At 31.7% G+C, this 72,089-nt stretch overlaps 5 protein-coding genes across 6 annotated transcripts; 3 read left to right on the plus strand and 2 right to left on the minus strand.

Moving 5' to 3' along the window:
* Window positions 1-10,828: 10,828 nt before the first annotated feature.
* LOC141704192 (zinc finger protein GAI-ASSOCIATED FACTOR 1-like) lies at window positions 10,829-12,718 on the minus strand. The gene is made up of 2 exons (XM_074507494.1): window positions 12,587-12,718; window positions 10,829-11,134 (listed from the first exon to the last, which is right to left on the minus strand). Exons 1-2 carry the CDS (start codon window positions 12,716-12,718, stop codon window positions 10,829-10,831), a joined length of 438 nt encoding a protein of 145 aa, XP_074363595.1.
* Window positions 12,719-17,199: 4,481 nt separating this feature from the next.
* LOC141704193 (uncharacterized) lies at window positions 17,200-17,787 on the plus strand. Its single transcript, XM_074507495.1, has one exon. The coding sequence runs from the start codon at window positions 17,200-17,202 to the stop codon at window positions 17,785-17,787; it is 588 nt and encodes a 195-aa protein (XP_074363596.1).
* Window positions 17,788-38,338: 20,551 nt separating this feature from the next.
* LOC141704194 (zinc finger protein GAI-ASSOCIATED FACTOR 1-like) lies at window positions 38,339-39,485 on the minus strand. Its single transcript, XM_074507496.1, has 3 exons — window positions 39,392-39,485; window positions 38,819-39,215; window positions 38,339-38,543 (listed from the first exon to the last, which is right to left on the minus strand). The coding sequence occupies exons 1-3, from the start codon at window positions 39,483-39,485 to the stop codon at window positions 38,339-38,341; spliced, it is 696 nt and encodes a 231-aa protein (XP_074363597.1).
* A 4,712-nt stretch (window positions 39,486-44,197) lies between these two features.
* LOC141704199 (calcium sensing receptor, chloroplastic-like) lies at window positions 44,198-46,312 on the plus strand. 2 transcript variants are annotated; one of them, XR_012567868.1, is made up of 5 exons: window positions 44,198-44,318; window positions 44,464-44,940; window positions 45,051-45,290; window positions 45,742-45,934; window positions 46,040-46,312. XR_012567868.1 is itself a non-coding variant. In XM_074507502.1 (4 exons), the coding sequence occupies exons 1-3, from the start codon at window positions 44,390-44,392 to the stop codon at window positions 45,778-45,780; spliced, it is 303 nt and encodes a 100-aa protein (XP_074363603.1). In that variant the 5' UTR covers window positions 44,313-44,389; the 3' UTR covers window positions 45,781-45,934; window positions 46,040-46,312. The 2 variants fall into 2 exon arrangements, 1 of the variants encoding a protein (XP_074363603.1); XM_074507502.1 differs by lacking the exon at window positions 44,464-44,940 and having other exon boundaries at window positions 44,313-44,413.
* A 5,081-nt stretch (window positions 46,313-51,393) lies between these two features.
* On the plus strand, window positions 51,394-53,795 carry LOC141704198 (dnaJ protein homolog). Its single transcript, XM_074507501.1, has 4 exons — window positions 51,394-52,247; window positions 52,809-52,974; window positions 53,107-53,248; window positions 53,334-53,795. The coding sequence occupies exons 1-4, from the start codon at window positions 52,098-52,100 to the stop codon at window positions 53,671-53,673; spliced, it is 798 nt and encodes a 265-aa protein (XP_074363602.1). The 5' UTR covers window positions 51,394-52,097; the 3' UTR covers window positions 53,674-53,795.
* The last annotated feature ends 18,294 nt before the right edge of the window (window positions 53,796-72,089 follow it).

Genomic DNA, 72,089 nt, shown 5'->3' on the forward strand with positions numbered 1-72,089 from the left:
GTGAGATCTTTCGTGTACCTTATTATCAAGTTTGTTCCAAATCTTTTTTGGGTGTGAGTATATTTTATTTAAAGTATTTGTGTGTTTTGCAGTGGTTCCATTAGAAATAATTTATATGGTTTTTAGGATGTGGATTTCTTGCATATAAACCAACTGCTTAATTTTTCACAACTAAAGATTATTAATAGTTTGGGGTATTTTTTCCTCCTATTTTAGTTGATGTAACTAAAAATTCTGAATATTGGGCCATTAATGTGAAGGTTATATTAACGGTTGTGTTCGCTGAATTGTGGGAAAGTTATTATAATCTTTTTATTTCAGAAAATATTATTTTATTTGTTAAGCAATGTGAAAATAAGACGACTATTTGTTTAGTTAGTTTATTTATTTCCCATTATTATCAATTGGAGGTTTGTTCGGACTATGTTCCCGTATTTTAATGAATACATTCTATTTTATTTGTAAAAAAAATATGTAATTAAACAAACTATACCTGGAATATTATGAATTTAATATACAACCAAAATTTATATGTTAAAAATAACTTTTAAATGAAACTTTATTTAAGTTAAGTGTGTATATATATGTTCTTAATTGTACAAGTGTTTATTGTAAATTTAATAAGGAAAGAGGCTTAATTGTTAAATTTCAAAGCATAAATGCAACTTTCAAAACAAAGTTTATACTCCCTCTGTCCCTCCCATTTGTTTACACTTTTCTTTTTTGGATGTCCTTACAATTGTTTACATTTCAAAACTTTTCAAAAATAGTAAGATTTTTATAATTTTTAAAATAACTACATCCACTAGTTCTCTCCACTATACCCACTTTATACATATAATATTAATCGGTCTCACTACTTTACTCACTTTTCTAACTTTCCTCCACTATTTTATCATTTTTCTTAAACTCCGCGCCCCACCCAAATGTAAACATTTGGGAGGGAGGGAGGGAGTATATAAAGTTGAGATCAATAAAGATTCAAATCAACTTTCAAAGCATAAATGCAACTTTGTGAACAAAATGAAAAAAAAATATAAAATTAGCCTTTGATTTAAACTAACCATTTTTCATTTCAAATTAGAGAATATTAGAAACCAAGAAGAAGAAAATATCCCAAAACACCATTATTTGATAGAAGATTAATGATTAGTTTGAGAAGTTTATGGATGTTCTGTCAGGGAAATCAACTCCATACACCTGCCTTGATCACCAACTAGCTAAGATCTCCTGCACAAAAAGCTAATAGTTAGCCACTTTAAACATATATAGAGCAAATATTTGTACAAAATACTAAGTATATTTGATTGCACATGGAAAATAAATAGTAATTCAATTATTTTTTTGTTCTATAAAATTTTACATTAACATTACCCTAGACTAGCTGCTTACAATATATAGTAATAATTTTTTATTATGATAAAAAGTAATTAAAAAGAGAGGTGACTATTTTCCTCAGCCGCAATTTGCTACTGTGTTAGTGGATATATATTTAAACATGAAAATAATAATACTAGCTCCTTCTTTTTCAAAAAAAAAAGGTGAAAGTTGGTATATGTATGGTAAAATAATCTGCCATATTTTTCCCCTTTTGGCTACATAGACCTTATTTTATGTAGATTTATATGGTCATGCAAACACATAGCGTACATATTGCTATAAAAACAGCACAGAGCATATAAGCATTGAGATAGAAAGGGAGACAGGGGCCTGACCTGAAGCATGGATGGCTTGAAAACCCAGGGCTACGGTGATGAATGAAAGGCCTGGCATCAGCTGATGTGGTAGCTTCCCTGTCCCACGAGTTGGTCCTCCCATTACCACTGTGATCATCACCCCCCATTCCACCTCCACTCACGCTGTTCATCCCAGTTCCCAAGCCAAGAAAATCCCTGGTAAGCCTATTACGATACTCACTCTCAACATTCATCTGTGGATCCCCCAAAACATTGTTATTTACTTCAGGACCAACCAACATTCCACCAGCATTTTTCACATCGGACATCATTCCTCCACGTGGAGCATTCATCTGATCAATTAAAGGTTCCATGCCACCGCCATATCCTCCACCACTTCCATAACTCCCACCACCCACATTCCAATTCTTGTACATTTCTTCCAAGGTGCGACCACCTCCATATACTCCAACACTGCTCATTCTATCTCCCAGAGCTCTCCCATAGCTATTAAAAGCAGATCCTATGGATTGTCCTGATAGCAAACTAGTAAACGAATTTGGATTTGAGGCCCCTTGTCCTAGCCGCGGAGTGAAGAGTAGCTGATGGCTCCCTGGAATTTGTGAATCTGCAGCTGGGCCCAGGTACATGGAGCCAGGGTTACTAGCATTTGCGGAAATACAAGCAGCATCACACATGGAACGATGGTAGGTAAAACTCTCAGGCCTGCAGCAAGTAATTATTTAACCTTTAGTTAATTATAGATAGAAAATTATAATTTGTTCATATTAAAACAATTTTTCTGCAATTTCCAAACACAGAGATTATATCAAGAGATACCAGAAAAAAGAACTTTACGAAATCACTTCCACTATTAAATTGCAGTGCTAAGCACAAACTCCAATGCTAATTAATTGGATACATCACAACTAACACCAAAACAGAAAACTATTTATGTAATCAATTAGAATTAAAAGAGAGACTTGTGGTATGACCATCACCTGGGAAAGGTAGTTCCACATTCACATTTATATTTTTTAGTACCACGAATCTTATTATGGTCTAAGGCATACTTCTTGTTACATTTATGGCAGCTAAATTTCTTTTCGCAATGTTTTCTAGAAAAGTGTTTCTTTATTCCGGTAATATCTCCAAGGGCCCTTGATGGATCGTGATGGACACAACCCATTTCAGGGCAAATGAAAATCTTTTTCCGGATTTCATGGCTTGTCTTTTGTTTGAGCTTCCCTGGCAAATTGTGTCTCTTTCTGTGGAGCTGCAAGTTCTGCTCCCTTGGAAAACCCTTCCCACACACATCACACGAAAACCTATCTGTGGCCAACAGAGTTTTGGGTGAGAGTGCGACAATTTCAGCATCTGGGCCTGTCACATACATACACATATATAGAGACGTCAGATAAACAGATTAAAAAACCATGTCAGAAACATTCTGACCCGGACATTAGATTTATTGAAATATATATCCTTGAAGACACAAAGATAAATTAAGACCAAAATACTCACACCGCACGTATATCTCTGTATATATAATATCTTACTTGAATTAATTCCTCGACGTTTTTGCTGTTTTCTCTCAGCAGCACTTGGTAAGGCAGAAGAAGCCATAACAGATAAAGTTGCAGATGAAGCCATTTCTCTAGGTGTTTCTTGAAACTAAAATTGATTTGTAGTAGAAGAATACTCAAAGCCTGGGATGTATGTGATCTATTTTTATCCTCTCTCAAATTTATAATAACATTTTAACCATGGTCACTTGACTCAGGTACCTTCCAGGGTTAATTCTAGCCACAATTAATTTTAAAAAAATATTTAAAAGCATTTCTTTCACCATATTAATTGTATTCAGGAAGGTAGTAAACAGGAAGGTGGTGAAAGGTAATGGTAATGTTATGGATTATGCACGCCCCTTTGGCCACATTTGCAGCTGGGAATGAGGTCCCACTGACTTTTTTTTGTCATTTATTATATAGATTCCAGCTGGATTTTGGATTTTCTATTACTTTTTGAATGTCTTGGTCAGTTTCATTCTTGTAACTTTGAATTACAAGATATATTTAAATGACATATGATTTCGATATTAATTATATGATTCATAGGCAATTATCTCTAACTCAATGACCCCTAAAAAATTATTCACAATATAAATTGGAAAAAATTAACAAATAAACAATAGTAAAAGTTAATTAATTTATTAGCAAAAATGATTAATTTATTAGTTTAGGAGATTAGTACTACATTGAAATATAATTAGAGAATAATAGAAATATTATGTCATTTTGTCCTCGATTTTATGCATATAGGACAACTCATTTTGACCAATAACATAATCAAAAAGAAGAAAAAATTTGTTCAAATTAGCTAGCACCACATTTCTCACACGTTTCAATTTTGTACCTTAAATTATATCATCATCTTTTTATCTCACAACGACCGCGGACATAAATCTGTTTGTCATATATTTTTAACGACACACAATCAACCTGGGTTCCACACTGCATGTTAAGATGAGACATTGTAGTCGCATGGATTTATCTAACCGATTTAGCGACCCATGGCCAAGGGAGATGCAGCATGATCTCCCCAGTAGTGTTGAAGCCTTCTCAAATGCGCCCGCAAGGTTGGCTCAGTTGGTTAAAGGGGGATAATTATTCTCTTGGTTACATGTTCGAATCCCACATGATGAAAATTAATGATTATGCCTCATGAACCAGAGTCTAACGCTTAAGTGTAGTTTATCTTGGTTCACGTGATTTGCACGCTATTATCTTGGTTCACGTGATTTGCACCCTATTATCTTGGTTCACGTGATTTGCAGGCTATTGCGTGAGCTTGTGGGATTTACAGCCTAAGGGTAGCGGCTGCGGGCCACCTCTTTGGTTAGACAATATGAACCTCGGTTATGAGGCGGAAGACAAATAGATAAATTATACACTTATCATTTCAGATATTTTTTATAATATTTACATATTTTTGTATTACAAATTTTAGCTATTTTAGTTATTTACAAAGTTTCTAACTTACAGACATAGGCGTCAGAGATGGCACGACAAGGCTGTGGCAAAAATACCAGCAGGAGCTAGGGAGGATATAGAGGGACAGGAAAGACGTGGAGGGAGACAGTGAGGATGTAGTAGGCAATGGCGGTGGCGCTTAGGTCGCTAGTTTGTTCTAAACTTTTGTTAATTTTATTATTGTTTATGATGGGAATTTAAATTGTTGGAATTAAGGTTTAATCTGTAAATATATATCATTATGTATTATGTGGGTTATTAATAGTCTAATAGTTTGATAGTATGTTTTATTATTTATGATTTGATTTAGTTTAATATTTTTGTGTTGTGGCTTGTAAGTGATTTGAACATGTTTGGATGATTGGCATTAATAATGTACACAATGGCATAACGGTTACATGAATTGCAGTAAAAATAAGTCTGGTAGATTATGACTAAAAGCAACTATTTGTACTATTCATAAACCAAAAAAATGACTACAATTTCTAGTGGGTAATACCGGCTGATTTTTATTGAATTACTTTTGGCTGATAAAGGTAATGTTACTTGTAGTACATATAGTCACACTTAAGTCACAGCTTATAGCATGGGTTGCATACAAATTTAAAAATGTTAATAAGTCAAAAATAGATTCATATCCTTGTCTCTTTTTATAATTGTCTTGACTTTGCTGACACATTCAATAATATGAGTCACCGGAGCACTATTCTCGAAAGCACTTGTACCGAGTAATTCAAGGAGAAAGTCGTTTATTAAAGGATCATTGGCCTACAAGTTTATGTATCATTTTTTTTCATTTTTAATTAGGGTATATGTAATAATATACAAGTTTTCAAGTATAAGCTAAATGAATAGAACTCTTTAGAAAACTCGTATATGTAATAATTGATATCTCATGTCTGTCTCGAGAGAAACCAAGGCGGCTCCCTCTCGAGAAACCACGGCGGCTCCCCATCCACATCCTTGCCTCAGAACCTTGGGTAGTCGAGAATACTTCTTGACCCAAAAATATCATCATGACATTTTTAATATTTATTTTAAGTTGGCCAAGATGTTAAGTATTTTGTATACAATACACTGGGCATGTTACCCAAAAAAAAGTGAAAGTGTTTTTAACTAAATTTAAAGAAAAAGAAAGGTGCATATTGTTTTTGTTTTTGTATACGAGTGTGCATGTTGCCCTAAAAAGTGCACATTACAAGTTTTATGTCAATTTAAAGTTGAGGTAATTGTAATATCAGAAAATACCAAAAATACTAACTTTTCTAAATTTTTTTGCGATTTTACTATATTCAAATATAGTAACATTTATTTTCAAATATATATTACTGTTTTTATTCTAAAATTGTAGAAATTAAATTAAATTATACAAATTACAGTTCACATCCCCTATTTTGAAATCCGATTCAACATGCAGCATTTTTACCAAATTATTTAGTCATAATTGTTGCCTCCTACAATATATCTCATATTTCCTTTTCAAGAATAGATTAACTATATTATTGAAGACAAGAATTTGGGCTAAAAATTTGACAAAATTTGGCAAAAAGGGTGCAATTTGAATGGGATTTCAAAGAAAGGGATGCAAACTGGAATATTTGAAAGTAGGTATACAAAATTGATTTTTGGATAAATTTAAGGGGTGCAAAATGCAATTTTCTCTTGAAACAATTATATAGTTAAGATTTTGTTTGTTTAGGTGCCTGTTTTTTTTTACATATTTTTTATTTGAAAAAAATATATATTAAGTTAAATTAACTATTATTTTAAAATTTATATATTAAATATTTTGTTTGTTTAGTTCACTTTTACACTTTATTAAACCTTAACAGTTGATAGTTTATCTAGCAGCAATATAGGGTTGTGGGTTTGTGTAATATACTCGGTCCATCTCATATTATGTGTCACTTTTTCTTTTATAGAAGTCAAATTTACCAAACTAACGATTAAACATTACTGGTATATTATTTCAAAAAACTAAAAATTATATATTAAAGTAGATTAAATCTACTTTTCGGTGATGTAATTTTTTTATTTTGTTCAATTATAAATTATTAATAAATTTCAGTCAAACTTTAGTCAATTTGACAGGCACAAATCGAAAGAAGACGCATAATATGAGATGGAGGGAGTACTTTTTATACTTTGATTAGCCTAAAGTTTGATATTTTGTTTAATCATAATATTTGAGTTAGGGTTGTAGATTTAAAGGTGTAGGTGTTTAACTATTACGAAATAAATTTTAGTTAAAGTTGTAACATTTGAGTCACAAATGTATATATATTTTGAGTTAGAGTTATAATATTTGAGTTAAGGTTGTATATTTGAGTTAAATGAATATAATGATATTCGGCCGAAGAAAAGGCTTTTAGGGCAGCTGAATGCTTATGGGGTGATTTGGTTATCATTGTTAACCCTACTTTAATGCGCCTTGTCCATATAGCCTACAGTTAGGTAAAAACAAGTAAACTATTTCATGAGCCCTGCAGGTAAAATAGTATATGTAACAAATTACCAAATTTAAATAGATGTAAAATTTTAGACTAATTATAAATTTCAAAGCAGAAATGAAACTACCAAATCAAAACAAAATATATACTATATAGTTAAAAACTATAAAGATTCTAAAGGAGCATATTATAAAACTGGCCACTGAACTCAAAATTAACTGTCAAAAATTAAGGGTCATTCATTTCAAAGTAGAACATAATAAAAATTAAAACAAAAATATACCAAACACAATTATTATTATTTTTTCCGGCATATATTTGTTACAAAATATTAAATACACTTGATTGCACATGAAAAATAAATGTTATACACTAAACCAAATTATCTATTAAATCATTTTATTTAAATACAAAAATTTTAGAAAAAAAAACAACTAAATTAAATCAGTAATTATCAAGCCAAGTTTTGTGTATTTTGCAGAACTAAAAAAATTGAGGAGAAAAATGTTTATATTTCCCATGAATGTTGCATTTCTAAATATAGGAAAGTTAAAAAGTGATATATAAGTTGGTGATGAAAAGAATATTCTTATATGCTATGATATTTTTAACTTTTGATTGTTATAAAATGTCACATTAAACTTGAATTTGTGCTACTATTGTATATTTAGATTGGAAAAATAAGTAGAGTGCAAAATCAAATTTAAACTTAGGACCGGGTTAATTTAAGTCAATTATTAATCATTCTGTATAATTTACTTTTGTTATTAATTTGATGAAAGTCTTTTTGTTAATTTTAGATAATTATTAGTTATATGAAATCACAATTGGGACCATGTTTCTTGTAATTAATTATGTTGTTGAAATTAACATAGAAATTTGTTACTAAGTCTCTACTTCTAACCAAAATATTAACTTAATTTTCAAAAAAATGACTAAATTTTTCTATCATATTTGAACGGTTTGTAACCACTTTAGCATAAAAATATCATGTGAATAAGGTTTGTTGCAACACAGATGACATAAAACCAATTTGAAATTCAAAAAGATGGTAAAGGAGATAAAAGAGGAAATGACAAAATTTAAGTACTATATCTTTAAATTAACAGGATATGAATGCAAATGAGCATTTAAAATATTTAAATTATTACACAAAACAAAGGTGGTCCTCTATCCTAATTTCTTTATATCATTTAAAATATTTAAATTACTACACAAAATAAAGGTTGTCATATATCCTAATTTCTTCATATGAAAATAAGTAGTTTAATTCATTTCATATAGCTTCTATAAAACATAGAAAACAATTAATTAAAGTGATTTATAATTATATATGACAAGTCAAAGAAAAGGTTGTTATGACACAAAATACTTTTATGGAGGGTGATAATATGGTTCTACACATGGCCTCTATCTAACATTTTATCAACTGTACCCTAGAATTATGTATGTAAATAAGTAGAATTTCAAATTTTAACAAGTTGTCTATTGAATAACAAATTTACAAACTTAAAGAGACTTGAAATATTTAAAGAGACGTGAAATATTACTTACTATGTTCAAATATTTAATTAAACAATTTAGATAATGGAATATTAGGAATTTATTATATAATCAAAATTTCATATGTAAAAATTAACTTTTTTAATTAAATTTTATTCAAGTTAAGTGTGTATATGTTCTGGATTGTACAAGTACGTATTTACGTATTTAGTATAAATCTAATAAGAAAAGTAACTTAATTCTAAATTTCAAAGCATAAATTCAACTTTTAAAACAAAATGTATATATAAAGTTGAGAACTAATAAAGATCTAAATCAACATTCAAAACAAAATGAAAAAAATATAAAACTAGCCTTTGATTTAAAACAGCGGTTTTTCACTTCAAAGTAGAGCATAATAAAAAAAGAACAAAAATATACCAAAACACCATTATTTGATAGAAAATTAATGGTTAGTTTGATTATTTATTGGATATTCAAGTTCTAAGGTCATGGAAATTAACTCCATATAGTAATTATATTAACGTCATAAATGGCAAAGCAAGTAAAATACAATTTAAAATGAGATAGGGAAGGGAAGAGAGTCCTGATGACCTAAAGCATTCCATTACCACCATTCTGATCATCACCTCCACTCAAGCTGTTCATCCCATTTCCCATGCAAAGAAAATCCCTGCTAAGAATATCACCATACTCACTCTCAACTTTCATCTGCTGCTCCACCAAAACATTGTTATTCACCTCACCAATCAACATTCCATCAGCGCATTGTTCACATCCTACATCATTCCTCCATATGCAACATTCATCTGATCACTTAAAGGCTCCATGCCACCTCCATACTGTTGTAAGATACTTCCACCCACTCTCCCACCACCACCACTCGTTCCATCTCCCAAAGCTCCCCCATAGCTACTAAGAGCAGATCCAACCCATGGGCTTGATAGCAAACTCGTAAACGAATAAGGGCTTGAGGCCCCTTGTCCAAGCAGGGGAGTTAAGAGTTGCTGATGGCTCCATGGGATTAGTAAACCTCCAGCAGGGCCCAGGCTCGTGGAGCTAGTGCTACTAGCATTGGCGACAATGCCAGAAGCCATGCAGCGCTGTAGGGGGTGCAATTTGTTGTGTGCCTTGCCATCTTTTCATTAAGAGCCTCACAAATTGAACGATGTTGGGTAAAACTTTCAGGCCTGCTATAAGTCATTATTTAATCTTTAAATAACATTCTTTGTATAAGTAAATATTAATTAAGATACATACTTGAAAAAAAAAAATTTTGTAGGTATAAATACATGAAGAAAACTATATTTAAAACAAGCTCTTTATGGTCAAATGTGCACTGTTTCTAATTCTGGTTTAATTCCAAGTCTTAGAGTACCAAATTATAATTAATATGTTGTAAAGAAGAAAAGAAATGGAGTCTAAGATAAAAGGAATAATAATAGGAAAATATTTGGTGCATAAAATTGTATACAAAATTGTGTACAAAATGATATGTGTTTGGTTTTAACTCGAATGGCACATGTATTCACATCAACAGCCCCAATTAAAATATCACAAATCAATTGTCATATCATTTTGTGCAAATTTTTGTTCACAATTTTGTGCAAGTAACACTACTCACAATAATATCGAGAATATAATAACCTCGCTAAGATAATAATTTTTTGCATGGCTTATTTCAACTCATAAGAAATAAAAATAAGGGCTTATTTCAACTCATAGGAAATAAAAATAAAATCGCTAAAGGAAATCTTTTTTGGTCCCAAATAGCCTGCCATTTTGGTAAGGCTAAATTCGACCGCTAGCAGTGGAATTTAGGAGCGCTAAAAAATTCAGTTGGCGGGAAAATTCCCACCATTTTTTGATGGAGTCAAATTCAACCGCACAAAAAATCCGGTCGCATTTATTATTAAATTCAAGCGCCGGCGGTTATATTTAGCGTTGCCCGAGGAAACAAGCGAAATCGGTCGAATTTAGGTCGGTTGAATTTATGGAGTTGAATTTAGGCTTACTTTCTTGTAGTGTATTTTAAGAGAATTTTTCAAACTCTTTTCGTATTCAATTTCCAAACACATATTATATTGAGAAAGAGATTCAATAAAAATAATTCTAGATCAATTCACACATCTAGAGCACAACTAAAAGATAAACCAAATATACTCAATCACTTGGAGAATGTAGTTCCACATTCACAAATATACTCCTTTGTAGCACAGATCTTATTATGAGCCTTCCAGTCACCGTGCACAGCAAACTTCTTCTTACATTTATCACAGCCGAATTTTTTTTTGCCACTATGTTTTCCAGAGAAATGCTTCTTGATAGCAGTCAGATCTTCTAGTGCTCTTGAGGGATCATGATGAAGACAACCAACTTTAGGGAAAATGTAAACCCTTTTCTTGAATTCATCGTTTGTCTTTTGCTTCAGCTTCCCAGGCCAATTATGTCCTCTTCTGTGGAGCTGCAAGTTCTGCTCCCTTTGAAAAACTCTATTACACACCTCACACCAAAATCAATTTGTTGCCATTAGACTATGCGGGGAAAGTGCTACAAACTCTGCATCAGGACCTGTCATTTACATATATACACATATCCCAAACCATCAAATGAACAAATTAAACAATCGAAAAACAATTCAAAAATCATATATGTCTAACTCATCCCCTTGAAATTTCCAGGTAACGGTAAAAGAAAAAAAATATATAAACTGACAGTTAATACATACACACACATGCACCCACAATATATAGAGCAGATCTTACTTGGATTTCCCCAAAGATATCTCCCTCTTCTTTTAGATGTAGCTGATGGAGAAGAAGCCATGGCAGGACTAGATTTTATGGAAACTCAAATTGATTTTTATTATTTTACTAGAAAAACATACAAAAGCTCAAATATGTAGGTACTATATATGTAACACATATCTCAATACATACTCTCATATTGATAACAATTTTTCAACCATGAAACCCCCATATTAGATAATTATTTCTTATATATTTGTTTTGCAAATTATTGAAGGTTGGAGGTACACATGAATTTACAAACCATTTCTTTTATAAGTAAATATATTTAGAAAATATCTCAAAAAAGTCACATGTAATGAAAATTTAGGTGCAAGGAAGCGATAAAGAGGAAGGTAGTGTGGATGTTGGACATTACACTTACCTTTTGGCCATATATGCATGGTGAGGGACTGGTCTCCTTGTCTTTCTATATTGTATTTTTTTATTTCATGACATTTATTTTATAAGTAGATTATATATATATATCATGATAACTCCAACTAAAAGAAACAGGCTAAACGCCAAATCCGTCATTATAGATTAAAATCATGAGTCCAGTAACACATGTCCTTATACGTCAATTAAATCCAACTGAATTATCGATCAATAATTCGGTCATTTTATATCCTTAACAATTGAATATTACAAGAAAAATGTCTATGAGCTCCTGAATTGGTTGATATCGTGTCAACATTTTTTTAGTGTTAAACTCAAAAACAACCAACTTATACCTACTGTTCATAAGGAGACGGTCATTTTTTGTATGAATCCACTCGATATGTTATTAATTCGGTCGGTTTTTCATGCCCACAAATGATTAATTTTGGCTCTAGAATAACTTTTTTGGGTTCTACAATTGACATTCCTCCTACGCAGACACGTACAATATCAACTCCAAACACACCACAATTATAACCAACTAACATTAATGTCAACAACAACCAAAAATAATAAAAACGATATACATTAACCAACCAATTGTTAAAGTAACTACATTTGCTTATTGTACTCCACTAAGCAAGCAATCAAATTAATAGATAAATGTTCGAAGCACACATACAACTAAATGTATACATGAAAATTCAAATAATAGCCCAAAGCATTGTTAAACCAAAAACTAAATAAAATTGAATAACGCTCTTCGCACCACTGTTTCTTTTCGCGCCACTCTCCTCGTCCTCGCAAAGCTCGGCATCCTCTTCATCTCCGTCCTCATTGCCGCTGATGGTGGTGTCATCCATAATCGACATCCATGATGGTGGTGTCATCCATATTTAAAGCTCCAAGCGATTTTTTTTGGTGGGATAATAAATTGAAAGAATGATAAAAAGTAAGATATCAATAATATTTATGTCGGTTCAACTAAGTACTAAAAATATCTTATTTTTTAAGTGATCTTTTCAAAAAAAAATAAAAATTGGGCCCCTAAATTTTATTTTATGCCTATATTTTTTAATATTTTTCTTTTGATCATTCATGTATATAACAAAAAATGTGTCCCTCAAAGTTCAATTTTTTCGATACCCTCATTCATTAGCACAAAGAGTTTGGTCCCAGGGTTGGATTTGATGTCTTCATCGCCACTTTCTTGAACCTTTCTTATAGCCTAATATATACATGATGTTAAAACGCTTTAAAATAACAGTACTAAATCTAAATTGAGAACTTTTAAGATTTTACCTCTTGGTTCTCTACGTCATACTTTTTGTAAAAGGCCATGGCACTAGCTTCTAGATTTTGTTGTATTTGAACCGCGACTCAGGCAAGCATTTACTTGCTCTTCTGTGGGTACCATATGAGATGTATATGAATTTACTCTTGCATTTTTCATCATATCCTGGACCATATTAAAAAAATACAATCCGGCACAACGGATCCGTTGAAGCTTGGCTAGAAAATCTTATGCCTCGACATGTCGAGTTTTATAATTCGCAGCAAGATCAGGGAGGAGTGTCGATATCGGAACTATTGAAAAACCAGTCAGTTTATTTCTAGGAGGACTTGTCATTTATGGTATTTTTGCCTCGAGCCACCATTGTATAGGATATTTTGCCACCTCGATCCCCTGTGCATACTAGCCAATGCTTGTCGCCTTAATCCCCGTGCATACTAGCCAATACAATGCGATTCCTTGGACAAATTTATATTATATTGTGAATTTTGTGACTTTGGTAAAGTAAAAGGTTCTACATTATATTCTAAAAAAGTCTGAATTTTCTCACATAATACATTGTATTGTTACGATAAATTTACAAACTAATTTTAGGGAAAAAAAATACTTAAATGTCATTTGGGTATGAGTTAAAAGATAAAAAAATAAAAAAAAATTATCACTATTTATAATTTTCTACTTAAAACATAGAAAGCAATTAATTAAAGTGACATAATATTATATATGTGAAGCTAAAAAAAGGTTGCTAGGGTATGAAATATTTTTATGCCGGGTCATAATTTGATTTTACATATCAACCCTATTTAACAAGCGTTATCCATTTTATGAAATATGTTCTCGATTGTACGTTAACTATCCACGTAAACAAGTTGTCTATTTCATTATATATCAATTGTACCCTGGTATTACAAAGATGAACAAGTTGTCTATTTCATGAGCACTATCCTAAAATTGTCTTACAATCTTAAAGAGATGATGTGAAATATTACTTATGAAGTTCATATATGCAATTAAATAATTTAGATATGGAATATTAAGAATTTAAAATACAACCAAAATTTTATATGTAAAAAATAACTTTTTTAATGAAACTTTATTCAAGTTAAGTGTGTACATGAGTTTAATTTTACAAGTGTTTAGTATAAATTTAATAACGAAAGTGGCTTAATTCTAAATTTCAAAGAAAAAATGTAACTTTCAAAACAATATATATATAGGGTCTTACTCCAATGAGAACTCTAGTATTGTGAGATATGATATCTAATCATATCCACTCATTCAAATAAAACATATTCATCTCTAGCCGTTAATTTAATATTTAATATTTATAAATTTTAATATTCTTCCATCTTCTATCAAATTCTACCACCCATCAACCACCACCACCTCCGGTGATAACCATTCAAATGACGAAGGAACAAATTTTGACTAAATCATCATAAAAACGATGACACTCCGGTCGGTACGGAGACGCACGATTGTTTGGCCAAAAAAGCGACGAATAATGACGATGCAGATGGAGGGAGGGAGGGAGGGAGGGAGAGAGAGAGAGAGAGAGAGGGAGAGGGGGAGGGAGGGAGGGAATCTGATATGTGGGGACGGAATGATGGCGGTCGGAGCCGCGGCTGGTACGTGGTGGTGATGGGTAGTGATTGTGGGTGGTTGGTGGGTGTAGTGGGCAGAGAGGTGGATGAAAGAGATGAATTGTAAAATTAAAATATATGGTTGTAATTATATTTAGGGATAAAAATGTATGACTGAGATTAGATCTCATATCTCATTTTAATTGGGGTTCTCATTTGAGCAACTCCCTATATATATGAGAACCTTTTTTTGGTGAAATATGAGATCTAATCTGAACCATAAAAATTTAAATTATTTTTTAATCTAGACCATTCATTTTAAATATCATCATCTTCTGCAACCATCTATTCCATCTTCTTCTTTCTACTTACCACCCATCACCACCTCCAACAACTAGCAACCACCATTTCTGGCCACCACCACCTCCGGCGACCACCAGAAAATCACCACCGTCAAATATAAAATCACCACCGTCAAATCAAAAATCACCACCGAAAAACTAGAAAATCACCACAATTAAATCCACCATGTCATAATCACCACCAGAACCACCACCATCCACTAACCCCCCATATCGGAAGAATCCCCAGAATTTTATGAAAATTACATATGATATTGAGCAACGGATTTCAAACTATACAGATTGAAGCAATTGTAGAGCAAATATTCGAGGGGAAGCTCTGATCGGTGAAATTAATAGTGGATGAATCAATAAAAGTGGATCTAACGGGGAATGAACTGAGCTCAAACGGAAAGTGTGGTGGTGTGTGTATTTAATTCATTATGGGAGAGGAGAGAGGGGGGGGAGTGAACATTCCGGTCAGGAGTGGTGGAGTGGCGGTGGTGGCATCGAGTAGTGAGGCTGGAGAGAGTGCAGTGGTTGGGTAAGTAGGTGGGGTCGGTGTGGAGAGAACCCATAAGAAAAGAGTTGGGTGGGAAAAGGAAATGTGTGATAGGGATTAAAAGAAAAATAAAATATATTATAAAATGGAGGGCTGAGATTAGATCTCATATCTCATTATAATTGGGGTTCTCATTTGAGCAATTTCATATATATATATATATATAATATTGAAAACTAATAAAGATTCAAATCAACTTTCAAAGCAGGAATGCAAATTTCAAAACAAAATTATAAAATTATAAAATTAGCCTTTGATTTATAACCAACAGCTTTTTATTTCAAAGCATAGCATAATAAAAAAACAAAAATATCTCAAAACACCTTTATTTGATAGAAGATTAATGATTAGTTTGATTAGTTCTTGGATGTTCTGGTTCTAATTAAGGTCATGGAAATCAACTCCATACACCTTCCTTGATCACCAACTAGCTAAGATCTCTTGCACAAAAAGCTAATAGTTAGCCACTTTAAACATATATAGAGCAAATATCTGTACAAAATACTAAGTATATTTGCTTGCACATGAAAAATAAATACTAATACAATTATTTTTTGTTCTATAAAATTGTGCATTCTCCTAATGGTAGAATAGCTACTTACAATGTATACAAATAATTTTTTAGTATGATAAAAAGTAATTCAAAAGGAGAGGTGATTATTTCATAATCTACCCCCTTGGCCCTAATGTACATCAAATCTGTTAGTGGATATATATTTAAACATGAAAATAACAACACTAAGCACCTTTTTATATGTGAAAGTTGGTATATGTATGGTAAAATAATCTGCCATATTTTTTGGCTATTGGCTACATAGACCTTACTTTATACAGAATTATACAGTCATGCAAACACATATCGTACATATTGCTAAAAAACAACATAGAGTGTATAAACATTAAGATAGAGAGGGACACAGGAGCCTGCCTTGAAGCATGGATGGCTTGAAAACCCAGGGCTACAGTGGTGAATGAAAGGCCTGGCCTCAGCTGATATGGTAGCTTCCCTGTCCCATGAGTTGGTCGTCTTATTACCACTGTGATCATCATCCCCCCTCCACCTCCACTCACGCTGTTCATCCCAGTTCCCAATCCAAGAAAATCCATGGTAAGCCTATTACGATACTCACTCTCAACATTCATCTGTAGATCCCCAAAACATTGTTATTTACTTTACGACCAACCAATATTCTACCAGCATTTTGTTAAAATTTGCAATTGATAACAAAGTATATCCGTAAATTGTAAAATATGTTGGAATTTAATCATAGCATGGTAGTTTGAATAACAGTCAGCTTCCTGGTTTGTAGGAGTTGTGACTTAGTCTTCTGAGTAGTTCTAGTTTGTTAGGAGAGTTAGTGGATTAGTGGGAGTAGTAGCTAATTCTTAGGAGTTTAAGTTGCAGTTGCAACGTTAGAAATAGTAGCAGTTCTTTTCTATTCTCTGTAAGTTTTTCAAGTTCAGTAACAAAACTTTTCCCTTTGCAATATTTGTTCTGTGTATTGTGTCATGTGTGTGTATATCTATTCTGTGTTCTACACGTGGTATCAGAGCCTGAGTAAGGTGTATGCCAAAGTATATGCCCGGAGTAATGGCTATGGAGATGAACAAAAGCAAGGAGAGTACGTTGGGACTGAACTACCCGATGTTGACAAAAAGTAACTACACAGCGTGGTCATTAAAGATGAAAGTCTTTATGGAAGCACATGGTGTTTGGGAAGTTATTGTACTGAAGGACCCTAAAGCTGCTGTAGAAGAGAAGAAAGATAAAATGGCTTTAGCAGCAATATATCAAAGTATTCCAGATGATATGTTGCTCACTATTGTAGAGAAGATGACAGCTAAAAGGACTTGGGAAGCACTCAAAACAATGTGTCTAGGTGCAGATCGGGTTAAACAAGCTAAGGTACAGACAATGAAGGCAGAGTTTGAAGCTCTGCAGATGAAAGATGTTGAGGCGTTAGATGATTTTTGTATGAGGTTGAATGCCCTGGTTACTAAGATACGTGAGTTGGGAGAGGACATGGCTGAGTCGTATGTGGTTAAGAAACTTTTGAGAGCCATGCCTCCAAAATTTCTCCAAATTACATCGACAATCGAACAATTTGGAGATCTTAAAGTCATGACTATTAAAGAAATAATTGGGTCCCTTAAGGCCCATGAAGAACGTCTAAAATGATTAACTGAGCACGTAAACAAACAACTGTTATTAACTGAAGATGAATGGAAGAAACGCGAGGTTGGAGAAGGGCAACTACTTATGACCAATGAAGACTGGGCCGAGAAATATAGAAAAGAAAGGACTGAGACGTCAAGACATCAAGGTGGTGGTAACTATTATAATCGAGATGGAGGACGTGGAGGTCATGAAAAGCGTAACATCAAATGTTTCAACTGTGGGTTCTATGGTCATTTCGAACGTGAATATAGAAAACCATGACGTGATCGAGAAAACGAATAAGGGCTTGAGGCCCCTTGTCCAAGCAGGGGAGTTAAGAGTTGCTGATGGCTCCATGGGATTAGTAAACCTCCAGCAGGGCCCAGGCTCGTGGAGCTAGTGTTACTAGCATTGGCGACAATGCCAGAAGCCATGCAGCTGTAGGGGGTGCAATTTGTTGTGTGCCTCGCCATCTTTTCCTTAAGAGCCTCACAAATTGAACGATGATGGGTAAAACTTCCAGGCCTGCTATAAGTAATTATTTAATCTTTAAATAACATTCTTTGTATAAGTAAATATTAATTAAGATACATACTTGAAAAAAAACCTTTTTGTAGGTATAAATACATGAAGAAAACTATATTTAAAACAAGCTCTTTATGGTCAAATGTGCACTGTTTCTAATTCTGGTTTAATTCCAAGTCTTAGAGTACGAAATTATAATTAATATGTTGTAAAGAAGAAAAGAAATGGCGTCTAAGATAAAAGGAATAATAATAGGAAAATGTTTGGTGCATAAAATTGTATACAAAATTGTGTACAAAATGATATGTGTTTGGTTTTAACTCGAATGACACATGTATTCACATCAACAGCCCCAATTAAAATATCACAAATCAATTGTCATATCATTTTGTGCAAATTTTTGTACACAATTTTGTGCAAGTAGCACTACTCATAATAATATCGAGAATATAATAACCTCGCTAAGATAATAATTTTTTGCAGGCTTATTTCAACTCATAAGAAATAAAAATAAGGGCTTATTTCAACTCATAAGAAATTAAAAATAAAATCGCTAAAGCAAATTTTTTTTGGTCCAAAATAGCGTGCCATTTTGGTAAGACTAAATTCGACCGCTAGAGATGGAATTTAGGAGCGTTAAATAATTCAGTTGGCGGGAAAATTCACACCATTTTTAGGAGCGCTAAATAATTCAACAACACAAAAAATCCGGTCGCATTTATTACTAAATTCAACCGCGGGCGGTTGTATTTAGCCTTGCCCAATGAAACAAGCGAAATCGGTCGAATTTAGGTCGGTTGAATTTATGCAGTTGAATTTAGGCTTACTTTCTTGTAGTGTATTTTAAGAGAATTTTTCAAACTCTTTTCGTATTCAATTTCCAAACACATATTATATTGAGAAAGAGATTCCATAAAATAATTCTAGATCAATTCACAATTTCAAGCACAAACTCGGTTAATTACACCCAGAGCACAACTAAAAAATAAACCAAATATACTCAATCACATAGTTCCACATTCACAAATATACTCCTTTGCAGCACAGAACTTATTATGAGCCTTCCGGTCACCGTGCACAGCAAACTTCTACTTACATTTATCACAGCCGAATTTTTTTTGCCACTATGTTTTCGAGAGAAATGCTTCTTGATAACAGTCACATCTCCTAGTGCTCTTGAGGGATCATGATGAACACAACCAACTTCAGGGAAAATGTAAACCCTTTTCTTGACTTCGTCGTTTGTCTTTTGCTTCAGCTTCCCAGGCAAATTATGTCCTCTTCTGTAGAGCTGCAAGTTCTGCTCCCTTTGAAAACCTCTATTGCACACCTCACACCAAAATCGATTTGTTGCCATTAGACTCTGTGGGGAAAGTGCTACAAACTTTGCATCAGGACCTGTCATTTAAATATATACACATATCCCAAACCATCAAATGAACAAATTAAACAATCGAAAAATAATTCAAAAACCATATATGTCTGACTGATCCCCTTGAAATTTCCAGGTAACGGTAAAAGAAAAAAATATATAAACTGACAGTTAATACATACACACACATGCACCCACAATATATACAGCAAATCTTACTTGGATTTCCCCAAAGATATCTCCCTCTTCTTTTAGACGTAGCTGATGGAGAAGAAGCCATGGCAGGACTAGATTTTATGGAAACTCAAATTGATTTTTATTATTTTACTAGAAAAACATACAAAAGCTCAAATTTGTAGGTACCATATATATGTAACACATATCTCAATACATACTCTCATATTTATAACAATTTTTCAACCATGAAACCCCCACATTAGATAATTATTTCTTATATATTTGTTTAGCAAATTATTGAAGGTTGGAGGTACACATTATTTACAAACCATTTCTTTTATAAGTAAATATATTTAAAAAATATCTCAAAAAAGTCACATTTAATGAAAATTTTGGTGCAAGGAAGCAATAAAGAGGAAGGTAGTGTGGATGTGGGACGTTACACTTACCTTTTGGCCATATATGCATGGTGAGGGACTGGTCTCCTTTTCTTTGTATATTGTATTTTTTTATTTCATGACATTTATTATATAAGTAGATTATATATATATCATGATAACTCCAACTAAAAGAAACAGGCTAAACGCCAAATCCGTCATTCTAGATTAAAAACATGAGTCAAGTAACACATGTCCTTATATGTCAATTAAATCCAACTGAATTATCGATCAATAATTCTGTCATTTTATATCCATAACAATTGAATATTACAAGAAAAATGCCTATGAGCTCCTGAATTGGTTGATATCGTGTCAACATTTTTTTAGTGTTAAACTCAAAAACGACCAACTTATACCTACCGTTCATAAGGAGACGGTCATTTTTTGTATGAATCCACTCGCTATGTTATTAATTCGGTCGGTTTTTTTTTGCCCACAAATGATTAATTTTGATTGTTATTTCTGCAGATAAGCCGGTATTGGCTCTGGAATAAATTGATTTGTAGTAGAAGAATACTCAAAGCCTGGGATGTATGTGATCTATTTGTATCCTCTCTCAAATTTATAATAACATTTTAACCATGGTCACTTGACTCAGGTACCTTCCAGGGTTAATTCTAGCAACAATTAATTTTAAAAAAATATTTAAAAGCATTTCTTTCACCATATTATTGTATTCAGGAAGGTAGTAAACAGGAAGGTGGTGAAAGGTAATGGTAATGTTATGGATTATGCACGCCCCTTTGGCCACATTTGCAGCTGGGGATGAGGTCCCACTGACTTTTTTTTATCATTTATTATATAGATTCGAGCTGGATTTTGGATTTTCTATTACTTTTTGAATGTCTTGGTCAGTTTCATTCTTCTAACTTTGAATTACAAGATATATTTAAATGACATATGATTTTGATATTAATTATATGAACATATTAATTATATGATTCATAGGCAATTATCTTTAACTCAATGGCCCCTAAAAAATTATTCACAATGTAAATTGAAAAAAATTAATAAATAAACAATAGTGAAAGTTAATTATTTTATTAGCAAAAATGATTAATTTATTAGTTTAGGAGATTAGTACTACATTGAAATATAATTAGAGAATAATAGAAATATTATGTCATTTTGTCCTCCATTTTATGCATATAGGACAACTCATTTTGACCAATAACATAATCAAAAAGAAGAAAAAAATTTGTTCAAATTAGCTAGCACCACATTTCTCACCTGTTTCAATTTCGTAACTTAAATTATGTCATCATCTTTTTATCTCACAAGGACCGCGGAGATAAATCCGTTTGTCATATATTTTTAACAACACACAATCAACATGGGTTCCACACTACACGTTAACATGAGACATTATAGCCGCATGGATTTATCTAACTGATTTAGCGACCCATGGCCAATGGAGATGCAGCCTATCTCTCCAGTAGTGCTCAAGCCTTCTCAAATGCACCCACAAGGGTTGGCTCAGTTGGTTAAAGTGGGGATAATTATCCTTTTGGTTACAAGTTCGAATCTCACGGGAGGAAAATTAATGATTATGCCTCATGAACCAGAGTCTAACGCTTAAGTGTAGTTTATCTTGGTTCACGTGATTTGCAGACTATTATCTTGATATTTCCAGGCTATTGCGTGAGCTTGTGGAATTTACCGAGTGTGCACCCTAAGGGTAGCGGCTGCGGGCCACCTCTTTGGTTGGACAATATGAACCTAGGTTATGAGGCCCAAGACAAATAGATAAATTATACACTTATCATTTGAGATATTTTTTATAATATTTACATATTTTTGTATTACAAATTTTAGCTATTTTAGTTATTTACAAAGTTTCTAACTTATGGACATAGGCGTCAGAGATGGCACGACAAGGCTGTGGCAAAAATACCAGCAGGAGCTGCGAGGAGGATAGGGAGGATATAGAGGGCGACAGCAAAGACGCGGAGGGCGACAGTGAGGATGTAGTACGCAATAGCGGTGGCGCCTAGGTCGCTAGTTTGTTCTAAACTTTTGTTAATTTTATTACTGTTTATGAGGGGAATTTAAATTGTTGGAATTAAGGTTTAATCCGCAAATATATATCATTATGTATTATGTGGGTTATTAATAGTCTAATAGTTTGATAGTATGTTTTATTGTTTATGATTTGATTTAGTTTAATATTTTTGTGTTGTGGCTTGTAAGTGATATGAACATGTTTGGATGATTGGCATTAATAATGTACGCAATGGCATAAGGGTTACATGAATTGCAGTAAAAATAAGTCTCGTAGATTATAACTAAAAGCAACCATTTTTACGATTCATAAACCAAAAAAATGACTACAATTTCTAGTGGGTAATACCGGCTGATTTTTATTGAATTACTTTTGGCCGATAAAGGCCTTGATACTTGTAGTATATATAGTCACACTTAAGTCACAACTTATAGCATGGGTTGCATACAAATTTAAGAATGTTAATATGTCAACAATAGGTTCATATCCTCATCTCTTTTTATAATTGTCTTGAATTTGCTGACAGATTCAATATTATGAGTCACCGTTTATCTAACGGTTATTGGCCTACAAGTTTATGTATCATTTTTTTCATTTTTAATTAGGGTATATGTAATAATATACAAGTTTTCAAGTATAAGCTAAATAAATAGAACTCTTTAGAATACTCTTATATGTAATAATTGATATCTCATGTCTGTCTCGAGAGAGACCAAGGCGGCTCCCTCTCGAGAAACCACGGCGGCTCCCCGTCCACATCCTTGCCTCGGAACCTTGGGTAGTCGAGAATACTTCTTGACCCAAAAATATCATCATGACATTTTTAATATTTATTTTAAGTTGGCCAAGATGTTAAGTTTAAATTATTCTGTGCAACGACAGGTTAAAAAAAGGAAGTTGCGTGTTGTTTTTGTATACAATACACTGGGCATGTTAGCAAAAAAAAGTGAAGTCTTTTTTAACTAAATTTAAAGAAAAAGGAAGGTGCATATTATTTTTGTTTTTGTATACCAGTGTGCATGTTGCCCTAAAAAGTGCACATTACAAGTTTTATGTCAATTTACGGTTGAGTTAATTATAATATGAGAAATTACCAAAAATACTAATTTTTCAAAGTTTTTTTGCGATTTTACTATATTCTCAATTTTTTTCCAAAAATTCGGACTCTACCAAAATCAACAAAATCAAACATATATGCAACTAGTTGAATGGTGTTTTTTTGGTTGCATGTAATTGCAGAAACTGGTTCAGTTGATTCGAGTTTCCAAAAACCATATTTTTACAAAAAAATGAAAAATAGTATTTTTTACAAATAAAAAAATATTTTTGCAATTTTTAAAAAAATAACCGTATTTTTGCAAAAATATTATTAAACTTGGGTATTTTAAAAAAACCCTTGTAACATTTATTTTCAAATATATATTATTGTTTTTATTTTAAAATAGTAGAAATTAAATTAAATTATACAAATTAAAGTTCACATCCCCTACTTTGAAATTCGATTCAACATCCACCATTTTTACCAAATCATTTAATCATAATTGTTGTCTCGTAGAATATATCTCATATTTCCTTTTCAAGAATAGATTAACTATGTTATTGAAGACAAGAATTTGGGCTAAAAATTTGAGAAAATTTGGCAAAAAATGGTGCAATTTGAATCGGATTTCAAAGAAAGGGATGCAAACTGCAATATTTGAAAGTAGGTATACAAAATTGATTTTTGGAAAAATTTAAGGAGTGCAAAATGCAATTTTCTTTTGAAATAATTATATAGTTATGATTTTGTTTGTTTAGATTCCTGGTTTTTTTACATATTTTTTATTTGAAAAAAATATATATTAAGTTAAATTAACTGTTATTTTAAAATTAATATAGTAAATATTTTGTTTGTTTAGTTCACTTTTACACTTTATTAAACCTTAACTGTTGATAGTTTATTTAGCATCAATATAGGGTTGTGGGTTTGTGTAATATACTCCCTCAATCTCATATTATGTGTCACATTTCGTTTTATAGAAGTGAAACTTACCAACTTTTGTCTAACGATTAAACATTACTCATATATTTTTTCAAAAAACTAAAAATTATATATGTTAAAGTAGATTAAATCTACTTTCCGGTGATGTAATTTTTATATTTTGTTCAATTATTAATTATTAATCAATTTCACTCAAACTTAAGTCAATTTGACCGGCACAAATCCAAAAAAGACGCATAATATGAGATGGAGGGAGTACTTTTTATATTTTGATTAGCCTAAAGTTTGATATTTTGTTTAATCATAATATTTGAGTTCGGGTTGTAGATTTAAAGGTGTAGGTGTTTAACTATTAGGTAATAAATTTTAGTTAAAGTTGCAACATTTGAGTCACAAATGTATATATTTTGAGTTAGAGTTATTATATTTGAGTTAAGGTTGTATATTTGAGTTAAATGAATATAATGATTTCCCCCAGAGAAAAGGTTGTTAGGGCAGCCCAATGCTTATGGGGTGATTTGGTTATCAATGTTAACCCTACTTTAATGCCCCTTGTCCATATACCCTACAGTTATGTAAAAACAAGTTAACTATTTCATGAGCCCAGCAGGTAAAATAGTATATGTAACCAATTACCAAATTTAAATAGATATAAAATTTTACACTAATTATAAATTTCAAAGCAGAAATGAAACTACCAAATCAAAACAAAATATATACTATATAAGTTAAAAACTATAAAGATTTTAAATGAGCAAATTTAAATAGATGTAACACTTCTAGTGTAAACTGTATGTCTGTGTTTATATAATACACAATTACAAGATAATCTTCTAATTGATATGAAATATAATTCTGCTTCCTAAAATATATCAACCAGTTATCTTTTCATCCAAGTATTCTATTCTTCATAGAATTCCTTCTTCATGCACAATTTTTTCAGTCTTAGTCTCGATTTTCTTTCGTTTCAATCAGCGGTCCGCCTTATCTGAAAGTCATCTTAAGTCCTGATATTATCTGCTGAAAAATATCTTCTGATCACTTAAGTTCTGATATATTAAATTATGTCTTCAGTATAAGTGTTGATTTGAAAACTAAACACAAATCATATTACACATAACATTATCAAATATATCTAACATTATACCTTGTATTTCTGATTATTTTTCCGTTTAACTTAGGATTAGTCTTGTTATCAGGCATTATTAGTTATATCAAATCACAATTGGGACCATGTTTCTTGCAATTAATTATGTTGTTGAAATTAACATAGGAATTTGTTACTAAATCTCTACTTTTAACAAAAATATTAATTTAATTTTCAAAAAAAATGACTAAATTTTTCTATCATATTTGAACCGTTTGTAACGACTTTAGCATAAAAATATCATGTGAATAAGGTTTGTTGCAGCAGAGGTGACATAAAACCAATTTGAAATTCAAAAAAATGGTAAAAGATATAAAAGAGGAAATGACAAAATTTAAGTACTATATCTTTAAATTAACGATGAATGCAAATGAGCATTTAAAATATTTAAATTACTACACAAATCAAAGGTTGTCCTCTATCCTAATTTCTTTATATCATTTAAAATATTTAAATTACTACACAAAACAAAGGTTGTCCTCTATCCTAATTTCTTCATATGAAAATAAGTAGTTAATTCATTTCATATAGCTTCTATAAAACATAGAAAACAATTAATTAAAGTGATATATAATTATATATGACAAGTCAAAGAAAAGGTTGTTATGACACAAAATACTTTTATGGAGTGTGATAATTTGGTTCTACACATAGCCTCTATCTAACATTTTATCAACGGTACCCTAGAATTATGTATTTAAATAAGTTGTCCCATATTAATGGTACTCTAGAATTTACAAATTTTAACAAGTTGTCTATTGAATAAAAAATTTACAAACTTAAAGAGATGTGAAATATTACTTACTATGTTCAAATATTTAATTAAACAATGTAGACATTGGAATATTAGGAATTTATTATATAATCAAAATTTCATATGTAAAAATTAATGTTTTTAATTAAATTTTATTCAAGTTAAGTGTGTATATGTTCTGGATTGTACAAGTATTTAGTGTAAATCTAATAAGAAAAGTGACTTAATTCTTAATTTCAAAGCATAAATTCAACTTTTAAAACAAAATGTATATATAAAGTTGAGAACTAATAAAGATCTAAATCAACTTTCAAAAAAAATGAAAAAAATATAAAACTAGCCTTTGATTTAAAACAGCCGTTTTTCACTTCAAAGTAGAGCATAATAAAAAAAAGAACACAAATATCCCAAAATACCATTATTTGAGAGAAAATTAATGATTAGTTGGATTATTTATTGGATATTCAAGTTATAAGGTCATGGAAATTAACTCCATATAGTAATTATATTAACGTCATAAATGGCAAAGCATCAGTACAATTCAGTAAAATACAATTTACAATGAGATAGGGAAGGGAAGAGAGTCCTGATGACCTAAAGCATTCCATTACCACCATTCTGATCTTCACCTCCACTCAAGCTGTTCATCCCATTTCCCATGCGAAGAAAATCCCTGTTAAGAATATCACGAAGAAAACTATATTTTGTAGGTATAAATACATGAAGAAAACTATATTTAAAACAAGATCTTTATGGTCAAATGTGCACTATTTCTAATTCTGGTTTAATTCCAAGTCTTAGAGTACGAAATTATAATTAATATGTTGTAAAGAAGAAAAGAAATGGAGTCTAAGATAAAAAGAATAATAATAGGAAAATGTTTGGCGCATAAAATTGTATACAAAATTATGTACAAAATGATATGTGTTTGGTTTTAACTCCCATGGCACATGTATTCACATCAACAGTCCCAATTAAAATATCAAAAATCAATTGTCATGGCATTTTGTGCAAATTTTTTACACAATTTTGTGCACGTAGCACTACTCATAATAATATCGAGAATATAATAACCTCGCAAAGATACTAATTTTTTGGAGGGCTTATTTCAACTCATAAGAAATAAAAATAAGGGCTTATTTCAACTCATAAGAAATAAAAATAAAATCGCTAAAGCAAATTTTTTTTGGTCCCAAATAGCCTGCCATTTTGGTAAGGCTAAATTCGACCGTTAGCAGTGGAATTTAGGAGCGCTAAATAATTCAGTTGGCGGGAAAATTTCCACCATTTTTTGATGGAGTCAAATTCAACCGCACAGAAAATCCGGTCGCATTTATTACTAAATTCAACCGTGGGCGGTTGTATTTAGCCTTGCCCAATAAAACAAGCGAAATCGGTCGAATTTAGGTCGGTTGAATTTATGCAGTTGAATTTAGGCTTACATTCTTGTAATTTATTTTAAGAGAATTTTTCAAACTCTTTTCGTATTCAATTTCAAAACACATATTATAGTGATAAAGAGATTCCATAAAATAATTCTAGATCAATTCAAAATTTCAAGCACAAACTCGATTAATTATACCTAGAGCACCACTAAAAGATAAACCAAATATACTCGATCACCTGGAGAAAGTAGTTCCACATTCACAAATATATTCCTTTGTAGCTTATTATGAGCCTTCCAGTCACCGTGCACAACAAACTTCTTCTTACATTTATCACAGCCGAATTTTTTTTTGCCACTATGTTTTCGAGAGAAATGATTTTTGATAGCAGTCAGATCTCCTAGTGCTCTTGAGGGATCATGATGAACACAACCAACTTCAGGGAAAATGTAAACCCTTTTCTTGACTTCATCGTTTGTCTTTTGCTTCACCTTCCCGGGAAAATTATGTCCTCTTCTGTGGAGCTGCAAGTTCTGCTCCCTTTGAAAACCTCTATTGCACACCTCACACCAAAATCGATTTGTTGCCATTAGACTCTGCGGGGAAAGTGCTACAAACTCTGCATCAGGACCTGTCATTTACATATTGTTATTTACATATATACACATATCCCAAACCATCAAATGAACAAATTAAACAATCGAAAAACAATTCAAAAACCAGTCTGACTCATCTCCTTGAAATTTCCAGGTAAGGGAAAAAGAAAAATATATATAAACTGACAGTTAATTCATACACAAACATGCACCCACAATATATACAGCAGATCTTACTTGGATTTCCCCAAAGCTATCTCCCTCTTCTTTTAGACGTAGCTGTTGGAGAAGAAGCCATGGCAGGACTAGATTTTATGGAAACTCAAATTGATTTTTATTTTTTTACTAGAAAAACATACAAAAGCTCAAATCTGTAGGTACCATATATATGTAACACATATCTCAATACATACTCTCATATTTATAACAATTTTTCAACCATGAAACCCCCACATTAGATAATTATTTCTTATATATTTGTTTTGCAAATTATTGAAGGTTGGAGGTACACATGAATTTAAAAACCATTTCTTTTATAAGTAAATATATTTAGAAAATATCTCAAAAAGTCACATTTAATGAAAATTTAGGTGCAAGGAAGCGATAAAGAGGAAGGTAGTGTGGATGTTGGATGTTACACTTACCTTTTGGCCATATATGCATGGTGAGGGACCGGTCTCCTTGTCTTTGTATATTGTATTTTTTTATTTCATGACATTTATTATATAAGTAGATTATATATATATATCATGATAACTCCAACTAAAAGAAACAGGATAAACGCCAAATTCGTCATTCTAGATTAAAAATATGAGTTCAGTAACAAATGTCCTTATACGTCAATTAAATCCAACGGAATTATCGATCAATAATTCGGTCGTTTTATATCGATAACAATTGAATATTACAAGAAAAATGCCTATGAGCTCCTGAATTGGTTGATATCGTGTCAACATTTTTTTAGTGTTAAACTCAAAAACGACCAACTTATACCTACCGTTCATAAGGAGACGGTCATTTTTTGTATGAATCCACTCGCTATGTTATTAATTCGGTCGGTTTTTCATGCCCGCAACTGATTAATTTTGATTGTTATTTCTGCAGATAAGCCGGTATTGGCTCTAGAATAACTTTTTTGGGTTCTACAATTGACATTCCTCCTACGCAAATACGTAGAATATCAACTCCAAATACACCACAATTATAACCAACTAACATTAATGTCAACAACACCCAAAAATAATAAAAACGATATACATTAACCAACCAATTATTAAAGTAACTACATTTGCTTATTGTACTACATTAAGCAAGCAATCAAATTAATAGACAATGTTCGAAGCACAGACAACTAAATGTATACATGAAAATTCAAATAATAGCTCAAAGCATTGTTAAACCAAAAACTAAATAAAATTGAATAGCGCTCTTCGCACCACTGTTTCTTTTCGCGCCACTCTCCTCGTCTTCGCCAAGCTCGACATCCTCTTCATCTTCGTCCTCGTTGCCGCTGATGGTGGTGTCATCCATAGTCGACCTAGAGATATTTAAAGCTCCAAGCAATTTTTTTTGGTGGGATAATAAATTGAAAGAATGATAAAAAGTAAGATATCAATAATATTTATGTCTGTTCAACTAAGTACTAAATATATCTTATTTTTTAAGTGATCTTTTCAAAAAAAAATTAAAAATTGGGCCCCTAAATTTTATTTTATGCCTATATTTTTTAATATTTTTCTTTTGATCATTCATGTATATAACAAAAAATTTGTCCCTCAAAGTTCAATTTTTTCGATGCCCTCGTTCGTTAGCACAAAGAGTTTGATCCCGGGGTTGGCTTTGATGTCTTCATCGCCACTTTCTTGAACCTTTCTTATAGCCTAAAATATATATGATGTTAAAACGCTTTAAAATAACACTACTAAATCTAAATTGAGAACTTTTAAGATTTTACCTCTTGGTTCTCTACGTCATACTTTTTGTAAAAGGCCATGGCACTAGCTTCTAGATTTTGTTGTATTTGAACCGCGACTCAGGAAAGCATTTACTTTCTCTTCTGTGGGTACCATATGAGATGTATATGAATTTACTCTTGCATTTTTCATCATATCCTGGACCACATTAAAAAAAATACAATCCGTCGATGTCGAAGCTTGGCTAGAAAATCTTATACCTCGACATGTCGAGTTTTATAATTCGCAGCAAGATCGGGGAGGAGTGTCGATGTCGGAACTTTTGAAAAACCAGTCAGTTTATTTCTATGAGGATTTGTCATTTATGGTATTTTTGCCTCGAGCCACCATTGTATAGGATATTTTGCCACCTCGATCCCCTGTGTATACTAGCCAATGCTTGCCACCTCAATCTCGGTGCATACTAGCCAATACAATGTGGTTCCTTTGACAAATTTATATTATATTGTGAATTTTGTGACTTTGGTAAAGTAAATGGTTCTACATTATATTCTAAAAAAGTCTGAATTTTCTCACATAATACATTGTATTGTTACGATAAATTTACAAACTAATTTTAGAGAAAAAAATACTTAAATGTCATTTGGATATGAATTAAAAGATAAAAAAATAAAAAAAAATTATCACTATTTATAATTTTATACTTAAAACATAGAAAGCAATTAATTAAAGTGACAAAATATTATATATGTGAAGCCAAAAAAAGGTTGCTAGGGTATGGAATATTTTTATGCGGGGTCATAATTTGATTTTACATATCAACCCTATTTAACAAGCGTTATCCATTTTATCAAATATGTTCTCGATTGTACGTTAACTATCCACGTTAACAAGTTGTCAGTTGTCTATTTCATATATTATCAATATCAATTGTACCATGGTATTACAAACATGACCAAGTTGTCTATTTCATGAGAACTATCCTAAAATTGTCTTACAAACTTAAAGAGATGATGTGAAATATTACTTATGAAGTTCAAATATGCAATTAAACAATTTAGATATGGAATATTAAGAATTTAATATACAACCATAATTTTATAAGTAAGAAATAACTTTTTTAATGAAACTTTATTCAAGTTAAGTGTGTACATGAGTTTAATTTTTCAAGTGTTTAGTGTAAATTTAATAACGAAAGTGGCTTAATTCTAAATTTCAAAGCAAAAATGTAACTTTCAAAATAATATATATATATATATATAATGTTGAAAACTGATAAAGATTCAAAGCAACTTTCAAAGCAGGAATACAAATTTCAAAACAAAATTATAAAATTAGCCTTTGATTTATAACCTACACCTTTTTATTTCAAAGCATAGCATAATGAAAAAAATAAAAATATCTCAAAACACCTTTATTTGATAGAAGATTAATGATTAGTTTGATTAGTTCTTGGATGTTCTGGTTCTAATTAAGGTGATGGAAATCAACTCCATACACCTGCCTTGATCACCAACTAGCTAAGATCTCGTGCACAAAAAGCTAATAGTTAGCCACTTTAAACATATATAGAGCAAATATTTGTACAAAATACTAAGTATATTTGCTTGCACATGAAAAATAAATAGTAATGCAATTATTTTTTGTTCTATAAAATTGTGCATTCTCCTAACGGTAGAATAGCTACTTACAATGTATACAAATAATTTTTTAGTATGATAAAAAGTAATTCAAAAGGAGAGGTGATTATTTCATAATCTACCCCCTTGGCCCTAATGTACATCAAATCTGTTGGTAGATATATATTTAAACATGAAAATAACAACACTAAGCACTTTTTTATATGTGAAAGTTGGTATATGTATGGTAAAATTGTTGGAATAATCTTAAATTTAGTTATTAATTATTTGTTTATTTAATTATTAGATATTTAGCAATGATTAATTATTAGAGAAAAATATTATTTTAGAATTGTTTAGTAGTGGGGTAGTGGAGTTATGGAGTAAATTATGGACATGTAATTTACCCATTAATTAGTAGTGGTTAGTTTTAGTAATAGTTAGTTTTAATATGTTTGTAAAGCCTATATAATGGCTAGTTTACCTTGAGTTTTAGGAGAAGAAAAGAAAACAAGAAATATAGCAGTATAAGTTCTCTGCAAAAAAAATGTAGGTGTCTTTTTCTCTAAGTTTTTTCAACATGGCATCAGAGCTATATGTTCTAGGGCTTGTGAGACTCTTATAAAAATACATACATTTATATATATATATATATTAAGTATTTATCTGAGATTTCAAATGGCATTAAAAATTTCTCCATATATATTTAGTGAAATATCAAGATGAAATGGTACGTGGAAAAAGAAAAGAGAAGCAAGAATAAAAATGAAGGAGGAACATGAGCGGTGGAAATAATGAGAAAGATATCATGACACAAGAGGCCATGAAAGAAATTTTATTTTAGAGTTGTGGAGAGAAAGTGCTCCAAAGTGTTTTTGGAGAGAAAATGCTCCAAAGTGTTTTTGATGAGATAGTGCATCAAAATTGATGGTGGTGAGAAGTGCATCACAGGCGAAGAGAAAGTGCTTCGTAAATTTAAGATTATGGGGGTGAATGTTGGAATAATCTTAAATTTAGTTATTAATTATTTGTTTATTTAATTATTAGATATTTAGCAATGATTAATTATTAGAGAAAAATATTATTTTAGAATTGTTTAGTAGTGGGGTAGTGGAGTTATGGAGTAAATTATGGACATGTAATTTACCCATTAATTAGTAGTGGTTAGTTTTAGTAATAGTTAGTTTTAATATGTTTGTAAAGCCTATATAATGGCTAGTTTACCTTGAGTTTTAGGAGAAGAAAAGAAAATAAGAAATATAGCAGTATAAGTTCTCTGCAAAAAAAATGTAGGTGTCTTTTTTCTCTAAGTTTTTTCAACAAAAATAATCTCCCATATTTTTTGGCTATTGGCTGCATAGACCTTACTTTATACAGAATTATACAGTCATGCAAACACATATCGTACATATTGCTAAAAAAAACAACACAGACTGTATAAACATTGAGATAGAGAGGGACACAGGGGCCTGAAGCATGGGTGGCTTGAAAACCCAGGGCTACAGTGGTGAATGAAAGGCCTGGCCTCAGCTGATATGGTAGCTTCCCTGTCCCATGAGTTGGTCGTCTTATTACCACTGTGATCATCATCCCCCCTCCACCTCCACTCACGCTGTTCATCCCAGTTCCCAAGCCAAGAAAATCCAAGGTAACCCTATTACGATACTCACTCTCAACATTCATCTGTGGATCCCCCAAAACGTTGTTATTTACTTCATTACCAACCAACATTCTACCAGCATTTTGTTAAAATTTGCAATTGATAACAAAGTATAGCCGTAAATTGTGAAATCTACCAAAACAAACTCACATAGTTATCGTAAATGAAGCTTACCGTATAAACTTTCATTAGAGAGATGAACCCATGTTTTGATACAATACTGTGATGAATTAGAGAGAGAGAGAGAGTTTACTGATTGAGAGAGTGAGAGAGAGATCAATCTACATTCCTAAAACTCATTTCTGCAAAACTTAGTTACTAAGCAACTAGCACTGGTCTTTGTTTATACATGAAAGAAGTTTGTTATTTTGCTGAGCTGTCATAATTAACTCCATGCTGAGCTGTTTATGTTCTGATGTCATGTGATGATTTGTCGAGCAGCTGCTTCTCTTTATCATACTGGAATGGCATTAGAACATTTCTAGTTTGGAGAGTAACTCTTGAAAATATCCGGAATAAAGAACTTTAGGGAAAAACTCTGCAAGTTGTGAAGCAGTAGGAACATAAGATAGCTGCACCAATCCTTCTAACACCTTATCTCTTTAGCAATGTTAATGGCACTCTGGTTGTTGCAATGCAGAGTAACTGGCTTAAGATTTGTAACCCCTAGTTCTTCCAATAATCTGACCAACCAAGTGATCTCTGAAGTCGCAGATGATATTGAACGATATTCAGCTTCATAGGAACTTCAAGAGACAACACTTTATTCCTTTAATTTCCAACTTACTGGTGAGTTTCCTAACAACAGCACATAGCCAGAAATTGACCTCCTAGAATCCTGACAAGCTCCCCAGTATGAATCAAAGTATGCTTTTAGTGTTAATTGCTCACCTCCTTTCAAGGGAATCCCTAGTACTCCAGATGTGGAATCCACATATTCAACACATGCATAAGTGCATCAAAATATGGGACTTTAGGGGACTGCAGATATTGACTTAAATGTTGGACAGTATAGGCAAGATATGGCCTTGTGTGAGTAAGAAAATTAAGTTTTCCTACTAAGCACCTGTAATAGCTAGGATCAGTATATAATTCTCCTTTATCAGCTGAAAGCTTTAAGTTCAAAGGCAGTGGAGTAGCTTCAGTCTTGAAATCTGTTATATTAACTTCCTTCAGCAATTCTTGTGTAAACTTTCTTTGGGTTAATGTGAGACCTGAAGCAGTATAAGCAATTTCTATACCCAGAAAAAAAAACCTAGTTCCCCTAAATCTTTGATGTTGAATGTCTTGTATTAATGCACCTTGGGATCAAGAGTACCTTGTGCATCATTACTAGTGAGAATTATGTTATCAACATATACTGCAACAATGGTAATGCTATCATTGGTTTTTCTAGATGAACAATGAATAATCATTCTTAGATTGCAGAAAACCTTTATGAGGCAATTCTCCAACAAGCTTTGCAAATCACTGTCTAGAAGCTTGCCTTAATCCATACAATGATTTAAGTAACATGCAATCTTTATTGCATGAATTAGATAATCCCTCCGGAACCAGCATATATACCACTTCAAGTAAATCTCCATGCAGAAATGCATTGTTAACATCTAATTGATGTAACTTCCAACCTTTATGAGATGCTACTACAATGATACACCTGACTGTGGTCATCTTCACCACAGTAGAAAATGGTTCTTCTAAATCTATTCCCCATTTCTGATTATAACCCTTAGAAACCAAACGTTCTTTGAAACCTTTCAACAGTGCCATCAGCTTTTATGTAGTTGGTTCTGTTAAAGAACTTGTTTGGCTAATCAAAGCATGAAAAGGTGATGGTAAAGCAGAATATGTTTCTAGGTTACACCAAAGCATGAAAAGGTGATGGTAAAGCAGAATATGTTTCCAGGTTACATCAATGAGTAGACAATCTTTGTTATTTTTGTGAATTTACAGGATCTTATATCATAACACTCCCCCTCACTTGAAAGCCATTTATGAGTCGAATAGTGGATCACGGGCGCTCATCTTTGGGGCTTAAATTTTCCTTTCGTGTCCCTCATAAATTGTGAGAAATGTTGGGGGTGGCAGGGATCGAACCTGAGTCCTCTGCCATCCTGAGATCTGAGAATGGCCCTTTACAGGATCTTATATTATTTTCACAAGACAGAAGTTAACTTCACATTTCTAGTACTCCTTAGATTCAAATTATCAATTGAAGATGCATTGTCTGTACAATGAATCATTAGATGAATTGTCTTGATGAAAATCTGTTAGAAGTGTCAGGTGAAGAATCATCCAAAGAACCCATAGGTATGGTGACTTCAGGAGTGTCAAAAAACTGAAAGATATCTGGAAATTCTGTATCATGAAGAGATTTGTGATCAGTAGATACTGGTAATAAGAAAGAAGGTGCATTCCCAGAAATTTGCTTGTGATGGACAGGAAAATGGTGCTCATGAAATATTAGATCTCTGGAAATAAATATATGTCATGTCTACATATTAAGAACTTTATATCCTTTATGACCAGCAGGATATCCAAGAAAAACACATTAATTTGCTCCACAAAATAAGAAGGCTCCCGCAATTAATACTTAAAAATCATCAAAAGAATTCATCATCTCAACTCATCTAATTGATGATGTGTACAATAATCAATCAACAAAGAACATATGAAGAAAAATCGCTCAAAATGCTTGAAAAAAGGATGAAATACCTCAAATTTGTGTACCAAAGAAAGTCAAAATACTTACTTCAAATCTTGATCAAAAAAATGCTCATAATCGATTCTGGTTGCTTTGATACCATGTTACAATTTGCAATTGATAACAAAGTATAAAACTCATTATATTCAAATATGCAATTAAATATTCACAAAATCAACAAATTAACTAACTCATATTTTTACTCCATCTTCTCTCTACCCTCGTACTCTCTCCAATGAGAGTAGGGGGCTCTTTCCCATTCTATCCTTCATTCAGTATATCTACAATACTCTATCACCGTTTAATCATTTTCACTCTTCCATATTCTCTTTTATTTTATTGTTTTTCAAAATTTATAATAAACATCTTTTATGGGTGTGATCTAATTCTTTTTTGTGAGATCTTTCTTGTACCTTATTATCAAGTTTGTTCTAAATCTTTTTTGGGTGCGAGTATGTTTTGTTTAAAGTATTTGTGTCTTTTGCACTGGTTCCTTTAGAAACGATTTATATGATTTTTAGGATCTGGATTTCTTGCATCTAAACTGAGACGCTGAATATCTCAACTAATTAATTTTTCACAACTAAAGATTATTAATAGTTTGGGTATTTGTTCCTCTTATTTTAGTTGATGTAACTAAAAATTCTGAATATTGGGCCATTAATGTGAAGGTTATCTTAAGGGGTGTGTTCGCTCAATTGGTGGGAAAGTTATTATAATCTTTTTATTTCAAAAAATATTATGCTTTTTGTTAAGCAATGTGAAAATAAGACGACTATTTGTTTAGTTAGTTTATTTATTTCCCATTATTATCAATTGGAGGTGTGTTCGGACTATGTTCACGTATTTTAATCAATACATTCTATTTTGTTTGTCAAAAAAAAATATGCAATTAAACAAACTAGACGTGGAATATTATGAATTTAATATACAACCAAAATTTATATGTTAAAAATAACTTTTAAATGAAACTTTATTTAAGTTAAGTGTTTATTGTAAATTTAATAAGCATAAATGCAACTTTCAAAACAAAGTTTATATATAAAGTTGAGATCAAAAAAGATTCAAATCAACTTTTAAAGCATAAATGCAACTTTGTGAACAAAATGAAAAAAAACTATAAAATTAGCTTTTGATTTAAACCACCCATTTTTCATTTCAAATTAGAGAATATTAGAAAAAAAGAAGAAGAAAATATCCCAAAACACCATTATTTGATAGAAGATTAATGATTAGCTTGATAAGTTTAATGATTAGATTGATAAGTTTATGGATGTTCTGTCAAGGAAATCAACTCCATACACCTGCCTTGATCACCAACTAGCTAAGATCTCCTGCACAAAAAGCTAATAGTTAGCCACTTTAAACATATATGAAATATTTGTACAAAATACTAAGTATATTTCATTGCACATGGAAAATAAATAGTAATGCAATTATTTTTTTGTTCTATAAAATTTTACATTCACATTACCCTAGACTAGCTACTTACAATATATAGTAATAATTTTTTATTATGATAAAAAGTAATTAAAAAGAGAGGTGACTATTTTTCTGAGCGGCAATTTATATCGAATGTGTTAGTGGATATATATTTAAACATGAAAATAATAACACTAGCTCCTTTTTCAAAAAAAAATTGTGAAAGTTGGTATATGTATGGTAAAATAATCTGCCATATTTTTCCCCTTTTGGCTACATAGACCTTATTTTATGTAGATTTATACGGTCATGCAAACACATAGCGTACATATTGCTATAAAAACAGCACAGAGCATATAAGCATTGAGATAGAAAGGGAGACAGGGGCCTGACCTGAACCATGGATGGCTTGAAAACCCAGGGCTACGGTGATGAATGAAAGGCCTGGCCTCAGCTGATGTGGTAGCTTCCCTGTCCCACGAGTTGGTCGTCCCATTACCACTGTGATCATCACCCCCCATTCCACCTCCACTCACGCTGTTCATCCCAGTTCCCAAGCCAAGAAAATCCCTGGTAAGCCTATTACGATACTCACTCTCAACATTCATCTGTGGATCCCCCAAAACATTGTTATTTACTTCAGGACCAACCAACATTCCACCAGCATTTTTCACATCGGACATCATTCCTCCACGTGGAGCATTCATCTGATCAATTAAAGGTTCCATGCCACCGCCATATCCTCCACCACTTCCATAACTCCCACCACCCACATTCCAATTCTTGTACATTTCTTCCTAGGTGCGACCACCTCCATATACTCCAACACTGCTCATTCTATCTCCCAGAGCTCTCCCATAGCTATTAAAAGCAGATCATATGGATTGTCCTGATAGCAAACTAGTAAACGAATTTGGATTTGAGGCCCCTTGTCCTAGCCGCGTAGTCAAGAGTAGCTGATGGCTCCCTGGAATTTGTGAATCTGCAGCTGGGCCCAGGTACATGGAGCCAGGGTTACTAGCATTTGCGGAAATACAAGCAGCATCACACATGGAACGATGGTAGGTAAAACTCTCACGCCTGCAGCAAGTAATTATTTAACCTTTAGTTAATTATAGATAGAAAATTATAATTTGTTCATATTAAAACAATTTTTCTGCAATTTCCAAACACAGAGATTATATCAAGAGATACCAGAAAAAAGAACTTTACCAAATCACTTCCACTATTAAATTGCAGTGCTAAGCACAAACTCCAATGCTAATTAATTGGATACATCACAACTAACACGAAAACAGAAAACTATTTATGTAATCAATTAGAATTAAAAGACAGACTTGTGGTATGACCATCACCTGGGAAAGGTAGTTCCATATTCACATTTATATTTTTTAGTACCACAAATCTTATTATGGGCCTTCAAGTCAGAGTCTACGGCATACTTCATGTTGCATTTATGGCAGCTAAATTTCTTTTCGCAATGTTTTCTAGAAAATTGTTTCTTGATTCCGGTAATATCTCCAAGGGCCCTTGATGGATCGTGATGGACACAACCCATTTCAGGGCAAATGAAAACCTTTTTCCTGATTTCATGGCTTGTCTTTTGTTTGAGCTTCCCTGGCAAATTGTGTCTCCTTATGTGGAGCTGCAAGTTCTGCTCCCTTGGAAAACCCTTCCCACACACATCACACGAAAACCTATCTGTGGCCAACAGAGTTTTGGGTGACAGTGCGACAATTTCAGCATCTGGGCCTGTCACATACATACACATATATAGAGACGTCAGATAAACAGATTAAAAAACCATGTCACAAACATTCTGACCCGGACATTAGATTTATTGAAATATATATCCTTGAAGACACAAAGATAAATTAAGACCAAAATACTCACACCGCACGTATATCTCTGTATATATAATATCTTACTTGAATTAATTCCTCGACGTTTTTGCTGTTTTCTCTCAGCAGCACTTGGTAAGGCAGAAGAAGCCATAACAGATAAAGTTGCAGATGAAGCCATTTCTCTAGGTGTTTCTTGAAACTAAAATAGATTTGTAGTGGAAGAATACTCAAAGCCTGGGATGTATGTGATCTATTTGTATCCTCTCTCAAATTTATAATACCATTTTAACCATTGTCACTTGACTCAGGTACCTTCCAGGGTTAATTCTAGCCACAATTAATTTTAAAAAAAAAATTAAAAGCATTTCTTTCACCATATTAATTGTATTCAGGAAGGTAGTAAACAGGAAGGTGGTGAAAGGTAATGGTAATGTTATGGATTATCCTTTGGCCACATTTGCAGCTGGGAATGAGGTCCCACTGACTTTTTTTTGTCATTTATTATATAGATTCCAGCTGGATTTTGGATTTTCTATTACTTTTTGAATGTTTTGGTCAGTTTCATTCTTGTAACTTTGAATTACAAGATATATTTAAATGACATATGATTTTGATATTAATTATATGATTCATAGGCAATTATCTCTAACTCAATGGCCCCTAAAAAATTATTCACAATATAAATTGAAAAAAATTAACAAATAAACAATAGTAAAAGTTATTTATTTTATTAGCAAAAATGATTAATTTATTAGTTTAGGAGATTAGTACTACATTGATATATAATTAGAGAATAATAGAAATATTATGTCATTTTGTCCTCGATTTTATGCATATAGGACAACTCATTTTGACCAATAACATAATCAAAAAGAAGAAAAAATTTGTTCAAATTAGCTAGCACCACATTTCTCACATGTTTCAATATTGTAACTTAAATTATATCATCATCTTTTTATCTCACAACGACCGCCGACATAAATCTGTTTGTCATATATTTTTAACGACACACAATCAACATGGGTTCCACACTGCATGTTAACATGAGACATTGTAGTCGCATGGATTTATCTAACCGATTTAGCGACCCATGGCCAAGGGAGATGCAGCGTGATCTCTCCGGTAGTGTTGAAGCCTTCTCAAATGCGCCCACAAGGTTGGCTCAGTTGATTAAACGGGGGATAATTATCCTCTTGGTTACAATTCGAATCCCACGGGAGGAAAATTAATGATTATGCCTCATGAACCAGAGTCTAACGCTTAAGTGTAGTTTATCTTGGCTCACGTGATTTGCAGGCTATTATCTTGGTTCACGTGATTTGCAGGCTATTGCGTGAGCTTGTGGGATTTACCCAGTGTGCACCCTAAGGGTAGCGGCTGCGGGCCACCTCTTTGGTTGGACAATATGAACCTCGGTTATGACGGAAGACAAATAGATAAATTATACACTTATCATTTCAGATATTTTTTATAATATTTACATATTTTTGTATTACAAATTTTAGCTATTTTAGTTATTTACAAAGTTTCTAACTTACGGACATAGGCGTCAGAGATGGCACGACAAGGCTGTGGCAAGAATACCAGCAGGAGCTGCGAGGAGGATAGGGAGGATATAGAGGGCGACAGCAAAGACGTGGAGGGAGACAGTGAGGATGTAGTAGGCAATGGCGGTGGCGCTTAGGTCGCTAGTTTGTTCTAAACTTTTGTTAATTTTATTATTGTTTATGATGGGAATTTAAATTGTTGGAATTAAGGTTTAATCTGTAAATATATATCATTATGTATTACACTAAAACAAAATAGGCCAATTACGACGACCAACTTACGACGGAAAAAAATGTGCGCTCAACTTACGACGGAAAAAAGTAAAACGTCGTAATTATTTATGACGAAATCCAAAATCGTCGTAAGTTTAGTATTTTATTAATAAAATTATGCACGACACGATTAAAAAAAATGAAAATTATTTGAAGTTGCGACGATTTAAACATTTCGTCGTAAGTTAATTATTTTTATTAAAATTTTAACTTGATATTAAATAAATAAATAAATTCATCTAAATTTACGACGAAATATTTGTGACGGAAAATATTGGAACATCTAATTTACGACGGAAATTAAAAATCGTCGTAAGTTATCAAAGAGGAAAATTTAACTTTTTCCCCAATTTTTTGGCGGGAAAATAAAAATCATTTGAAATTGCGACGATTTTAACATTTCGTCGTAAGTTAAATATTTTTTTTTAAAATTTTAACTTGAAATTAAATAAATAAAATTTCATCTAAAGTTGCGACGAAATATTTGTGACGGAAAATTTTGGAACATCTAATTTACGACGGAAATTAAAATTCGTCGTAAGTTATCGAAAAGGGAAATTTAAGTTTTTCCCCAAAAATTTGGCGGTAAATTTGACTTTTCTGAATTTTTTTGCAAATAATAATTTATGACGGATTCCTTCGTAAATTAGCACATCCATACGGTTGTATCTTTGAAAAATATTTTTAAAATAATCGAAACACTAATTCAGGATTAAACATTAGTTAGCTGTACTAGTCAAAATGATGTTTGACCGTTAAAATGGCAAGCCAAATAAAACTATTTTGATATAAAATTTTGGTTATATCACTAATATATATATCTATTGACATCTATAAGGTTGGATCATTGAATTTTTTTTTAAAAATAATCGAAACACTGATTCAGGATTAAACATTAGTTAGTTCTACTAGTCAAAATGATGTTTGACTGTTAAGATGACAAACCAAATAAACTTATTTTCATATGAAATTTTGGTTATATCACTAATATTATCTATTGACATCCATATGGTTGGATCGTTGAAAAATATTTTTAAAATAATCGAGACACCAATCATGATTGAATACTAGTTAGATGTAGTAGTCAAACATCGGGTTGACTGTTAAAATGGCAAAACAAATCAAATTATGTTGATATGAAATTTTAGTTGTATCACTAATATATATATCTGTTGACATCCACATGGTTGGATTGTTGAAAAATATTTTTAAAATAATCGAAATACTAATTCATGATTCAACACTAGTTAGCTGAACTAGTCAAACTGATGCTTGACTATTAAAATGTCAAACCAAATTAAATTATTTTGATCTGAACTTTTGGTTATATCACTAATATATATATTTATTGACATCCATACGGTTGGATCGTTGAAAAATATTTTTAAAATAATCGAAACATTAATTCAAGATTCAACACTAGTTAGCTGAACTAGTCAAACTGATGTTTGACTATTAAAATGTCAAACCAAATTAAATTATTTTGATACAAAATTTTGGTTATATAACTAATATATATATTTATTGACATCCATACGGTTGGATCGTTGAAAAATATTTTTAAAATAATTGAAACATTAATTCAAGATTCAACACTAGTTAGCTGTACTAGTCAAACTGATGCTTGACTGTTAAAATGTCAAACCAAATAAAATTATTTTGATATAAAATTTTAGTTATCACTAATATATATATATATATATATATATATATATATATCTATTGACATCCATATGGTTGGATCGTGGAAAAATATTTTTAAAATAATCGAAACACAAATTCAGAACTAAACACTATTTAATTGTACTAGTCGAACTTATACTTAACTGTTAAAATGACAAACCAAATAAATTTATTTTTATATGAAATTTTGGTTATATCACAAATATATATATTTATTGACATCCATACAGTTGGATATTTTAAAAATATTATTAAAATAATCGAAACACCAATTTAGGATTAAACACTAGTTAGCTGTACTAGTCAAACTGATGCTTGACTGTTAAAATGTCAAATAAAATAAAATAATTTTGATATGAAATTTTGGTTATATCACTAATATATATCTATTGACATCCATATGGTTGGATCGTTGATTTTTTTTTTAAATAATTGAAACACTAATTCAAGATTCAACACTAGTTAACAATACTAGTCAAACTGATGCTTGACTGTTAAAATGTCAAACCAAATAAAATTATTTTGATATGAAATTTTGGTTATATCACTAATATATATCTATTGACATCCATATGGTCGGATCGTTGAAAAATATTTTTATAATAATCGAAACACTAATTCAAGATTCAACACTAGTTAGCTGAACTAGTCAAACTGATGCTTGACTATTAAAATGTCAAACCAAATTAAACTATTTTGATATAAAATTTTTGTTATATAACTAATATATATATTTATTGACATCCATACGGTTGGATCGTTGAAAATTATTTTTAAAATAATCGAAACACTAATTCAAGATTCAACACTAGTTAGCTGGAGTAGCCAAACTGATGCTTGATTGTTAAAATGTCAAACAAAATAAAATTATTTTGATATTAAATTTTGGTTATATCACTAAAAGTGGATTTTTTTTAAATTTACAATTAAGGGTAATTAGATAATATATAATTTATAAGTACGTGTAATTTGGTAAAATTAATGAAAGATTGTAAATATCAATATTGATGCTAGTTATAAAAATCCATGCTTTTGAATTTAGATTTTCTGGAATCTATTAAATTAAATTATAATCTTATATCTTCCCAAAAAAAATATTATAATCTTATTTCTCAACGGACAATTGTTTCCGTGAGGGTTTGTTTGCTCGATAGAAATTATGTCGAACAAGAAAGTATATGGTATGAAACTAAAAGGGGAAAAATATTTTTAAATTTACAATTAAGGGTAATTAGATAATATATAATTTATATAAGTACGGGTAATTGTATAAAATTAGTGTGTATCAAAAAACAGGTTTCGTAAATTTTTAATGTTTTTATATAATAGTAATAGATATGTTATACATTTAGCCCAACGCACTCCGGTCAAATCAAGTCAAAAACCCAATTATCTCATTCATCCACTTCTTTTTTTGTTCAGATCCGCCTCTATCCCTCTTCTCTTCCTCTTTTATGAGTTCTATCTTTTTGTCCTTCAATTACATCTCTCAAATCCTGACCAACACCGTATGTAATATACGTATTCCCAATCTCTCAAAATCTAGCTATTTCAATCTTTCAAATCTCTTAATTTGGTGATGGTAATGATGATCAGTTGTTACGTATGTGTATTCGTATATGTGTGTATTGATTTTAATTTGTGTGTATATAGACGACGAAGAGGTAGCAACAAGCATGAACGTGGTTTCCTCTTCATCACAAGTCTTACGATCCTTTGTTTTCATAGCATTTGTTAAAATACAAGGTCAGGTTACATTTGTTTGTGCAGTACCTTGTACATAACACAGTGCCTTAATTATATTAGTTTCTTGTTTTGTAAACATGTTTCGGTTAGTCTACAGAATGTACTTGAGTTTTGGTTATGGCTTATATAATCAAAGTTTCTTTCAGGATACAATTCATTATTGTAGAAGGGCTAACTTTTATATTTAATTACACCCCTCTAATCCTATATACTATATCGATAAGTGAACATTCAAGTATGTACGGGACTATAAGATTGATATAAATCACCGGGTTGTAGGTCACTGAATGAACCTTCAATCTGTGGCCTGTGGTCCTAACCTAACCACAGTGGGGAAATTTTCAAATAAATGCCAAAGAACAAATTGTGTCATCCATCACTCAAGTTAGTAACTTTACTTAATAATTTGTTTAGTTTTTTGAATTTATGTAAAGGGCTGTTGGGAAATATAATGCTCATTGTGATGATTTTGGCATTCCTGATTATTTTTGCAGGTTGAAGATACAATTGGTCAAGTGCAAGAAGTGGGTTCCAGTGTTTTCGATGTTTTAAGCAAAGTTTTTGGAGCTGTTTCTGAAGTGGTAAATCCTGGGGTTGATGCAGTATTGCCTATCTTGCAGCAAGCTGGAGACCAGGCTGGGAAGTATGCTTTTCCTACAATTTCAGAAGCTTCCAAAAAAGCTCAAGAAGCAATAATGCAAAGCTCTGGATTTGATATGGAAACTGCTGCTAAGGTTTTCAATTTTCTTTCGATTTGATATTTTGCATTAGGAACTTCATATTTTCCTTTCAAATTTTCATCAAGCTTGCTACATGGTATATCCTTAATGTATTAGAAATTTGTGCTTTTTGTATGGAGTTCTGATCTTGAAATATCGCTAGCATTATAGTACGAGTACAGCGAATATCCCTTTTCTCTTGGTAGTAACAAGAAGTTGAGTGTTGGAGACTCAATGCAGGCGTGTGTGTTATTATCAGGATTAAGGCCATGTAAAAATTTTGTATGTCTTTCAAAAACAATGTTCAGTTGTATTTTGACAAAACTAATGTTCTTGAAAAGTAAATTAGAAGTTCAAGAATTAGGGGAAACTCGTCATTTCTTGGAAGGATGATATCATTAATTGTTGATAAATTGATTAGCATGTTTATCGTCATTCGTAACACATTGTTGAATCATATATATAGGCTCACCACTGCTCTGACTATAGCATCATCGGCTGCTGAAACCATCATTTCAACCGACCTGTGGTATTTGCAGGGACTGACGGAGCATTATTCCTTGCATATTTGCTACTTCCTCCAGCTATAATTTTACGGGGAAACAGTACTTTATGCTCCAAAGTTTGATATGCAGACTGCAGCCTTATGGCTATCTCCAGTAAGTTTAGGAAGATCACTTTCTATTTTCAATTGATATCTAAAATTCAACTTCAAAATATCAAAGAGGTTCTAGTGCATGCTTTAATAACTTGTTTTGGAACAGCTTATAGCTACTTGTGCTGCGGGAGGAATTTGGTCTTACAACAAGCACAGACAAAGGACCAATGTGCACATAATGGCCTTAAACCTTGTTAAGGCCTTTTTCTGATTTTTTATTTTTGTTGACTTTGGGGTTTATTTGTTGTTATGGTCATTTCTAATTTGTCAGAGTAGTTTAAAATTCTCTGGTGGGCAGCAACATCTTGAAAAATGCTGCCGGAAACCGGAAATCTCACCGGATTTGGTAAATTTCTAGTTTCCGGCGAGTTTTTTTGTCGGAAATTTCTAACTTACGACGCATTTTTCCGTCATAAAATTACATTTTATCTTATAAAAAGTGGGTCCCGTAAAGTAATATCCGACGTTTTTTCCGTTGTATTTTGGTATCTTACGACGATATATTCCGTCGTAAGTAGATTTATTATTTTATTGAGTATGTGGGTCCCTACTTTCTAACTTGTGACGCAATTTTATCTTGTGACGAAAAAACGAACTTACTACTCGACCAAAAACGACGATTTTTTTCCGTCGTAAATGGCTCAATTACGACGATTTCAGTTCAAAAAAACCGTCGTAAATGGCCAGATTTGTTGTAGTGTTATGTGGGTTATTAATAGTCTAATAGTTTGATAGTATGTTTTATTGTTTATGATTTGATTTAGTTTAATATTTTTGTGTTGTGCCTTGTAAGTGATATGAACGTGTTTGGATGATTGGCATTAATAATGTACGCAATGGCATAAGGGTTACACGAATTGCAGTAAAAATAAGTCTGGTGGATTATGACTAATAGCAACTATTTTTACAATTCATAAACCAAAAAAATGACTACAATTTCTAGTGGGTAATACCGGCTGATTTTTATTGAATTACTTTTGGCCGATAAAGGCCATGTTACTTGTAGTATATATAGTCACACTTAAGTCACAACTTATAGCATGGGTTGCATACAAATTTAAAAATGTTAATAAGTCAAAAATAGATTCATATCCTTATCTCTTTTTATAATTGTCTTGACTTTGGTGACACATTCAATAATATGAGTCACCGGAGCACTATTCTCGAAAGCACTTATACTGAGTAATTCAAGGAGAAAGTCGTTTATCAAAGGATCATTGGCCTACAAGTTTATGGGTCATTTTTTTCATTTTTAATTAGGGTATATGTAATAATATACAAGTTTTCAAGTATAAGCTAAATGAATAGAACTCTTTAGAATACTCTTATATGTAATAATTGATATCTCATGCCTGTCTCGAGAGAGACCAAGGCGGCTCCCTCTCGAGAAACCACGGCGGCTCCCCGTCCACATCTTTGCCTCCGAACCTTGGGTAGTCGAGAATACTTCTTGACCCAAAAATATCTTCATGACATTTTTAATATTTATTTTAAGTTGGCCAAGATGTTAATTTTAAATTATTTTGTGCAAGGACAGGTTAAAAAAAGGAAGTTTGCGTGTTGTTTTTGTATACAATACACTAGGCATGTTACCCAAAAAAAAGTGAAAGTGTTTTTAACTAAATTTAAAGAAAAAGGAAGGTGCATATTGTTTTTGTTTTTGTATACGAGTGTGCATGTTGCCCTAAAAAGTGCACATCACAAGTTTTATGTCAATTTAAAGTTGGGGTAATTGTAACATGAGAAATTACCAAAAATACTAACTTTTCTAAGTTTTTTTGCGATTTTACTATATTCAAATATAGTAACATTTATTTTCAAATATATATTACTGTTTTTATTCTAAAATTGTAGAAATTAAATTAAATTATACAAATTACATTTCAAAGAAAGGGATGCAAACTGCAATATTTGAAAGTAGGTATACAAAATTGATTTTTGGACAAATTTAAGGTGTGCAAAATACAATTTTCTCTTGAAACAATTATATAGTTAAGATTTTGTTTGTTTAGGTGCCTGGTTTTTTTTACATATTTTTTATTTGAAAAAAAAATATATTAAGTTAAATTAACTGTTATTTTAAAATTGATATAGTAAATATTTTGTTTGTTTAGTTCACTTTTACACTTTATTAAACCTTAACGGTTGATAGTTTATCTAACAGCAATATAGGGTTGTGGGTTTGTGTAATATACTCGGTCCATCTCATATTTTGTGTCACTTTTCCTTTTATAGAAGTCAAATTTACCAACTTTTGACTAACGATTAAACATTACTCGTATATTATTTCAAAAAACTAAAAATTATATATTAAAGTAGATTAAATCTACTTTCCGGTGATGTAATTTTTTTATTTTGTTCAATTCACTACAAGAAATTTGCAATCAGACAACACTTGACAAACAACGGTTAAAAAAAAAACCGTCGTCCTAAAAAATCATACAACGGTGAATTGATTTTACAGAAAAAATAGTTGTGTGAGCTCCAGAACAAACAACGGATATTCATCTTTTTTTAACTGTTGTACAAGTTGTATCCTCTCATCGAGTCAGACAACAGTTTTTTAAATATAGTGTTTTTGTAGATCTTTAACATAACGATTATAAACCGTTGTTACTATGTTAACGTATAGGGATATAAGACAACGGTTTTGACATTACATTGTGTAATTGAGACAACGGTTTTTTAGAAAGGTTGTCCTCTAAACCATCAAACAACGGAATGAAACCATTGTCTGAGGAATTTCAATGGGTACCACGTATTGAGGTGGCAGCACGTGATAGGTGGTAAATCATTCACAAGGATTGCTGACGTGGCGAAATGAGAGCCCTTCATTGATATGAGATTTGATATTGGCCGTTAGATCGAAAAATAGCCGAATTCTTATACAACGGTTTTATGTTAAAACAAAAGTGTTGTCTTAGTTGGTCTTATACAAGCTTTTAGATATTACGTTGTGTAATTCACACAACAGTTTTTACAAGGGTTGTCTTAGAAAACTTCATACAACGGAACAAAACAGTTGTCTGAAATAGTTATTTTATAATTTCAATGGGCACCACCTGATGAGGTGGCACCCCATGATTGGTTGTAAACATTTTACTCGGATTGCTGAAGTGTCTGAATGATAGCCCTTGATTGAAATGAGATTAGATATTAGCCGTTAGATTGAAAAAAGCTGATATGCTCACACAACGGTTTTATAATAAAAAAAGCGTTGTCTTATTTTATCTTTACACAATGGTGTTTCAAGGAAACCATTGTAAAAGTATTACTCTATAAATGAGATTTCCGGTTTACAAGATTAATTTCTAAAATGATTTTTTCGACGATCCAACCGTACGGATGTTAAGATATATCAATTTTAGTCATATGAAAAAATTATTAAAAAATATGAACTTCATCTTGCATGTCAGGATTGGAAAAATCCGGTAAAAGTACCCCTCCCGACAACGAGACTCGTTCCCGATTTACAAGATTAATTTTTAAAATGATTTTTTCGATGATCCCACCGTACAGATATTAAGATATATCAATTTTAGTCATATGAAAAAATTATTAAAAAATATGAACTTCATCTTGCATGTCAGGATTAGAAAAATCCGGTAAAAGTACCCGTCCCGACAACGAGACTCGTTCCCGATTTACAAGATTAATTTTTAAAATGATTTTTTCGACGATCCGACCGTACGGATGTTAAGATATATCAATTTTAGTCATATGAAAAAATTATTAAAAAATATGAACTTCATCTTGCATGTCAGGATTAGAAAAATCCGGTAAAAGTACCTGTCCCGACAATGAGACTCGTTCCCGATTTACAAGATTAATTTTTAAAATGATTTTTTCGACGATCCAACCGTACAGATGTTAAGATATATCCATTTTAGTCATATGAAAAAATTATTAAAAAATATGAACTTCATCTTGCATGTCAGGATTAGAAAAATCCGGTAAAATTACCCATCCCGACAACGAGACTCGTTCCCAATTTACAAGATTAATTTTTAAAATGATTTTTTCGACGATCGAACCGTACGGATGTTAAGATATATCAATTTTAGTCATATGAAAAAATTATTAAAAAATATGAACTTCATCTTGCATGTCAGGATTAGAAAAATCCGGTAAAAGTACCCCTCCCGACAACGAGACTCGTTCCCGATTTACAAGATTGATTTTTAAAATGATTTTTTCGACGATCCAACCGTACGGATGTTAAGATATATCAATTTTAGTCATATGAAAAAATTATTAAAAAATATGAACTTCATCTTGCATGTCAGGATTAGAAAAATACGGTAAAAGTACCCCTCCCAAGAACGAGACTCGTTCCCGATTTACAAGATTAATTTTTAAAATGATTTTTTCAACGATCCAACCGTACGGATGTTAAGATATATCAATTTTAGTCATATGAAAAAATTATTAAAAAATATGAACTTCATCTTGCATGTCAGGATTAGAAAAATCCGGGAAAAGTACCTCTCCCGACAACGAGACTCGTTCCCGATTTACAAGATTAATTTTTAAAATGTTTTTTTCGACGATCCAACCGTACGGATGTTAAGATATATCAATTTTAGTCATATGAAAAAATTATCAAAAAATTTGAAATTCATCTTGCATGTCAGGATTAGAAAAATCCGCTAAAAGTACCCCTCCTAACAACGAGACTCGTTCTCGATTTACAAGATTAATTTTTAAAATGATTTTTTCGATGATCCAACCGTACGGATGTTAATATATATCAATTTTAGTCATATGAAAAAATTATTAAAAAATTTAAAATTCATCTTGCACGTCAATATTAGAAAAATCCTGTAAAAGTACTCCTCCGAACAACGAGACTCGCTCCCGATTTACTAGATTAATTTTTAAAATGATTTTTTCGACGATCCGACCGTACGGATGTTAAGATATATCAATTTTAGTCATATGAAAAAATTATTGAGATATTTTCCTATCAACATAGTAATTTTTTAAAATAATATTTTCGAAGATCCAATTGTATTGTGATATATCGATTGTAATCATATAAAAAATTATTTAAAAAATTTTAAATTTATCTTGTATAATTTTATAATGAAAATCAAATAGAAGTGCAATTCCAAAAATTAAGACTCTTTCTTGATTAAATAATTAATTTCTTAAAAAATATTTTTAGGATCATCTTGCACAATGTTAATATATATTAACTTTAGTTATGTAGAAAAATAATTTAAAATTTTCAAATTTGTTTCAAATGATTTTATATATAAAATTATGTGAAATTATTTAAAATAAAAATTATTCTGTTAATATTGAGTAAAAAAATAAGTATTTAATTATAATATATAATTAAGAAAAATAATTTATGATTTTTTCATTTTTCACAAAATTTTTTATTTCCCCCCTTTAATTTTCATTTCCCTCTCCCTTCTAATTTTCATTTCCCCCCTTACCTCTACCCATCCCCTTTGTTAGATCTGATCGGTTCTCTCTCTCCCTACTCTTCCATCTCTCTCCCACGACTCTTCTCTCTCCTCTATCCACCTTCTACCTGGTTTAGGTTTTTGAGTTTTCAAACCCTAACCATCTCACTCACCCAATCTTGTTTCTCTTTTACAAAATTGCCTCTGAATTCAGCTCAACTATTAAGATTCAGTTCAAGGTTAGGTTCTATATTTGTTGTGCTTAATTTACTCCATGGGTTTCGTCTTTTGAGGCCTTGGAGAAGAAAGAGACGGAGATTTTCCCTGTGTCCGAGATGGTACAAGTAATATTCTCAAGCACAATAAGATTCTGGTTCCAATTAGACGGAGATTATCCCCAAGCCCTTAATGCTGCTCTTAATCCCCAAGCCATGGCTTCTCTCCAACAAGCACAGGTCCTCTTTCCATCTCTCTCTCTCACTCTCTCCCTCTCCACCCTCTCTACTTTCTCCCTACCCCTCTCCACCCCTCACGTATGTTGTGACTGTAGCTGTTTACACGCCCCCTGTTTACATGCCCCCTGTTTACACGCCCCCAAATCCAAGCGGTTTTATTTAATTTATGTTTTCCTATAAATTCATAAACGGGGGCTATGACAGACGAAAGGTTGCCGCCTATTAGTCTACTGCTACCCCTGGGTTTTAACAAAACTTTTGAGGTGGATCAAAATCAATCAGCGGGGTTTTTAAGATGTTTGGAAGAGCCCCAAAGAAGAGTAACAACACCAAGTATTATGAAGTTTTGGGCATTTTCAAGAATGTCACACAAGATGAGTTGAAGAAGGCTTATCGCAAGGCTGCTATCAAGAATCATCCTGATAAAGGCGGCGATTCTGATAAGGTAATCTGTTTCGAGAGAGTTTGTGTAAGAGAGTGGGTATTGTGTGTGTGTGTGTGTTATATAGAGAGAGGTTCATTTCAGAAAACATGTATGCTTCTTTTATGCGCAGTGTGGGTGTTTGTGCAATTATATGCTTGGTTGGAATGGAAGATTAATTAGCTTTTAGTGATAAATTAGAAGCATGATTATCTTTTGGAATTAAATTAACATGTATGTGCTACATGGTTGTTTTGTATGCTTACTATTACGATTTTCTCATTATTTCGAAAAGCATATCATGTTGTCATTCCCTTAGATTATAGTAACTCAGGTTTATTCATAATACGTTGCTTCTCTTTTTTCAATTTTAGGAGTTTTCTCTATTTTGGCATGTGTGTGTATGTGCGTAATTGGGTAATTAATATTAAATTACATGTCTGATATTTTGTTAAGAATAGTTGTTGGTATTGAAGTACCATGACTGTGTTTTACAAATGTTTTCTTTATGCTTATGGTTATGTTGTGAATATTAATAAGGTAATCAGTTAGTTTAATACAAGATACATTGTTGTTCTGTTGCAGTTTAAGGAGATTTCTCATGCCTATGAGGTTCTTAGTGATCCAGAGAAGCGTGAGATATATGATCAATATGGTGAAGATGCACTCAAGGAAGGAATGGGTGGTCCGGGTGAGATGCATGACCCGGTTGAAATGTTCCACTCTTTCTTTAATGGTGCAAGCCCATTTGGTTAGTTGGCATATATCATATAAAATGTTCATGTTCTGTTATTTCTGTTTTGTTTTCCGATTGTATAAGTGCTTTGTTGCTGTTACATTTTTCCGTTGAAGATTTAGTATTAATCGCCTTGTTGTTTATCAGGTCATGGTAACGGTAGGGTGCAGAGACAAAAGAGAGGAGAGGATGTTGTGCATCCCCTTAAGATCTCTCTGGAAGATATGTATAGTGGTACCTCAAAGAAGCTTTCACTTTCCCACAATGTGATTTGCAGCAAATGCAAAGGGTGAGTGTGTTAATTCTGTATTCTCTTGCTTTCATGTATTATTTTTATTTGTCTGCATCTGATATATGTGTATTTTCTATGCCAGTAAGGGATCAAAATCCGGGGCATCCATGAAGTGTTCAGGTTGCCATGGGTCTGGTAGGAAGGTATCCATGAGACAGCTTGGACCTTCTATGTATCAGCAAATGCAGCATCCTTGCGATGAATGCAAAGGATCAGGAGAGAAGATAAGGGACAAGGATCGTTGTTCCCAATGCAAGGGAGAGAAGGTAGTTCAAGAGAAAAAAGTTATGAATGTTATTGTGGATAAGGGTATGAAGAATGGACAGAAGATTACTTATGCTGGTGAAGCTGATGAAGCGGTATGGTGTTGGCTGTTTACACGCCCCCTGTTTACACGCCCCCTGATTAATTTAAAAATGTGATTTTGTTAATGTTATATATGTATCAGCTCTGGAGAAGAGACATCGAGTCCCCTCTGCCTAGAATCGGTTTAATAAGTGAGTATCGATCATACCAACATTGTCAGTATAAATGCATACATAAATATATATCTGTGATGATATATGTGGGTGTGAATATGCAGGGATGAAATTCAACGAATCAAAGCAGCAAATCCATGAGAAATTACCAAAAAATACTAACTTTTCTAAGTTTTTTTGCGATTTTACTATATTCAAATATAGTAACATTTATTTTCAAATATATATTACTGTTTTTATTCTAAAATTGTAGAAATTAAATTAAATTATACAAATTACATTTCACATCCCCTACTTTGAAATCCGATTCAACATGGAGCATTTTTACCAAATCATTTAGTCATAATTGTTGTCTCCTACAATATATCTCATATTTCCTTTTCAAGAATAGATTAACTATGTTATTGAAGACAAGAATTTGGGCTAAAAAATTGACAAAATTTGGCAAAAAGGGTGCAATTTGAATGGGATTTCAAAGAAAGGGATGCAAACTGCAATATTTGAAAGTAGGTATACAAAATTGATTTTTGGACAAATTTAAGGTGTGCAAAATGCAATTTTCTCTTGAAACAATTATATAGTTAAGATTTTGTTTCTTTAGGTGCCTGGTTTTTTTTACATATTTTTTATTTGAAAAAAAAATATATTAAGTTAAATTAACTGTTATTTTAAAATTGATATAGTAAATATTTTGTTTGTTTAGTTCACTTTTACACTTTATTAAACCTTAACGGTTGATAGTTTATCTAACAGCAATATAGGGTTGTGGGTTTGTGTAATATACTCGGTCCATCTCATATTTTGTGTCACTTTTCCTTTTATAGAAGTCAAATTTACCAACTTTTGACTAACGATTAAACATTACTCGTATATTATTTCAAAAAACTAAAAATTATATATTAAAGTAGATTAAATCTACTTTCCGGTGATGTAATTTTTTTATTTTGTTCAATTATAAATTATTAATAAATTTCAGTCAAACTTAAATCAATTTGACCGGCACAAATCTAAAGAAGACGCATAATATGAGATGGAGAGAGTAATTATTATACTTTGATTAGCCTAAAGTTTGATATTTTGTTTAATCATAATATTTGAGTTAGGGTTGTAGATTTAAAGGTGTAGGTGTTTAACTATTAGGAAATAAATTTTAGTTGAAGTTGTAACATTTGAGTCACAAATGTATATATTTTGAGTTAGAGTTATAATATTTGAGTTAAGGTTGTATATATGAGTTAAATGAATATAATGATAACCAGTCAAAGAAAAGGTTGTTAGGGCAGCTGAATGCTTATGCGGTGATTTGATTATCAATGTTAACCCTACTTTAATGCGCCTTGTCCATATAGCCCACAGTTATGTAAAAACAAGTAAACTATTTCATGAGGTGAAAAAATCCCTGCTAAGAATATCACCATACTCACTCTGAACTTTCATCTGCTGCTCCACCAAAACATTGTTATTCACCTCACCAATCAACATTCCATCAGCGCCTACATCATTCCTCCATATGCAACATTCATCTGATCACTTAAAGGCTCCATGCCACCTCCATACTGTTGTAAGATAATTCCACCCACTCTCCCACCACCACCACTCGTTCCATCTCCCAAAGCTCCCCCATAGCTACTAAAAGCAGATCCAACCCATGGGCTTGATAGCAAACTCGTAAACGAATAAGGGCTTGAGGCCCTTTGTCCAAGCAGGGGAGTTAAGAGTTGCTGATGGCTCCATGGGATTAGTAAACCTCCAGCAGGGCCCAGGCTCGTGGAGCTAGTGTTACTAGCATTGGCGACAATGCCAGAAGCCATGCAGCTGTAGGGGGTGCAATTTGTTGTGTGCCTTGCCATCTTTTCATTAAGAGCCTCACAAATTGAACGATGATGGGTAAAACTTTCAGGCCTGCTATAAGTCATTATTTAATCTTTAAATAACATTCTTTGTATAAGTAAATATTAATTAAGATATATACTTGAAAAAAAAAACTTTTTGTAGGTATAAATACATGAAGAAAACTATATTTAAAACAAGCTCTTTATGGTCAAATGTGCACTGTTTCTAATTCTCGTTTAATTCCAAGTCTTAGAGTACGAAATTATAATTAATATATTGTAAAGAAGAAAAGAAATGGAGTCTAAGATAAAAGGAATAATAATAGAAAAATGTTTGGTGCATAAAATTGTATACAAAATTATGTACAAAATGATATGTGTTTGGTTTTAACTGGAATGACACATGTATTCACATCAACAGCCCCAATTAAAATATCCAAATCAATTATGTGGGTTATTAATAGTCTAATAGTTTGATAGTATGTTTTATTGTTTATGATTTGATTTAGTTTAATATTTTTGTGTTGTGGCTTGTAAGTGATATGAACATGTTTGGATGATTGGCATTAATAATGTAAGCAATGGCATAAGGGTTACACCAATTGCAGTAAAAATAAGTCTGTTAGATTATAACTAAAAGAAACCATTTTTACGATTCATAAACCAAAAAAATGACTACAATTTCTAGTTGGTAATACCGGCTGATTTTTATTGAATTACTTTTGGCCTATAAAGGCCATGTTACTTGTAGTATATATAGTCACACTTAAGTCACAGCTTATAGCATGGGTTGCATACAAATTTAAGAATGTTAATAAGTCAAAAATAGATTCATATCCTTTTCTCTTTTTATAATTGTCTTGACTTTGGTGACATATTCAATAATATGAGTCACTTGAGCACTATTCTCGAAAGCACTTGTACTGAGTAATTTTAGGAGAAAGTCGTTTATCAAAGGATCATTGGCCTACAAGTTTATGTGTCATTTTTTTTCATTTTTAATTAGGGTATATGTAATAATATACAAGTTTTCAAGTATAAGCTAAATGAATAGAACTCTTTAGAATACTCTTATATGTAATAATTGATATCTCATGCCTGTCTCGAGAGAGACCAAGGCGGCTCCCTCTCGAGAAACCACGGCGGCTCCCCGTCCACATCCTTGCCTCAGAACCTTGGGTAGTCGAGAATACTTCTTGACCCAAAAATATCTTCATGACATTTTTAATATTTATTTTAAGTTGGCCAAGATGTTAAGTTTAAATTATTTTGTGCAAGGACAGGTTAAAAATAGGAAGTTGCGTGTTGTTTTTGTATACAATACACTAGGCATGTTACCAAAAAAAAGTGAAAGTGTTTTTAACTAAATTTAAAGAAAAAGGAAGGTGCATATTGTTTTTGTTTTTGTATACGAGTGTGCATGTTGCCCTAAAAAGTGCACATCACAAGTTTTATGTCAATTTAAAGTTGAGGTAATTGTAACATCAGAAATTACCAAAAATACTAACTTCTCTAAGTTTTTTTGCGATTTTACTATATTCAAATATAGTAACATTTATTTTCAAATATATATTACTCTTTTTATTCTAAAATTGTAGAAATTAAATTAAATTATACAAATTACATTTCACATCCCCTACTTTGAAATCCGATTCAACATGCAGCATTTTAAATCATTTAGTCATAATTGTTGTCTCCTAGAATATATCTCATATTTCCTTTTCAAGAATAGATTAACTATGTTATTGTAGACAAGAATTTGGGCTAAAAATTTGACAAAATTTGGCAAAAAGGGTGCCATTTGAATGGGATTTCAAAGAAAGGGATGCAAACCGCAATATTTGAAAGTAGGTATACAAAATTGATTTTTGGACAAATTTAAGGTGTGCAAAATGATATTTTCTCTTGAAACAATTATATAGTTAAGATTTTGTTTGTTTAGGTGCCTGGTTTTTTTTACATATTTTTTATTTGAAAAAAATATATATTAAGTTAAATTAACTGTTATTTTAAAATTGATATAGTAAATATTTTGTTTGTTTAGTTCAATTTTACACTTTATTAAACCTTAACGGTTGATAGTTTATCTAGCAGCAATATAGGGTTGTGGGTTTGTGTAATATACTCGGTCCATCTCATATTATGTGTCACTTTTCGTTTTATAGAAGTCAAATTTACCAACTTTTGACTAACGATTAAACATTACTCGTATATTATTTCAAAAAACTAAAAATTATATATTAAAGTAGATTAAATCTACTTTCCGGTGATGTAATTTTTTTATTTTGTTCAATTATAAATTATTAATAAATTTCAGTCAAACTTAAGTCAATTTGACGGACACAAATCCAAAGAAGACGCATAATATGAGATGGAGGGAGTAATTTTTATACTTTGATTAGCCTAAAGTTTGATATTTTGTTTAATCATAATATTTGAGTTAGGGTTGTAGATTTAAAGGTGTAGGTGTTTAACTATTAGGAAATAAATTTTAGTTAAAGTTGTAACATTTGAGTCACAAATGTATATATTTTGAGTTAGAGTTATAATATTTGAGTTAAGGTTGTATATATGAGTTAAATGAATATAATGATAACCAGCCAAAGAAAAGGTTGTTAGGGCAGCTGAATGCTTATGGGGTGATTTGGTTATCAATGTTAACCCTACTCTAATGCGCCTTGTCCATATAGCCTACAGTTATGTAAAAACAAGTAAACTATTTCATGAGGTGAAAAAATCCCTGCCAAGAATATCACCATACTCACTCTGAACTTTCTTCTGCTGCTCCACCAAAACATTGTTATTCACCTCACCAATCAACATTCCATCAGCCCCTACATCATTCCTCCATATGCAACATTCATCTGATCACTTAAAGGCTCCATGCCACCTCCATACTGTTGTAAGATACTTCCACCCACTCTCCCACCACCACCACTCGTTCCATCTCCCAAAGCTCCCCCATAGCTACTAAAAGCAGATCCAACCCATGGGCTTGATAGCAAACTCGTAAACGAATAAGGGCTTGAGGCCCCTTGTCCAAGCAGGGGAGTTAAGAGTTGCTGATGGCTCCATGGGATTAGTAAACCTCCAGCAGGGCCCAGGCTCGTGGAGCTAGTGTTACTAGCATTGGCGACAATGCCAGAAGCCATGCAGCTGTAGGGGGTGCAATTTGTTGTGTGCCTTGCCATCTTTTCATTAAGAGCCTCACAAATTGAACGATGATGGGTAAAACTTTCAGGCCTGCTATAAGTCATTATTTAATCTTTAAATAACATTCTTTGTATAAGTAAATATTAATTAAGATACATACTTGAAAAAAAAAACTTTTTGTAGGTATAAATACATGAAGAAAACTATATTTAAAACAAGCTCTTTATGGTCAAATGTGCACTGTTTCTAATTCTCGTTTAATTCCAAGTCTTAGAGTACGAAATTATAATTAATATGTTGTAAAGAAGAAAAGAAATGGAGTCTAAGATAAAAGAAATAATAATAGAAAAATGTTTGGTGCATAAAATTGTTTACAAAATTGTGTACAAAATCATATGTGTTTGGTTTTAACTGGAATGACACATGTATTCACATCAACAGCCCTAATTAAAATATCCCAAATCAATTATGTGGGTTATTAATAGTCTAATAGTTTGATAGTATGTTTTATTGTTTATGATTTGATTTAGTTTAATATTTTTGTGTTGTGGCTTGTAAGTGATATGAACATGTTTGGATGATTGGCATTAATAATGTAAGCAATGGCATAAGGGTTACACCAATTGCAGTAAAAATAAGTCTGGTAGATTATAACTAAAAGAAACCATTTTTACGATTCATAAACCAAAAAAATGACTACAATTTCTAGTTGGTAATACCCGCTGATTTTTATTGAATTACTTTTGGCCTATAAAGGCCATGTTACTTGTAGTATATATAGTCACACTTAAGTCACAGTTATAGCATGGGTTGCATACAAATTTAAGAATGTTAATAAGGCAAAAATAGATTCATATCCTTATCTCTTTTTATAATTGTCTTGACTTTGGTGACATATTCAATAATATGAGTCACCCGAGCACTATTCTCGAAAGCACTTGTACTGAGTAATTCAAGGAGAAAGTCGTTTATCAAAGGATCATTGGCCTACAAGTTTATGTATCATTTTTTTTCATTTTTAATTAGGGTATATGTAATAATATACAAGTTTTCAAGTATAAGCTAAATGAATAGAACTCTTTAGAATACTCTTATATGTAATAATTGATATCTCATGTCTGTTTCGAGAGAGACCAAGGCGGCTCTCTCTCGAAAAACCACGGTGGCTCCCCGTCCACATCCTTGGCTCGGAACCTTGGGCAATCGAGAATACTTCCTTGACCCAAAAATATCATCATGACATTTTTAATATTTATTTTAAGTTGGTCAAGTTGTTAAGTTTAAATTATTTTGTGCAAGGACAGGTTAAAAAAAGGAAGTTGCGTGTTGTTTTTGTATACAATACACTGGGCATGTTACCAAAAAAAAGAGAAAGTGTTTTTAACTAAATTTAAAGAAAAAGAAAGGTGCATATTGTTTTTATTTTTGTATAGGAGTGTGCATGTTGTCCTAAAAAGTGCACATCACAAGTTTTATGTCAATTTAGAGTTGAAGTTGAGGTAATTGTAACATCAAAAATTACCAAAAATACTAACTTTTCTAAATTTTTTTTGGGATTTTACTATATTCTCAATTCTTTTCCAAAAATTCGGACTCAACCAAAATCAACCAAATCAAAACATATATGCAATTAGTTGAATGGTGTCTTTTTGGTTGCATGTACTTGCAAAAACTAGTTCAGTTGATTCGAATTTCCAAAAACCATATTTTTACAAAAAAAATGAAAAATAGTATTTTTTACAAATAAAAAAATATTTTTGCAATTTTTAAAAAAAATAACCGTATTTTTACAAAAATATTATTAGACTTGGGTATTTTAAAAGAACCCTTGTAACATTTATTTTCAAATATATATTACTGTTTTTATTCTAAAATTGTAGAAATTAAATTAAATTATACGAATTACAGTTCACATCCCCTACTTTGAAATCCGATTCAACATGCACCATTTTTACCAAATCATTTAGTCATAATTGTTGTTTCCTAGAATATATCTCATATTTCCTTTTCAAGAATAGATTAACTATGTTATTGAAGACAAGAATTTGGGCTAAAAATTTGACAAAATTTGGCAAAAAGGGTGCAATTTGAATCGGATTTCAAAGAAAGGGATGAAAACTGCAATATTTGAAAGTAGGTATACAAAATTGATTTTTGGACAAATTTAAGGGGGTGCAAAATGAAATATATATTAAGTTAAATTAACTGTTATTTTAAAATTGATATAGTAGATATTTTGTTTGTTTACTTAACTTTTACACTTCATTAAACCTTAACGGTTTGATAGTTTATTTAGGAGCAATATAGGGTTGTGGGTTTATGTATACTCCCTCGATCTCATATTATGTGTCACGTTTGCTTTTATAGAAGTCAAATTTACCAACTTTTGACTAACGATTAAACATTACTCGTATATTATTTCAAAAACTAAAAATTATATATTAAAGTGGATTAAATCTACTTTCCGTTGATGTAATTTTTTTATTTTGTTCACTTATAAATTATTAATAAATTTCAGTCAAGCTTAAGTCAATTTGACCGTCACAAATCCAAAGAAAACGCATAATATGAGATGGAGGGCGTACTTTTTATATTTTGATTAGCCTAAAGTTTGATATTTTGTTTAATCATAATATTTGAGTTAGGGTTGTAGATTTAAAGGTGTAGGTATTTAACTATTAGGAAATAAATTTTATTTAAAGTTGTAACATTTGAGTAACAAATGTATATATTTTGAGTTAGAGTTATAATATTTGAGTTAAGGTTGTATATTTGAGTTCAATGAATATAATGATCACCCGCCAAAGAAAAGGTTGTTAGGGCAGCGGAATGCTTATGAGGTGATTTGGTTATCAATGTTAACCCTACTTTAATGCGCCTTGTCCATATACCCTACCGTTATGTAAAAACAAGTTAACTATTTCATGAGCCCTGCACGTAAAATAGTATATGTAACAAATTACCAAATTTAAATAGATGTAAAATTTTACACTAATTATAAATTTCAAAGCACAAATAAAACTACCAAATCAAAACAAAATATATACTATATAAGTTAAAAACTATAAAGATTCTAAATGAGCATATTATAAAACTGGTCACTGACTCAAAATTAACTGTCAAAAATTAAGGGTCATTCATTTCAAAGTAGAACATAATAAAAATTAAAACAAAAATATACCAAACACAATTATTATTATTTTCCCCGGCATATATTTGTTACAAAATATTAAATACACTTGATTGCAGATGAAAAATAAATGTTATACACTAAACCAAATTATCTATTAAATCATTTTATTTAAATACAAAAATTGTAAAAAAAAAGCAACTAAATTAAATCAGTAATTATCAAGCCAAGTTTGGTGTATTTTGCAGAACTAAAAATATTGACGAGAAAAATGTTTATATTTCCCATGGATGTTGCATTTCTAAATATAGGAAAGTTAAAAAGTGATATATAAGTTGGTGATGAAAAAAATATTCTTATATGCTATGATACTTTTAACTTTTGATTGTTATAAAATGTCACATTAAACTTGAATTTGTGCTACTATTGTATATTTAGATTGGAAAAATAAGTAGAGTGCAAAATCAAATTTAAACTTACGACCCGGTTAATTTAAGTCAATTATTAATCATTCTGTATAATTTACCTTTGTTATTAATTTGATGAAAGTCATTTTGTTCATTTTATACAATTATTAGTTATATGAAATCACAATTGGAACCATGTTTCTTGTAATTAATTATGTTGTTGAAATTAACATAGGAATTTGTTACTAAGTCTCTACTTCTAACAAAAATATTAACTTAATTTTCAAAAAAATGACTAAATTTTTCTATCATATTTGAACCGGTTTGTAACCACTTTAGCATAAAAATATCATGTGAATAAGGTTTGTTACAGAGAGATAACATAAAACAAATTTGAAATTCAAAAAGATGGTAAAAGAGATAAAAGAGGAAATGACAAAATTTAAGTACTATATCTTTAAATTAACAGGAGATGCATGCAAATGAGCATTTAAAATATTTAAATTACTACACAAAACAAAGGTTGTCCTCTATCCTAATTTTATTGATATCATTTAAAATATTTAAATTACTACACAAAACAAAGGTTGTCCTTATCCTAATTTCTCCATATGAAAATAAGTAGTTTAATTCATTTCATATAGTTTCTATAAAACATAGAAAACAATTAATTAAAGTGATATATAATTATATATGACAAGTCAAAGAAAAGGTTGTTATGACACAAAATACTTTTATGGAGGGTGATAATTTGGTTCTACACATGGCCTCTATCTAACATTTTATCAACTGTACCCTAGAATTCTGTATGTAAATAAGTTGTCCTATATTAATGGTACTCCAGAATTTACAAATTTTAACAAGTTGTCTATTGAATAACAAATTTACAAACTTAAAGAGGCGTGAAATATTTAAAGAGACCTGAAATACTACTTACTATGTTCAAATATTTAATTAAACAATTTAGACATTGGAATATTAAGAATTTATTATATAATCAAAATTTCATATGTAAAAATTAACTTTTTTAATTAAATTTTATTCAAGTTAAGTGTGTATATGTTCTAGATTGATAGAAAAGAACAAAAATATCCCAAAACACCATTATTTGATAGAAAATTAATGATTAGTTTGATTATTTATTGGATATTCAAGTTCTAAGGTCATGAAAATTAACTCCATATAGTAATTATATTAACTTCATAAATGGCAAAGCAAGTAAAATACAATTTAGAATGAGATAGGGAAGGGAAGAGAGTCCTGATGACCTAAAGGATTCCATTACCACCATTCTGATCTTTACCTCCACCCAAGCTGTTCATCCCATTTCCCATGCCAAGAAAATCCCTGCTAAGAATATCACTATGCTCACTCTGAACTTTCATCTGCTGCTCCACCAAAACATTGTTATTCATCTCACCAATCAACATTCCATCAGCACATTGTTCACATCCGACATCATTCCTCCATATGCAACATTCATCTGATCACTTAAAGGCTCCATGCCACCTCGATACTGTTGTAAGATACTTCCACCCCCTCTCCCACCACCACCACTCGTTCCATCTCCCAAAGCTCCCCCATAGCTACTAAAAGCTGATCCAACCCATGGGCTTGATTGCAAACTCGTAAACGAATAAGGGCTTGAGGCCCCTTGTCCAAGCAGGGGAGTTAAGTGTTGCTGATGGCTCCATGGGATTAGTAAACCTCCAGCAGGGCCCAGGCTCGTGGAGCTAGTGTTACTAGCATTGGCGACAATGCCAGAAGCCATGCAGCTGTAGGGGGTGCAATTTGTTGTGTGCCTTGCCATCTTTTCATTAAGAGCCTCACAAATTGAACGATGATGGGTAAAACTTTCACCCCAGCTGTAAGTAATTATTTAATCTTTAAATAACATTCTTTGTATAAGTAATTATTAATTAAGACACATACTTGAAAAAAAAAACTTTTTGTAGGTATAAATACATAAAGAAAACTATATTTAAAATAAGCTCTTTATGGTCAAATGTGCACCGTTTCTAATTCTAGTTTAATTCCAAGTCTTAGAGTACGAAATAATAATTAATATGTTGTAAAGAAGAAAAGAAATGGAGTCTAAGATAAAAGGAATAATAATAGAAAAATGTTTGGTGCATAAAATTGTATATAAAATTGTGTAGAAAATGATATGTGTTTGGTTTTAACTGGAATGGTACATGTATTCACATCAACAGCCCCAATTAAAATATCACAAATCAATTGTCATGTCATTTTGTGCAAATTTTTGTACACAATTTTGTGCAAGTAGCAGTACTCATAATAATATCCAGAATATAATAACCTCGCTAAGATAATAATTTTTTTGCAGGCAGGGCTTATTTCAACTCATAAGAAATAAAAATAAGGGCTTATTTCAACTCATAAGAAATAAAAATAAAATCGCTAAAGCAAATTTTTTTTGGTCCAAAATAGCCTGCCATTTTGGTAAGACTAAATTCGACCGCTAGCCGTGGAATTTAGGAGCGCTAAATAATTCAGTTGGCGGGAAAATTCAGACCATTTTTTGATGGAGTCAAATTCAACCGCACAAAAAATCCAGTCGCATTTATTACTAAATTCAACTGCGGGCGGTTGTATTTAGCCTTGCCCAATGAAACAAGCGAAATCGGTCGAATTTAGGTCAGTTGAATTTAGGCTTACTTTTTTATAGTGTATTTTAAGAGAATTTTTCAAACTCTTTTCGTATTCAATTTCCAAACACATATTATATTGATAAAGAGATTCCATAAAATAATTCTAGATCAATTCACAATTTCAAGCACTAAAACACTGCATGACTTCTTCTACAGTCATGACTTCTTCCGGCTTATTAAACTAGACTCCTAAAACACTGCAACTACCTGAGACCAAGTCTGCAGCACTATCAAAACTACAGACACGTAAATTTATTCAAGGACCAAAACAAAATAGACAAACCAAATAAGTTTAGATTAAAAATAATTTCAACATAACAAAGTATAAAACTCATTATATTCAAATATGCAATTAAATATTCACAAAATCAACAAATTAACTAACTCATATTTTTACTCCATCTTCTCTCTACCCTCGTACTCTCTCCAATGAGAGTTGGCGGCTCTTTCCCATTCTATCCTTCATTCAGTATATCTACAATACTCTATCACCGTTTAATCATTTTCACTTTTCCATATTCTCTTTTATTTTATTGTTTTTCAAAATTTAGAATAAACATCTTTTATGGGTGTGATCTAATTCTTTTTGGTGAGATCTTTAGTGTACCTTATTATCAAGTTTGTTCCAAATCTTTTTTGGGTGTGAGTATATTTTATTTAAAGTATTTGTGTGTTTTGCAGTGGTTCCATTAGAAATAATTTATATGGTTTTTAGGATGTGGATTTCTTGCATATAAACTGAGACGGTGAATATCTCAACTGCTTAATTTTTCACAACTAAAGATTATTAATAGTTTGGGGTATTTTTTCCTCCTATTTTAGTTGATGTAACTAAAAATTCTGAATATTGGGCCATTAATGTGAAGGTTATCTTAACGGTTGTGTTCGCTGAATTGTGGGAAAGTTATTATAATCTTTTTATTTCAGAAAATATTATTTTATTTGTTAAGCAATGTGAAAATAAGACGACTATTTGTTTAGTTAGTTTATTTATTTCCCATTATTATCAATTGGAGGTTTGTTCCGTATTTTAATGAATACATTCTATTTTATTTGTAAAAAAAAATATGTAATTAAACAAACTATACCTGGAATATTATGAATTTAATATACAACCAAAATTTATATGTTAAAAATAACTTTTAAATGAAACTTTATTTAAGTTAAGTGTGTATATATATGTTCTTAATTGTACAAGTGTTTATTGTAAATTTAATAAGGAAAGAGGCTTAATTGTTAAATTTTAAAGCATAAATGCAACTTTCAAAACAAAGTTTATACTCCCTCTGTCCCTCCCATTTGTTTACACTTTTCTTTTTTGGATGTCCTTATAATTGTTTACATTTCAAAACTTTTCAAAAATAGTAAGATTTTTATAATTTTTAAAATAATTACATCCACTAGTTCTCTCCACTATACCCACTTTATACATATAATATTAATCGGTCTCACTACTTTACTCACTTTTCTAACTTTCCTCCACTATTTTATCATTTTTCTTAAACTCCGCGCCCCACCCAAATGTAAACATTTGGGAGGGAGGGAGGGAGTATATAAAGTTGAGATCAATAAAGATTCAAATCAACTTTCAAAGCATAAATGCAACTTTGTGAACAAAATGAAAAAAAAATATAAAATTAGCCTTTGATTTAAACTAACCATTTTTCATTTCAAATTAGAGAATATTAGAAACCAAGAAGAAGAAAATATCCCAAAACACCATTATTTGATAGAAGATTAATGATTAGCTTGAGAAGTTTATGGATGTTCTGTCAGGGAAATCAACTCCATACACCTGCCTTGATCACCAACTAGCTAAGATCTCCTGCACAAAAAGCTAATAGTTAGCCACTTTAAACATATATAGAGCAAATATTTGTACAAAATACTAAGTATATTTGATTGCACATGGAAAATAAATAGTAATTCAATTATTTTTTTGTTCTATAAAATTTTACATTCACATTACCCTAGACTAGCTGCTTACAATATATAGTAATAATTTTTTATTATGATAAAAAGTAATTAAAAAGAGAGGTGACTATTTTCCTCAGCGGCAATTTGCTACTGTGTTAGTGGATATATATTTAAACATGAAAATAATAACACTAGCTCCTTCTTTTTCAAAAAAAAAAAGGTGAAAGTTGGTATATGTATAGGGTCATGCAACATAGCGTACATATTGCTATAAAAACAGCACAGAGCATATAAGCATTGAGATAGAAAGGGAGACAGGGGCCTGACCTGAAGCATGGATGGCTTGAAAACCCAGGGCTACGGTGATGAATGAAAGGCCTGGCCTCAGCTGATGTGGTAGCTTCCCTGTCCCACGAGTTGGTCGTCCCATTACCACTGTGATCATCACCCCCCATTCCACCTCCACTCACGCTGTTCATCCCAGTTCCCAAGCCAAGAAAATCCCTGGTAAGCCTATTACGATACTCACTCTCAACATTCATCTGTGGATCCCCCAAAACATTGTTATTTACTTCAGGACCAACCAACATTCCACCAGCATTTTTCACATCGGACATCATTCCTCCACGTGGAGCATTCATCTGATCAATTAAAGGTTCCATGCCACCGCCATATCCTCCACCACTTCCATAACTCCCACCACCCACATTCCAATTCTTGTACATTTCTTCCAAGGTGCGACCACCTCCATATACTCCAACACTGCTCATTCTATCTCCCAGAGCTCTCCCATAGCTATTAAAAGCAGATCCTATGGATTGTCCTGATAGCAAACTAGTAAACGAATTTGGATTTGAGGCCCCTTGTCCTAGCCGCGGAGTGAAGAGTAGCTGATGGCTCCCTGGAATTTGTGAATCTGCAGCTGGGCCCAGGTACATGGAGCCAGGGTTACTAGCATTTGCGGAAATACAAGCAGCATCACACATGGAACGATGGTAGGTAAAACTCTCAGGCCTGCAGCAAGTAATTATTTAACCTTTAGTTAATTATAGATAGAAAATTATAATTTGTTCATATTAAAACAATTTTTCTGCAATTTCCAAACACAGAGATTATATCAAGAGATACCAGAAAAAAGAACTTTACGAAATCACTTCCACTATTAAATTGCAGTGCTAAGCACAAACTCCAATGCTAATTAATTGGATACATCACAACTAACACCAAAACAGAAAACTATTTATGTAATCAATTAGAATTAAAAGAGAGACTTGTGGTATGACCATCACCTGGGAAAGGTAGTTCCACATTCACATTTATATTTTTTAGTACCACAAATCTTATTATGGTCTAAGGCATACTTCTTGTTACATTTATGGCAGCTAAATTTCTTTTCGCAATGTTTTCTAGAAAAGTGTTTCTTGATTCCGGTAATATCTCCAAGGGCCCTTGATGGATCGTGATGGACACAACCCATTTCAGGGCAAATGAAAACCTTTTTCCGGATTTCATGGCTTGTCTTTTGTTTGAGCTTCCCTGGCAAATTGTGTCTCCTTCTGTGGAGCTGCAAGTTCTGCTCCCTTGGAAAACCCTTCCCACACACATCACACGAAAACCTATCTGTGGCCAACAGAGTTTTGGGTGAGAGTGCGACAATTTCAGCATCTGGGCCTGTCACATACATACACATATATAGAGACGTCAGATAAACAGATTAAAAAACCATGTCAGAAACATTCTGACCCGGACATTAGATTTATTGAAATATATATCCTTGAAGACACAAAGATAAATTAAGACCAAAATACTCACACCGCACGTATATCTCTGTATATATAATATCTTACTTGAATTAATTCCTCGACGTTTTTGCTGTTTTCTCTCAGCAGCACTTGGTAAGGCAGAAGAAGCCATAACAGATAAAGTTGCAGATGAAGCCATTTCTCTAGGTGTTTCTTGAAACTAAAATTGATTTGTAGTAGAAGAATACTCAAAGCCTGGGATGTATGTGATCTATTTTTATCCTCTCTCAAATTTATAATAACATTTTAACCATGGTCACTTGACTCAGGTACCTTCCAGGGTTAATTCTAGCCACAATTAATTTTAAAAAAATATTTAAAAGCATTTCTTTCACCATATTAATTGTATTCAGGAAGGTAGTAAACAGGAAGGTGGTGAAAGGTAATGGTAATGTTATGGATTATGCACGCCCCTTTGGCCACATTTACAGCTGGGAATGAGGTCCCACTGACTTTTTTTTGTCATTTATTATATAGATTCCAGCTGGATTTTGGATTTTCTATTACTTTTTGAATGTCTTGGTCAGTTTCATTCTTGTAACTTTGAATTACAAGATATATTTAAATGACATATGATTTCCATATTAATTATATGATTCATAGGCAATTATCTCTAACTCAATGACCCCTAAAAAATTATTCACAATATAAATTGGAAAAAATTAACAAATAAACAATAGTAAAAGTTAATTAATTTATTAGCAAAAATGATTAATTTATTAGTTTAGGAGATTAGTACTACATTGAAATATAATTAGAGAATAATAGAAATATTATGTCATTTTGTCCTCGATTTTATGCATATAGGACAACTCATTTTGACCAATAACATAATCAAAAAGAAGAAAAAATTTGTTCAAATTAGCTAGCACCACATTTCTCACACGTTTCAATTTTGTACCTTAAATTATATCATCATCTTTTTATCTCACAACGACCGCGGACATAAATCTGTTTGTCATATATTTTTAACGACACACAATCAACCTGGGTTCCACACTGCATGTTAAGATGAGACATTGTAGTCGCATGGATTTATCTAACCGATTTAGCGACCCATGGCCAAGGGAGATGCAGCATGATCTCCCCAGTAGTGGTGAAGCCTTCTCAAATGCGCCCGCAAGGTTGGCTCAGTTGGTTAAAGGGGATAATTATTCTCTTGGTTACATGTTCGAATCTCACGGGATGAAAATTAATGATTATGCCTCATGAACCAGAGTCTAACGCTTAAGTGTAGTTTATCTTGGTTCACGTGATTTGCACGCTATTATCTTGGTTCACGTGATTTGCACGCTATTATCTTGGTTCACGTGATTTGCAGGCTATTGCGTGAGCTTGTGGGATTTACAGCCTAAGGGTAGCGGCTGCGGGCCACCTCTTTGGTTACACAATATGAACCTCGGTTATGAGGCGGAAGACAAATAGATAAATTATACACTTATCATTTCAGATATTTTTTATAATATTTACATATTTTTGTATTACAAATTTTAGCTATTTTAGTTATTTACAAAGTTTCTAACTTACAGACATAGGCGTCAGAGATGGCACGACAAGGCTGTGGCAAAAATACCAGCAGGAGCTAGGGAGGATATAGAGGGACAGGAAAGACGTGGAGGGAGACAGTGAGGATGTAGTAGGCAATGGCGGTGGCGCTTAGGTCGCTAGTTTGTTCTAAACTTTTGTTAATTTTATTATTGTTTATGATGGGAATTTAAATTGTTGGAATTAAGGTTTAATCTGTAAATATATATCATTATGTATTATGTGGGTTATTAATAGTCTAATAGTTTGATAGTATGTTTTATTATTTATGATTTGATTTAGTTTAATATTTTTGTGTTGTGGCTTGTAAGTGATTTGAACATGTTTGGATGATTGGCATTAATAATGTACACAATGGCATAACGGTTACATGAATTGCAGTAAAAATAAGTCTGGTAGATTATGACTAAAAGCAACTATTTGTACTATTCATAAACCAAAAAAATGACTACAATTTCTAGTGGGTAATACCGGCTGATTTTTATTGAATTACTTTTGGCTGATAAAGGCAATGTTACTTGTAGTACATATAGTCACACTTAAGTCACAGCTTATAGCATGGGTTGCATACAAATTTAAAAATATTAATAAGTCAAAAATAGATTCATATCCTTGTCTCTTTTTATAATTGTCTTGACTTTGCTGACACATTCAATAATATGAGTCACCGGAGCACTATTCTCGAAAGCACTTGTACCGAGTAATTCAAGGAGAAAGTCGTTTATTAAAGGATCATTGGCCTACAAGTTTATGTATCATTTTTTTTCATTTTTAATTAGGGTATATGTAATAATATACAAGTTTTCAAGTATAAGCTAAATGAATAGAACTCTTTAGAAAACTCGTATATGTAATAATTGATATCTCATGTCTGTCTCGAGAGAAACCAAGGCGGCTCCCTCTCGAGAAACCACGGCGGCTCCCCGTCCACATCCTTGCCTCAGAACCTTGGGTAGTCGAGAATACTTCTTGACCCAAAAATATCATCATGACATTTTTAATATTTATTTTAAGTGGGCCAAGATGTTAAGTATTTTGTATACAATACACTGGGCATGTTACCCAAAAAAAAGTGAAAGTGTTTTTAACTAAATTTAAAGAAAAAGAAAGGTGCATATTGTTTTTGTTTTTGTATACGAGTGTGCATGTTGCCCTAAAAAGTGCACATTACAAGTTTTATGTCAATTTAAAGTTGAGGTAATTGTAATATCAGAAAATACCAAAAATACTAACTTTTCTAAATTTTTTTGCGATTTTACTATATTCAAATATAGTAACATTTATTTTCAAATATATATTACTGTTTTTATTCTAAAATTGTAGAAATTAAATTAAATTATACAAATTACAGTTCACATCCCCTATTTTGAAATCCGATTCAACATGCAGCATTTTTACCAAATTATTTAGTCATAATTGTTGCCTCCTACAATATATCTCATATTTCCTTTTCAAGAATAGATTAACTATATTATTGAAGACAAGAATTTGGGCTAAAAATTTGACAAAATTTGGCAAAAAGGGTGCAATTTGAATGGGATTTCAAAGAAAGGGATGCAAACTCGAATATTTGAAAGTAGGTATACAAAATTGATTTTTGGATAAATTTAAGGGGTGCAAAATGCAATTTTCTCTTGAAACAATTATATAGTTAAGATTTTGTTTGTTTAGGTGCCTGTTTTTTTTTACATATTTTTTATTTGAAAAAAATATATATTAAGTTAAATTAACTATTATTTTAAAATTTATATATTAAATATTTTGTTTGTTTAGTTCACTTTTACACTTTATTAAACCTTAACCGTTGATAGTTTATCTAGCAGCAATATAGGGTTGTGGGTTTGTGTAATATACTCGGTCCATCTCATATTATGTGTCACTTTTCCTTTTATAGAAGTCAA

The sequence above is a fragment of the Apium graveolens genome, unplaced genomic scaffold (assembly GCF_009905375.1).
Source record: "Apium graveolens cultivar Ventura unplaced genomic scaffold, ASM990537v1 ctg7544, whole genome shotgun sequence".
Lineage (NCBI taxonomy): Eukaryota > Viridiplantae > Streptophyta > Magnoliopsida > Apiales > Apiaceae > Apium > Apium graveolens.

What these genes read in the sequence shown, in the direction of transcription:
- LOC141704192 (XM_074507494.1), bottom strand. Translation starts at nt 12,718, where the DNA reads ATGACACCACCATCATGGATGTCGATTATGGATGACACCACCATCAGC. An exon ending in GAAACAGTGGTGCGAAGAGC is followed by an intron (nt 11,135 to 12,586) that starts GTTATTCAATTT and finishes CAAAGGGAGCAG; the next exon opens with AACTTGCAGCTCCACAGAAG.
- LOC141704193 (XM_074507495.1), top strand. Translation starts at nt 17,200, where the DNA reads ATGGCTATGGAGATGAACAAAAGCAAGGAGAGTACGTTGGGACTGAAC.
- LOC141704194 (XM_074507496.1), bottom strand. Translation starts at nt 39,485, where the DNA reads ATGGCTTCATCTGCAACTTTATCTGTTATGGCTTCTTCTGCCTTACCA. An exon ending in ACGTCGAGGAATTAATTCAA is followed by an intron (nt 39,216 to 39,391) that starts GTAAGATATTAT and finishes TGTATGTGACAG; the next exon opens with GCCCAGATGCTGAAATTGTC. An exon ending in TATGGAACTACCTTTCCCAG is followed by an intron (nt 38,544 to 38,818) that starts GTGATGGTCATA and finishes TACTTGCTGCAG; the next exon opens with GCGTGAGAGTTTTACCTACC.
- LOC141704199 (XM_074507502.1), top strand. Translation starts at nt 44,390, where the DNA reads ATGGTAATGATGATCAGTTGTTAC. An exon ending in TAATGATGATCAGTTGTTAC is followed by an intron (nt 44,414 to 45,050) that starts GTATGTGTATTC and finishes TTATTTTTGCAG; the next exon opens with GTTGAAGATACAATTGGTCA. An exon ending in ATATGGAAACTGCTGCTAAG is followed by an intron (nt 45,291 to 45,741) that starts GTTTTCAATTTT and finishes TCATATATATAG; the next exon opens with GCTCACCACTGCTCTGACTA.
- LOC141704198 (XM_074507501.1), top strand. Translation starts at nt 52,098, where the DNA reads ATGTTTGGAAGAGCCCCAAAGAAGAGTAACAACACCAAGTATTATGAA. An exon ending in AAGGCGGCGATTCTGATAAG is followed by an intron (nt 52,248 to 52,808) that starts GTAATCTGTTTC and finishes GTTCTGTTGCAG; the next exon opens with TTTAAGGAGATTTCTCATGC. An exon ending in ATTTGCAGCAAATGCAAAGG is followed by an intron (nt 53,249 to 53,333) that starts GTGAGTGTGTTA and finishes TTTCTATGCCAG; the next exon opens with TAAGGGATCAAAATCCGGGG.